This window comes from Hyperolius riggenbachi, chromosome 3 (genome assembly GCF_040937935.1).
Source record: "Hyperolius riggenbachi isolate aHypRig1 chromosome 3, aHypRig1.pri, whole genome shotgun sequence".
In the NCBI taxonomy this organism is placed as follows: Eukaryota; Metazoa; Chordata; class Amphibia; order Anura; family Hyperoliidae; genus Hyperolius; species Hyperolius riggenbachi.
The window spans coordinates 171,042,743-171,114,831 of record NC_090648.1 but is presented as its reverse complement, the minus strand read 5'-3'; the positions used below and the strand labels follow the sequence as shown (position 1 = coordinate 171,114,831).

At 42.9% G+C, this 72,089-nt stretch overlaps 1 protein-coding gene across 5 annotated transcripts; it reads left to right on the top strand.

Moving 5' to 3' along the window:
- The first annotated feature begins 21,443 nt into the window (after positions 1-21,443).
- Positions 21,444-57,816, top strand: LOC137561226 (protein shisa-like-1). Of its 5 annotated transcripts, XM_068272488.1 has the most exons (5): positions 21,444-21,621; positions 30,798-31,449; positions 43,545-43,716; positions 52,715-52,934; positions 54,871-57,816. In XM_068272488.1, exons 3-5 carry the CDS (start codon positions 43,548-43,550, stop codon positions 55,133-55,135), a joined length of 654 nt encoding a protein of 217 aa, XP_068128589.1. In that variant the 5' UTR covers positions 21,444-21,621; positions 30,798-31,449; positions 43,545-43,547; the 3' UTR covers positions 55,136-57,816. The 5 variants fall into 5 exon arrangements, with proteins under 5 accessions (XP_068128589.1, XP_068128591.1, XP_068128592.1 ...); XM_068272490.1 differs by lacking the exons at positions 21,444-21,621; positions 30,798-31,449 and adding an exon at positions 43,079-43,179; XM_068272491.1 differs by lacking the exons at positions 21,444-21,621; positions 30,798-31,449 and adding an exon at positions 43,294-43,337.
- Positions 57,817-72,089: the final 14,273 nt, after the last annotated feature.

Here is a 72,089-nt window from a genome sequence, read left to right as displayed (position 1 = left end):
ACATTTTCACTGTAGGTAAAGACTTGGTGAAATAATATAGGCGTATTTTTTCCCCATTGTGCCTTAATAAATGTCCATGTTTATATCTAGAATGCCAACAATGTGGTGACAGAACACTTTTTATTATATCATTGTCAGCACATGAGTTCATATTACGTGGCCAGTAAATAATGTGTATTGAGATGCCCATTACGTTCTTTAGTAGTAACATATAGCTGGTTTTCATTGGCAGTGACCTTACTTTATCTGCCTGGAATTGGATGCCAGGTGCCTGTTCGTTGTACTTTATCCAAAGAGTTTAATAATCAGTGGGGACACTGTGCATTATGTAAGGTACAGTTGTTTTCAAAATTATTCAACCTCCAATGCTGTAAAGGGTTTTAGGGAATTTAGTGTACATTTGTAATTGTGTTCAGAATTAAATCTTACAAGGACTTTTTAAAGAACCAAATGCAACTAAAATGACATCAATTGTTTTTGTAATACAGTATTAAATGTTTTTGTTTTTTGTGTGATTTCTTCATTGTTCAAAATTATTAAACCCCTTAACCTCCTGAGCGGTATGGACGAGCTCAGCTCGTCCATCACTGCCGGAGGCTGCCGCTCAGGCCCTGCTGGGCCGATTTTCTTCAAATAAAGTGCAGCACACGCAGCCGGCACTTTGCCAGCCGCGTGTGCTGCCTGATCGCCGCCGCTCTGCGGCGATCCGCCGCGAGCAGCTGCGAAAGAGGGTCCCCCCAGCCGCCTGAGCCCAGCGTAGCCGGAACAAAAAGTTCCGGCCAGCGCTAAGGGCTGGATCGGAGGCGGCTGACGTCAGGACGTCGGCTGACGTCCATGACGTCACTCCGCTCGTCGCTATGGCGACGATCTAAGCAAAACAAGGAAGGCCGCTCATTGCGGCCTTCCTTGTTTATTCTGGGCGCCGGAGGCGATCGGAAGAACGCCTCCGGAGCGCCCTCTAGTGGGCTTTCATGCAGCCAACTTTCAGTTGGCTGCATGAAATAGTTTTTTTTTTATTAAAAAAAAACCCTCCCGCAGCCTCCCTGGCGATCTCAATAGAACGCCGGGGAGGTTAAAGACTACCACTCTTAAGAACCGAGGTTAATTCAAGTGTTTTCGACCAGGTATTGAAAACACATGTGGATGTTAGCAGCAATCAAGCATAATAAGCACCAATTAGGCAGATTTAATATGACTGTGATACTCTGCTCCTTCTAGAACACATGTCGAACTATAGGCCTGGAGGGCCAGATCCATGCCAGTGTTTAAGATGGACTCAGAAAGAGAGGAATGTGTTCTACCTGATGGACCACATCTTTCGTGATTCAGACCCATCAATTTATTTGTGTCAAAAATGTGTGAGGATCTCGGCCCTCGTAGGACCGGTTTGACATACCTATTCTAGACATTTACTGGTGTGTTTACAAACCTGGTGAAGTCAAGAGAATGGTCCAGGAAGACAAGAGAAGAGGTGATTTCTCTTCACAGGAAGGGCAATGGCTATAAGAAGATTGCAAAGATGTTAAACCTACCAAGAGACACCATAGGAAGCCTCATTCGCAAATTCAAGGCAAAGGGCACTGTTGAAACGCTACCTGGTTGTGGCAGAAAGAAGATGCTGACCTCGACTGCTGTGCGCTACCTGAAGTGCAAAGTAGAGAAAAGTCCCTATGTGACTGCTGAGGAACTGAAAAAAGATTTGTCAGATGCGGGGACTGAAGCTTCAGCTCAGACAATAAGGCGCACACTGCGTAATGAACTCCCAGGCGCACCCCCTTGCTGTTTCCAAAGAATAAGAAGAGCCGACTGCAGTATGCCAAAAGGCATGTGGACAAACCACAAAAGTTTTGGAATAGTGTCCTGTGGACTGATGAAACAAAATTAGAACTGATTGGGCCCATGGATCAACCAACGCTATGTTTGGAGGAGAAAGAACAAGGCCTATGAAGAAAAGAACACCTTGCCTACTGTGAAGCAAGGCGGGGGGGGGGGGGGTCGTCAATCATGCTTTGGGGCTGTTTTTCTTCTGCAGGTACAGGGAAGCTTCAGCGTGTGCAAGTGACCATGAATTCTCTTCAGTACCAGGAGATATTGGATGAAAATATGATGCAGTCCGTCACAAACCTGAGGCTTGGGAGACGCTGGACCTTTCATCAGGACAACAATCCCAAGCATACCTCCAAGGCCACTAGAGCATGGTTGCAGATTAAAGGCTGGAACATGTTGGAGTGGCCATCGCAGTCACCAGACTTAAATCCGATTGAGAACCTCTGGTGGGACTTAAAGAAAGCCGTTGCAGCGCGCAAGCCTAAGAATGTGACTGAACTGGAGGCTTTTGCCCATGAAGAATTGGCTAATATACCTGTAGATCACTGCAAGACACTTGTGTCAAGCTATGCTTCACGTTTAAAAGCTGTTATAACTGGAAAAGGATTTTGTACTAAGTACTAAGAATGAATGTCACTTGGAGGTTGAATAAAACTGATAATGATGTGAGCACAGAAAAGACATTTGTGGCTATTTCATTATAAATGTTATGTTATATTTGTCTGACTTACAAGTGCCTCCTTGATTTAATTGTAAACAAGATGACTGAAATGATCAAAATCCATGTCAAACTAACCAAAACACTCAATTTCAGTGGGGGTTGAATAATTTTGAACACAACTGAATAGTTTGCTAAACAATAAAATCTGTCACTAGTGTAATGTAGCCCTGTTGTTCTGGAGTTGTACACTCAGTGTAGTTGTCACAAAGGACTGATCTGTGACTTCTGCCTCTGCTACTGTGGTTTCATCAGCTCAGCCCAACCTCAGCCTCAGAACAAGAGTGTAACTAGAGAGGAGCAGATTCTGCATTCACAGGGGGGGCCAGAACTACTAACCTTCCCTTCCACAGATACAGGGGACTATACTTCAGATCTGGTGTTTCTGTGGCTACACCTGGTAGGGGTGCGACGATTATGATGGCCACACATAAAGAGGAGCTGTCAGTCATAATATTTCAGAAAAAAAAACACATAAACAAATAGATAAATACTTGCTCTACTTATATAACATACGTATAACTGTCCACGTTTTGATTTTAGTGTTTTTTTTTCTGCAGTAAACAAAGAGAAAATCCTTCTTAGTATTTCCCATTCTAAGTGTGGCTATTTTGAAGCCAATCCTGATGTAATTTCCTCCCTTAGTCTCCTCTGCCTGATTGCCTGCCCTCCACTATAGAAAGTGCATTGTCTCAGCATGAGAAATACTGGCCAATCAGAGAGGAACAGAAGTGTGGGAGGGGAAAATGAGAGGGAAAGAGGCTTCAGCCAATCAGGCTGCATTAGTTAAGTCTGAGGGGGAAGTATAGAAGCAAAAATGACAACCCAGCATGCCCTGCAACTTCCTTTTTGTGTACCAAATTTTGTGTGTACCAAATAAGAGACGGGTAAACTGGGGAATTATCATTTATCAACAAGAAAAGTAAGAGTGATTTTAACTTTTGGATTGCCTGGTTAGCATCCTTATTACTTGTTTACCAGATAAAAATAAAGAATTGATTTTTGATTTTATGCCTGACAGTTACACTTTAATGAGATAGGCCCCAAGGCCATAAATGGCACCAAGGGGAAGCAAGGGAAGGAATGGGAATATAGGGGAAAGGGGGGGGGGAATCAAAATTTCGCTGAGGGGCCCCATGAATTGTAGTTACCCCACTGCCTCAGAGACTGTCACTTCTTTAGGAGGATGCACATCACCTTCTGGCAATTACTTGAACTGCAGCTTCTGTGGCATCTTGGCTATGGAAGCTTATGGCAATATGAACTGTATTGTTCCAAAGCTCTAACTTGCAAAGTTTCCTAATCTTCTATTTGTGATGTGCATGCAGGTCTACTGCCCACCTCAGGCTCCTGACCAAGTTTGTCTGCTGCCTGTCTTAATCCTGGTCTCCAGCTACATTACAGGCGCAGGAACTGGCATTATTTCTGTCTACCTGCCATCATCTGTTACCGCCCACCTGCTAGTTAGCCAAGTGATAAAGATGGACCGTCACCCTTGCCTCAACAGGTTTCCATTTATCCTGTGCTTATCAGTGTTCACAATACACACCACAGATACATGATACAGAGCTGTATTATTTATATTCCTGAACCCAATGGTTGAGAATGTACACTTGCATAGACTAACAAGACCTGCCTCTTCTCTACACATTATAGCTGATCATAGTGGCGTTGTCAGCATGTGCTGTAGAAACTGACTACAACCATCAACTTCCCTTGTTAAACAGAAACTATAATGTGTACTATATACTGTGGCTTGGTTCTTCCTTTCCAAAATATACCTCAATTCTAGCTCCATACCAGAATATTCTATAGTAAGGGAATTAAATATTTAATCTATAGTAAACCTGACAGACTCTACACACCTAAATATTTCATAAGTTTCAAGATATTGAACTTGTCAGATGTTTTAAAAGGTGATTGGTTTAAAAGGTTAAAGAAATAGTAGTGGTATCTATATTTTAGAGCACATTTTCCTGCCCCGCCTGTCCTGATCCCTCCTGCTATGACATCCACTTATGCTGTTCTTCTCTCACTAGTAACACCTTTCCCCAAGACTCCCGGGACTGATCATTGTATTCCCAGGCTGCATATACACTCTCTCTTACAGCCATTACCCCCTCACAACCAGCCATCTCAATAATGCTGTGCCTAGCCCTTAGCTACTGAGAACCATTATTTAGGCTGCATTTCCACTTGTGCGGTGCGAATCGCCGCGGAAAAAATTCGCATGCAGATGCGAAATTCGCATGCGGATCATGCGAATTTTCATGCGAATTCGCACACGAATTCGCATGGATGATGATGCATGCGAATTTAACCATGGCAGTGCTGGTGTGCTTTTCCATTGTTTTGATGCAAATTCGCATGAAAATTCGCATGAAAATTCGCATACCAAAACCTCATGCGAATTTCCTATTAAATACATTGTATGCGATTCGCATAGCGGTATGCGGCATGCGAATTCTGATGGCTCTGCCATGCGAATTTTTTCTGCACAGAAAAACGCAAAGGAATCCTGACAAGTGGAAACAGTCCCATTCACTTGTATTGCTATGCGAATTTGCATGCGAAAAACGCATGCGAATTCGCGATAGTGGAAATGAGCCCTTATGCTTCAGGCTAATAAGCAGCCTTGACTCCTCATGAAATATATCCCATAACCTCCCCAAATGGAGTGACTGCCCACCCAAGTGTTGGACTCCTACAGCCTTTTTCTTCAGTTGCTGATTCACCATCCACAACTACAGTTTTATCCTAGAAATTGCTGCACACCTTTGTTTTTTTAATATTCACAAAATATCTCACATTTTTTAAATGGTTTGATTTCTTAGTTCCAGTCATTTGTATTGCAAGATGATGTACAAAAAAAAAAAGAAAAAAACATTGAGAACATTTAATTTCCTGTGCTGAGATGATAGCAATAACTTATTGTAAAATGGTACAATCATAATGGGTTTTGACAATATTGTAACAGTGCTGGAATAATTAGATAATTCACTCAAAGGTTGGCTCATAGTTAGGCTATGGTGTCCAAACACTAATACATTTATTATGAGTCTTTGCTAAAGCCCATTTCTAGGCACAAATCTAAAACCACCATCTAATAGCTTAGTACTTACAGTTCTCAGTGTTTCCCTGTGACGATAGCTTACTGTAATTAAAACACCTGTCTTTGATCACGTGACAGAAGCTGCTGTGAGAGAGTTATATTTTAGGCTGAGTGAGTGTGATTGCTCCTGTCTGGACTGCATCATCTCCACTGTTCAAACTGGAGAAGGGTCTGGCACAGTCTCAGTGATATAGGCTGCAATTATCACGGGATCCCACCCCCTGATGATTAGCATTTTTTTTTTGCATGATGTGTGATCGGTTCCATGATTTCAGGAAGTGGGTACAATTGAACATAGTTTCCAACAACAAACATCTGAGAAGTTGTGAGTGATTGAAGATTGCTTAACTACTGGAATTACATATTAGAAGTATACTTTAGTATTTCTTTGAGTTCACAAGTTATGTAAAATAGGGGGATCCCAGCAGTACTCCTGGAGATTGATAAAACAAGGGAAGTTGGGTATCAGGTTAAAGACCTGGAAATCAAACGGTGGTCAAGAGGTTTCATCTAAGCTATTTCTCAGTAAAGTGCTGCTGTCTGATGTTCATAGGATCCTTCCAAGACTATGCTAGGCTTATTCTGTACGCTCTATAGACCCAGTCTGTGGAATGCACTTCTACCTTCCTTCCTTCATACCAGACCTACACATTATAGAAATTGTGAGGTGGGTGCATCTTCCATATACATAAAATAAACATTTGAAATTGTGTTCGCTATTTGGAGGCACACAATTTCTTCTTTCTACATCGGTGTTCTGCGCATGGGAACACTTCTGCTACTTAAGTTACATGTATAAAGAGAACTATCATGTCTGTGATTTTATTTATGCTAGGTTTCCACTTGTGCAATTTATGAAAACTAATGATTGTGAATGGGCTAGTTTCCATTTCATGCAAATTTTTGCATACGACTGTATGCGTGAAAAAAAACTGGACAATCTGCTGCATTTTTTCTTATTACGTATGTGATTGTTCACATATAATGCAAAAAATGCATAAATTGCGAGTCTTTGCATCTGTTTTCTTACGTGAAAAAAGGAACTTGTCATGCTGTTACTAGGCAAAACATGTAAATTAGGGCCATTGCGAATAATCACACATGAACATTCCCATAAAAACACAAGTAAAATCACATATGATTTATCTTATGTGAAAACGCAATGCTAGAGTGGAATCCTAGCCTAAGGCTTTGTTCACACATAACAAGCGTGTTCGCATTTTCTGACATATAACATTCATTGTCATATGTGCATATCCATGTCAATATAAATCACAATGAATGCAAAATATGTACATCATTTATTTATTTTTTTAACAAGAAAGTACATTAGATTTGAACAAGTACATAGACTAACATGTACTAATGTGTTTTTGCATTGTGTTAAAGCTGATAGCACTTTCTTTAAAAAAAAAAAAAAAAAAAAAAGGCTGACAGCAATGTACGTAGTGTGAAAAAGCCTTTAAGCTAGGTTCACAGTGTAGCTTGGCGGTGCAGCGTAATGGACGCATTGTAATGCAGAATGTCACAATGCAAACACAATGCATAGTTCAAAGTTCAGGCAGTGCGATCTGAAAGAATGCAGTGTGTTAACTGCATAAAGCCTGTGTACAGTGAAGCATACTTTTCAATGAATGTATGCTTCACTTTATACAACGCAATTAACGGATAACGTGCGGTGGCGCCACTTTTCCGTTCCTACTTTTCACAGGGAATGCAGCATCACTCCTACTGTGAACCTGGCCTTATAAGAAGGGAAAGCAGTATGATAACTCATGAGTGTGCTCTGTAGATGGTCAGTGATCATTTTGAGTTGGAGCAATGTTATGTAGCTTGGAAATCAATCAAAATCATCAGCTATTGCATTTGATCCAATTCCACGCTGCATACATTTTCATAAAATTTGCATACATTCATCAAATCACCTCTGCATACTGCTCTATTGTGACATCTGCCTTCCTTTGTTTTCAGCTGATACTGAGATGGAAGTGATTGCTTCAAAGGCTGTATGTGATAAAAGTAAAATCCCAGCCAATCCGTAAGATCCTTTTTTGCTGTGGAATGAATATTTCATAGCCGTGAACCCAGCAAATCAGGTGTGATGCAAAGAAAGACATTTGGGAGAGGTATATTTCATACAGTGATTAATATATCTCATGCCATCTCTAAAAATGAGGCCATTCCAAATGTGAAATATGGCACATACGCCAGTTACTGCTATATAAGGAAAAACTTTGACATACAAGTTTTTACAGTTTATAAAAATCTAATGTTGTATGCAGGCAGTGCCCCTTCAAGCCCAATACTCTAGGTGGGGAGGACACTGCAGATTATTTTAGAGGGAGACATCTATGGTATTTGTTGCCAATAACTAGGTGAAAACAAGCCAGTTTTACTGTTTATATGCCATATTTGACCTTTTGATGTATTTTAAAATACAATAATAGAAAAGTAAGAGTTCCTAGTCCTTAAATAGGTTGATTCTTACAATGCTTACTGTATTCTGCAGGTTACAGGACTAGGTACAAATGAGGATCCAAAGTCTTTTCAATAGCATAGATGACTACATCGAATCGAGCATGGTTTGCAAATAAATCTGACTTCTAATTAGCTGTATGAACAGTAGTTGTCTCCTGAATTGACATCATTTATGTGGCTGGTGTACAGCGAGTCTAAGTTTGTAAGCAAAGGTTATTTATTTTTGTGGTTGATGATTAAGCCACACCCCATTAGCAACCCCATCTTATTTAAGTCACTCTGTTTGGTAGATATATAGAATACGCAGTCAGCTCATGGTGTCCCAGAACCACTAGGAAGGTATAAGGGGCTAAACGAGACCGAAAAGCCCTCCTACAAAAACGCCATGCTGTGTATTATGCCTTCTGAAAAAAAGAAGAGATTTGTGATAATTCAGCGAGCATGGACTTGTATTTTATTCCAGATCCAATGCATTCTGATCTCTATGCAGCTAGTTAGCAACATGGGACTAAAAAGGCTGTACAGATAACATGCTTGCAAAAAGTGTCATTTGAACTTGCAGCCAGCCTTCAGAATGCTCTAATAACATTAAATTACAAAGAGACTTGGGCGGAAATGTTACTAAATGTTAATAAATCTTGCATGAAGCATTGTATACTTTTCTGGACATCGCTTTAGAGAAAACATCTGTGATGTTTTAAATAAGTAAACCTAATCGCTCTGCTCATTGGAACCACTAGATGTCAATGGTGCCAAAGAGGTTTAAGCACCTTCTGTCTGACAGCAGCCATTAGGCAACATCCTGTCTCTGAGAAATCCTTTTTTCTCATGTAACTGACGCACTCACATTCTGTACATACCATCAGGACCGGATTTGTACTTTCCAGCGCCCTAGGCCGGCGGTCACCAACCAGCCCCCCCCATTCTGTCCAACTCTGACTAGTGATCACTGGGTTACATGGGCTCCTGTCTGTTTTGCTGCTTTGCCCCCCCTGTTCAAAGAAGCAGTGAATTCTCTGTCCACTCCATGTAATTTTGCACTCCAGCCTGGATGCACAGCAGCCGATAGTGTTCAGGGCTTGCATAATTTAGAAATGATGCTCATATATTAGCAGCACTTGTCAAGTACACATACCCATAACACTCCCAGCCTCTGCTGCTGTGCACATCAGTACAGGACTGGAGTGCATAATAACAAGAAGCCCGAGAGGACAGAGTATGCACTGCTTCTCTGTCCACTGTGCGACTTGCTTCAGTCAGAGTCACAAACAGGTGATGGTGTAGCGCAAAGGAGAGAAACCCATCCAAACCAGAGAACAGGTTTAGTAGAAGGATCCAACACTACACACGCTGGCATAGATGTAGTGTAATGCTAGGTACATACAATGAAATTCTGACAGATTTACTGTCAGATTGATTATTTCCAATGTCTGATCTGATTTCCGATCAATTTTTCAATCGATTTTCCGTTAATTTCTATGAAAAAAAAAGAAAATCTATCGGATAGCAGATCGGACATGTTGGAAATAGTCGATCTGGCAGTAAATCTGTCAGAAAATTGCATCATGTGTATCTAGCATAAGCTCAGGTGTACTTTACACAGTGACAATTTAGCACTTGGGGCAAGTTAAGACAGATCTTAATCAGTCAGCAGGAAGTTTTTAAGTTTTGTAATAGAATGATAATATTTATTGGCTAACCAAAAGAAAAACAGTGAGGGCCCGTTCACACTGCACGCGTTTCCAGCCGCGTTTTGGAAACGCGTGCAGGAGGCCGACACGCACGACATCAGACATTGCATAGAGTGCAATGTCTGATGTTCACACTGCATGCGTTCCGGACCTGTGCGGTCCGGGAACGCATGCTGCACGCAGATTTTGACAAAACGCGTGGCTGTCCCATTCATTTTTCAGTGATGGGATCAGCCACGCAACGCACACAAACGCGGATGGCCATGCGTTCGTACGCGTTGCGGTCCGCACGCGTTCCGCACGCATGGCCATCCGCATTTGTGATCTGAACGGGCCCTTAGCCTTTTGGCTAATGAGCCATCTTCAGACTTTTTTTCCTGTATACAACATGTTAGGACACATAGCTATATATACAGTCAGCAGGAGATGCATACATTGTTTTGTAAATATAAATAAATGTAATACAGTTGTCATTCTGTTTCAAAGCATCCTGCTTTCACTGATGGCTAACACAGAACAATGCTTTGCTGCTTCTAAAACATGTCAGGAAAGAGTTAAACTGTAGCACAGAGAGAATGTTGCTGTCATTCCTTAGGAAATAAAAACAAACCATAAATTCAACAGGTCTCGACTCTCAGGTCTTTAACAGCTCTGACCAAGTAATAAATATCAGTCAGGGGGAGAGGAGAGCTGATAATTCCTGTCCATGAATGCGTGCATAACGAAACTAATCTGAACTCAAAAGTTCTACTTGAGCCCATATATTTTTCTTCTCACAGCAGCTTGTATGGCCCCACTCATTAGGACAAGATCCTCAGATGACAACAGATGCTGTTAACTCACACACACTCTGCAGTGAGAGATATGCAGGGATCTCTGGAATTCAGGCAGAATAGAGCAAAGCAGAAGTGATTTACTTTGACATGTGACCTCTTATCTCTCCAAGTCCTGCGCCCTACTGAATTTTATCGCCCTAGGCCTTGACCTTTGTGGCCTTTCCAGAAATCCGGCCCTGCATACCATGGGCTATTTCTGCAGTTCATACTGTTCTGGGCATGGCATGAATGATAATGCCTGTTAAGTGGAGCCACTCACACTAGCATTGTTGCATGGATATTGTGAAACCAAAACCACAGTGCACCACTTGAAGTAGCGTGCTAACGATTTACACAAAGAGCTACCATTGCATTTTATAGTCCCCCAGAAGGCTGCAGGGAAAATTATGGTGGTGTATGAGCAACATAAGGTTGTCAAATACAGCTTACTGTGCTATAAGGGTCAGGTGGTCAAATACTGACTGTTGTTTCCAATTGTTGAATAAAGTTTCTTCACATGGCATGCGAATAATAGCTTATTAATGACAAGGGTTTTTTTTTTTCCTCCAAACATGCTCCTGCTACCTTAAATACAGTACAGATTTTGCATATAGAAAAAGTTAAATAACCATTTTTAGAGTCCACAGTCAAGTGACTGTAAACTGAGCTTCCCTATTTTTGCATTTCACAGTGCATTGTGGGAATCTGCTTGCCACATCGCCACTCCCTCTCCCTTTAGCAGGGTCATAAAAGACAAGACAAGACAAATAACATTTATATCGCGCTTTTCTCCTGGTGGACTCAAAGCGCCAAAGCAGCAGCCACTAGGACGCGCTCTATAGGCAGTAGCAGTGTTAGGCTCCCTGCACACTGCAAATCCGTTTTCCGATTCCGTTTCCGATTCCGATTCCGTTTCCGATTTTCCTTGAATACATTCAACAGAAAAACGGATCAAAAAACGCAGCATGCAGTTAAGATTAAAAATCTGAATCGGAATCGGATGTAAAAACAGATTAAAAAGCGGAATCGGAATCTGAAATGCATGCAGTGTGCAAGAGGCCTTAGGGAGACTTGCCAAAGGTCTCCTACTGAATAGGTGCTGGCTTACTGAACAGGCAGAGCTGAGATTCGAACCCGAACCCTGGTCTCCTGTGTCAGAGACAGAGCCCTTAACCATTACACCATCCAGCCACAAAAGGGTGTGGGCTTCCATTTTTTTTTTAATTACTCTGCTTGCAATACCTTTTGCTATGAACTGGAGGCTGCACATTAGTTGAAGAAGTAGGGTTTCGTACAATGTCCCTAAACAATATAAACCTTTATTAAAACAGATAAAATCAGTACACCAAGTTTGCCGATATGTTTCGAACATTAAGGACCATTATGTCTCCAAAACATGTCAGCAAACTTGGTCTACTAGTTTTATCTGATTCAATAAAGGCTTGCATTCCTTTAGGACATTGTGCAGAACCCCAATTTCTGCAGTTTCTGGGACTGAGTTACATGGTTCTTGAATTGATCCTGCCAAACGGGTCGAGCGGATTTCACCACAAACTTACCTGCACATTCTTTCTACTCTGCGCGTTTTCCGACTCACTCCTATACTAGTGCATTTCAATAAGTTAATATATCATCGAAAAATGTATTTATTTCAGTAATTTGATTCAAAGAGATGTATTCAAACAGATTAAGTACACACATAGTGATATATTTCAAGTATTTATTTCCACTTTGCGGATTATGGCCTACAAGCAATAAAAACCCCAAAGTCGGTATCTCAGAAAATTAGAATATTACATAAATGATTTTAATACAGAAATGTTGGCTTACTGAAAAGTATGTTTATATACACACTCAATATTTGGTTGGGGTTCCTTTTGCATAAATCACTGCTTCAATGCGGTGTGGTCACAGCTTCAGAGGAAATGCTTATCGGCAAAAAATGGCCTTTGGGCTCTCTCTATTGGCCAGCACCCACTGACTGACCCCTTCTTCTCACTCCATCAGTATGTCATTGGATATTGTTACGGTTTTTTGCTGCCTGGTTTGTCTGTTTGCAATTAATGAATAAACTTTGATGTTTGACAGCAGCAGTGCTGTCATAAAACAATCCTCAAGTTATTTGGCACCTAGAGCACACTCCCTGAGGTTGGTACCACAGAGCACCCCCCTTTTTTTTTTATCCTTAGTGCATGCACAACACTAACATTGTAGTGCCAGCTCTCTGTTTCCTACAATATTTTTACAGAAAAGTATATTATGTACACTCTCAATATTTGTGCTCCTTTTTCATAAATTACTGCTTCAATGTGCCAAGGCATGGAAGGGATCAGCCTGTATCACTGCTAAGGTGTTATGGAAGCCTGGAATGCTTTGACAGCAAGCTTCAGCTTGTCTAGATTTTTGGGTCTGGTGTCTCATCTTCTTCTTGATAAAATGCCATAGAGTCTCTTTGGGATTTAGGTCAGATGAATTTGCTGGACAATCAACCACTAAAATGTCCTGGTAGATGGCTGTGCTGACTTTGAACTTGATAAAACATAGTGGATCAACACCAGCAGATAATATGGCTCCCCAAATCACCCAAAACTGACTGTTGAAACTTCACACTCCACCTCATGCAACTTGGATTCAGTGCCTGTATATACTTCCTTCAGACTTTGAGACCTTAATTGCAAATGAAATGCAAAATCTACTTTCATCTGAAAAGAGAACATTGGACCACAGTCCATTTCTCCTTAGCCCCGGAAAGATGCTTTTGACGTTGTCTCTGGTTCAGGGGTTGCTTGTCAGAAGGAATGCAACTGTTGTAACCCATGTGCTGGATACATCCAGCCACAGTCAACAATACCTGAACATTTTCACAATATTCTAGTTTTCTGAGATACGCATTTTCTCCTAGATTATTTTTTATTGCCTCTTTAAAATAACTTTTCAGAACTTTGCAATTGAAATGGAACCAAAAAGTGTATGAAAAACTGTTGTCAAAATTTTGATTATTTTCTTGCTTGCTGGTGGTTTAAAAAGCCCTTTATTGACCAGGTTTGAAAATATAACCTCAGGAGAAAAAGGCAATTGCTTAGGGGCCACTGAATCTTAGTTTTTCAGAGAGTTGCACTTTTACAATTGAATTACTGAAATTTTTTATGATATTCTAATATATCGAGATGCACTAGTATTCTCCTGCACGCGACAGTTCACAGTGGGCTCCTTCCAAAATTTCCGTGTCTGCAGTGTAAACCGATAACCAGAACACCAGGCTGCAATTCCTGCATGTGAAAATTCACATTAGATGTGAACGAGCCCAGTGATTTACATGGGCTGTCAGTTCTAATTTACTTTCGCATTGTGGAAAACTGCTTGAAAACTTGGCAAAGGAGACCCCTGCTACCTGTGTGAAGTAGGTGCTGCAATGCCTGGATGCTCAGTGTCCTACGTGCATGCACAGTCAGGACTTTAGTATCTTCTGAAGAAATAACAAACTGCTGACTAGGGATGGTCAATAAACGGCAAATAATTCTGTGTTGAAAATTTGTGACATTTGATTGGTCCATTTTCAAGCTGTATACATGTGAATACATTTAGCATAAACACTTGCACCAACTATTTGCATCTAATTGACCATATATAGTGCTGGCTCTATTTGCATCTAGGAGACTGTTGTACCACCTGAAGAGTTTGGCCAACTCTACATTTTGCCTACCCATTACCGAAGTGCACAGCAAATGTTTGTTTATATGTGCTGGTCTACGACCTCTGCTAGATTTTAGTCAGGGGCGTAGATAGGGGAAATGGCACAAAGCTTTGCTATAAAGCCCCAATGATTTCTAAGTGGCTGAATGAAGCAGGAGGCCTGGGTTCAAATCTCTGCTCTGCCTGTTCAGTAAGCCAGCACCTATTCAGTAGGAGACCTTTGGCAAGTCTCCCGAACACTGCTACTGCCTAGTGGCTGCTGCTCTGGCGCTTTGAGTCCGCCAGGAGAAAAGCGCGATATAAATGTTATTTGTCTTGTTTTGTCTAAGTAATGTAACTTAATGAGAGAGGGTAGTCATGGAGCTGGGGACACCAGGAGGCTGTGGATCACTGGTGGAGCCTGGAAAGGTGAGACACATTGCTTATGCTCTGCTACCACTACTCTGCACCTCAGGGGGCCTGCCGTGGGTCTCCACAAGGCGTGCCACAGACCCCCCCCCCTTATTTCTGCTGGCCACACACACACAGGACCCCCTTGGCTTTGTGCTTCAAAGCAGCTGCTATGGTACACAGGACCCCCTTGGATTCAGGCTTCATAGCAGCTGTTATGGCAATCCCAATGCTAGTCTAGGCTACTGTGTGCCCATTCTCTTTCTGATTATTATTATTATTATTTGACTAAGAGGTGTGATCTACTGCAAATTGTAGGAATAAATCACATGCTGGCTTTTTACAGGTTAAATGAACTAATGAGAAATTTCCTGCTGGTCCCCATGGAACACTGCACGGTACTGATTTTTCCACTTTTTCTTCACTATGTTAATCTGTAAATGCATTCTTTCCATTTCTCTTGCACCATAATGTATTAAGGCTGTAGGCAGAGTACTATGTGATGTTTACAATACAGCCATGTGTCTCCTGTGACAGGAAGGCTCTGAGCTCCTGTTAGATAGTAATATTGATTATTACATTACTATGTTCTGCTCAATACACTGCAACAGTCTTGGCCATAATTGGAGGCTGTCAGCATAATAATATATAGGCTTATGTCAAGATGCATGCATCCTGTGGTTGCCATGGGCAGCAATCATCTAGCACAATAATGCTGTGTTTATTGCATTCAAATAGTGGCCACAACACCATTCTTCTCACCTTTCTAAGATGAGAAAGTGGGACACCTTTTAGGTCAAGATATTTTAGCAAGGGCCACTGAAACTCCAGTCACTGTAAAGTGGTCATGCTGTCAAATTAAAATTTTCCACTCACACTTGTCCAATCAAACAGTTTGTTTTCCCTAATAGCACTTCTGGAAGAAATGCATCAGGCTAAGTTCACCTTATATTGCTATTTCAGCCTAACTTAACAACCAGTGCTATTTCATCATAGCTGCCGTGGCGTGTTGCACACCGTTTGGACGCCTGTCCTGGTGGCTGTCTGACGTAGTCAGTCCTGTGAGTCTCTGTCTTGCTAGTCATCATCTGACAGTCCTGTTGGCTCAGTCCATTCAGTCTCCCTTGTCAGTCTTTCCCCCCAGTCTGCCCTGCCAGTCCTTCCTTTCTGTCCTTCCTGACAGTCTTTCCTTCTAAACTGCCCATCCAGTCTGCCCTGCCAGTCCAGAAGTGCTGTGTTATCCACCCTCAAATCTGCTGTCACAGGGTGTTTGTTTGAGCGATCACTCCCTGAGGTGACTATAGAATGTTTATTGATGGTCTTTAACCTTTACCTTATACCTCACATGGCAAGCACAGTTTCTGTGCAGTATATTTAGGTACAGTGTTAGCAAAATTATTATTTTTTTTTTTTACAATATGACTTGCATTTTATCCCTAGATTAAAAAAAAATCACTGCCCCTGGGTGTCAACGTCTGTATAATCTCTTAATTGGCCCTACGGTGTTTGCATCTATATGTGCTTTGAATTGAGTTAATCATTACCAAACTGTTGTCCTTACCTTATTACACCTGCCTCACATTATGGTTGTCTTTGGTAAGCAGGTTTTGGGATCTGTATCATGTAGTAATTATATTACAGTGCTGTGGACGCACAGTGTAATTTTGAACTGGGCCTGTGGTTATGCTACTGTGTAGAAAAAAAATGTTGAAGAAGAATCTTGCTGCAGTTCACAACTGAAAGCACAATAGTGATTGGCTGAGGATTTTTCATTTCAGCTACATGCTGAAGTGGAGGTTACCAATATCAGAAAATCTACCTGTACATATGCCAGATTCCGAAGACCTAACAACAAAAGTTGTTTGGTGATGCCTTTCATGACTAACTGTACCAGATTTCTTTGCAAACTTTCAAAACTTTTTCTTCTTCAGACATTTTTCAGAACTGGATCAGAACCAGATTGCCATTTAAAAAAAATCTCTTGTGATTGGTTCATTTAACACTGTAGGTGACATGCAACGCATGTAGATAAAGGGAAAACTCAGTTGGTTTTCTCAGCTGCAATGCAAGCTAAATAGATAACAGACGCAGAATACAGTGAGTGGCCCTTTGGAGCAAGTCAGATAAAAAGGCCAAGGACAATTTGCGCATCGGCACAAGACTGAGCCAAAATTGTGATAAAAAACGCGCAATTTGGCTGCCAGCAATACCTGGAAGCTGAATTGCATCTTACCTCTTCTGTACGGCGCCTCGGAGGGGAAATAGTAATTAGCACGCCTGAGTGAGCCATATTTCAACTTCAACCTGCACCCAAATTTCTCGTTGCGCTGTTTACATGTATGCCTTTGGAAACCTTAGAAGTCACTCTTGAGAGCCTTCTTATCTAGAAGCTCAGCACCACTGTAGTAATCCATGAATATCTCAATCTAATAACATTTTGGCTATCAAAACAATGATCGTTAATTTCTGCTTGTTTTGCTTTGTATTAAAGCGAACCCGAGGTGGGTTCTATGAACGTTATTAGCGCACAGAGACTGGGTCTGCATATCCTGCCCAGCCTCTGTTGCTTTACAGTTCCCCCCACAGGCCCCCCTGCGCTCTGCTTGCCCCCCATAAATCACACGCCGAGCTAGCGACACACAGTGTGTCGCAGCCGGCTGTTTACCTCTTGATGTGCCACTCTCGCCGCTCCCCCGCCTCCTCCATAGCGCCTGTCTCCGCCCGCATCCCTTCCCTCCCTGCTGATTGGAGGGAAGGGACGCGGGCGGGGACTGGCGCTATGGAGGAGGTGGGGGAGCGGCGAGAGTAACCCATCAAGAGGTAAACAGCCGGCTGCGACACGATGTGTGTCGCTAGCTCGGCGTGTGATTTATGGGGGGCAAGCAGAGCGCAGGGGGGCCTGTGGGGGGAACTGTATAGCAACAGAGGCTGGGCAGGATATGCAGACCCAGCCTCTGTGTACTAATGGCGTTCTTAGAATCCACATCGGGTTCTCTTTAAGCACCAAAAAGGTATATACTGTATGCAAATTCAAGGAATGAATTCATATGAATCTGAAAATGGTTGGCAGCACATTTATTATCTGAGACAGGACTAAGGCTCCCTGCACACTGCATGCGATTCCGATTTTTTTAATCAGTTTTTACATCCGACTCTGGTTTTTGATCCATTACTGCATGCTGTGTTTTTCCTCCGTTTTTCTGTTGATTGCATTTAGGGAACATCGGAATTGCAAATCGGAATCGCAAAACGGATTTGCAGTGTGCAGGGAGCCTAACGCTGATTCAGGATCCTATATTCAGATCTATGCTGCATTGGAAAAAAAAAACTCATTAGTGTAGTATAGTGGTTTGTGTATTCTTATAAATTTCACTATAGTAATTGCATTAATTCAAGTGCAGACCCAACAGCTGAGGCAAGAACATGAAAGTAGGAAAGGAAGCAATATCTGATGCTTACACGTCTGGCAATAGAAAATCGTGTTAAGTGTGATATCACATTTCCATTTTCCTGCAAATTACACATAGCAGACACCAACTGGATATTCCCAATGAGCAGATGCTGTGGAATGTACAGTATATTTGAACAAGAGAAATGGGTACATTGGGCAGTATTTTGGGGAAAATTGGGCCAGTCTGTAATGTCTAGCTCATAACACCAAAGAACATTTAAGAGGACCGGTGTGCCTGCAGGCCATGGTTACCTGCCAATTGTAGGCCAAAGTTTAATAAGAATAATATTAATGGATATGTTCAAGGCAAGCAGACAAGCACTACTGAATGATTTAGTTAATAGACCCTCCTGTGCTAAACTACTAGAATAATGCTCCAAATTAGTTTGTGCATTGCCTATAGTGCTGATACAATGCTTGCCAATTCCTTATTGCAATATAATGCTAATGTATTGGGTGAATAAGACTCCTCTTGCAAATAAATGTCCTCTGTTTATGTGATAACCTCCTATGCCCACAACTGCAAGCATGATATGTGTGTGTTGCACTGTTCCAGCTAATCTAAACAGTCCGCTGGGGCACATATTTAGAGTTTAACTAAACAGTTTAATGCTCATAAATTCCAACACAGACTGATGAAAAGTCTAAGGAGTGCTAACACATGTGACTTTTGCTGTTACAGAAATCTATGCATCAAAAAGAGTTGTTTCCAATACAGCATTTTTCATGCCATTGTACATGTACTTTGATATTAAAATGGTATACAAAGAGACACTGAAGCAAACCATTTTTTATGATATAATGAATTGGTTGTGTAGTACGGATAATTACTAGGAGATTAGTATCAAAGAAAATATCATATTTTTATTTTCAGCTATATAGTGTTTTTTTATAACATTGCATCATTCTCTAATATTTGCAGTTTACACACTACTCAGCATTCTAAGTGTTTTTACAGAGCAGTTTTGTGAACTATTGACCTGAGAAAAATAAATTACAGTGACTGACGGTTGAGACAACAAGCCTCAGAAGACAGAGCTCTCTGAGACTTTGAAAGTTGTGGAGCTCAATGGCTCTTTTGCATAGATAACTGGAGTTTAACTCTTCCTGTACTGGAAACAATATTAGACTCACGTTTCTGCTCCTAATGTTTTATTTCTTAGCTGTAATACACATACAAATCATTATATCTGTGTTTTTTTTTTTTGCTTTAGTGTCTCTTTAAAGACTTCGTGTACCTGGGCCTGAAGCACAAAAGGTCAGTTATTTTGATGAATGCAGGCAGCGCATGGCAGCAGAGCCCGTTCTAGTTATTGCGGGGCCCCCAGGCAAAATTAACCTGGGGGCCCTCCTGACAGATTTCCCCCCCCCCCCACACACCCCCAGTGGCATTAGAGTCCCTTTGTTGCTGCCAAATTTCCCCACCAGCCCTCAGGGCCCCCATGCCAGCTGCCAGGCTCCCCAGGTCTCCCCACCTTTATAGTGGTCCCTAGGTGAACAATCGAGTTTTTGTCAGTGTGGCGACTCGCCTATCCTGCTCGTCCATTAGGCCCCCATCTTCATACTCACGGGGTACCTCACCTCCATGACCCGGCACATGTTCCTACGTAATAACATGCCGCTGGGTCACTCAGAAGATGTGGCCTGATAGATGAAAACAGGAATGCATGCATAATGGAGGAGCGAGCTGGGAGGGACAGGTTGTGGGGAGACCTGGAAGGGCCTGGCATACATTTGAAATGTCCATGGCCTGGGGAAGTTACCCCCTATGGAAGTGCCAGCCCTACACTGCAATTTTATCCGTCTTAAATCCAGGGGAGCACCACCCATTACTCTATTATACCCTGGTGAAGTGCATACCACTAATAAAGTAATGGTGTTTCCTACCCTGGTATTATGACTGGTAAAATTGCCACCCACTGCCTGCGCACAGCAAAATTACCTTCCTTTTGTGTATCAGGCCAAGATGTTATAAACATGGTTCTGCATAGTACTAAGCCTTCTTAGAACTTTACATGTATTCCTGCATTACAAGGATCAGGGAGAGTGTAGGAGGCGCCCAAGGTATAATAATCTAATATTAGGAAGGTAAGTATGGTCTTACCTTAAAGATGTCACATTCAAGAATGCAACGTTTTCGGTAAAAGGAAAAGTTTTTATTATGCACATCTGACAACGAGTTTTCAGATGCCCGGAAAAAATAAGCCCTGAGCACCTGTGACTGACTTTTTCTCGTTTCTACAAGTTCTATTACAAGAATCAAAACGCCAGCCTTTTCTGTATGTAAATGAGGCAGTCGAACTGCTGTCTAATTCAGCCACGGCTCTCTCTAAACAAAAGCGAAACACTTTTACCTTGTTGAGGAAATAGTCCTGATGATTCCAACGAGCTGAGTTTTTTGTTGAGAGGTAAATGAATCAGATTTTACATCACACTTTTTTATACAGTGTTGTACAAACATCAGAGATCAAATTTTTCCTACGTTCTCATATGCAGCCTCTAGAAAAAAAACCTAAAACAAATAAAAACAAATCCATGACTATTTTAGGCTTACCATGCCAGTACATATGTTCCATCCTTGCTATTTGCTGTGTTTATTAGGACCAGAACAGCTGCTCCCAAGTCCCAGTGGGTAAAACTGTTGATTTGTATCTCATATTGTTTTGTTTTTTTACTTTTATTTTTTTGTCAAACCCTTTAAACTTTTAACAGCCTTTTTTTCTTTACTCTGACTACCTAGTGCAAATCTCCCAAAACCTGCAGCATCAGGACCAGTCAGACCTTTGGAGTGCCTGGCGTTGCTATGGAGAGCAAGTATTCTTGTACTGATAGAAGGCAGTACTGCACTTACAGTACCTCCATTTCTCCCAAAGGAATTCTCATGGGCTGGCAGCCTGCGAGTGGAAACAAACCATCAATTACATCACCAAGCCAGATCCTTTTTAAAATACAGTTATTGAATTAAAAGACAGGCACATACAAACACACATAAAACTTCTTTCTAGTAACTGCTTTTTCCTTCCACAGAAAGTACATATATTCAAAGAAACTGGATTAGCTTAAAAATTAAATAGAGGGCCCCGGGCTGAACGAAGGTCCCCACAGTGACTCAGTTTGTGCAAAACACTTTACTGTTAAGCTTAATACCCTAGAGAAAGAGGAAAAGCAGCTGTACTCAGCTCATATGCAGATGATGGGAAAGGGTTTCCTCTAAAAGGCTTTTTTAATAAAATGTTTGAGTAGTTCTAACTGTGCCGTGTAATCAAGGTCAGTGTTCTGTCTCTTTCATCAAGCACATTTGTGTATAGAACTGACAGTACAGGTGTCACAGCTCCACTGAGGCTCACGTTTTGCAAAAGGCATCACAGACAAGAGGCAAAGGGGCATCTAGGAAGATGACAAATGCCAATCCCTGCTGTAACAAGACAATGGATTATATTTGTAAGGTATGTCTAGAAAATCGGCTGTTGGTATGAAACTGTTTCTTAAACACTGATCAGTAATTGTCTATATGGTACAATAATCCCATTCTTTCTAAACCTTCTTACTGATCTTTATAAATGCTTTATCTCATATTTGTTTCTTTATATGACTGTACCCTGATGTTTTCTTTTTTTTTTTCTTGATAAACTTTGGTATAGCCAGTGACTGGTCACACCAGAATATGGATTTGTCAGTTTCTTGGAAACTTTCCTGTGTATGGTATACAGAGTTATTAGGAACATGCCTTGTTTTACTGTTACTGTTACTATTTTGAATCATTCAATAGGTGAGCCTAGATGTAGAGGTTTCACTTGGGAATGTATAATTAAGGATGCCTTTTTGGGGAACTCTGCAGTACTTGGTGAGAATGTTAGAACCAGCTCTGGATAAGTGAGTTATCTGAAACTGAGGAGAATTCAGTAAAGTCTGTGTTCTGGTATGATAATAAAAACTATAACAAAATGCATAAAACAGAGCAATTAATATGAGCGATTTCTATAAGACTGCATGCAGGTGTATATCATAATAGTAGTAGTGAAACTGACTAACTTATGGAGGCTGCCATATTTATTTCTATTTAAACAATACCAGATGCCTGGCATCCTGCTGATCTTTCATGCTTCAGTAGTGTCTGAATCACACACCTAAAACAAGCATGCAGCAAATGCAGTGAAACTTAAGTCAAAAATTTGATCTGCATTTTTGTTCAGGGTCAAAGTATTGAGCCTGGTACACGCCTTCAATTTTGATAGGCCAATCACTAACCAATTCTACCACCTCCATGTAGTATGAGAGTGTACCTACACAATCTATTTGTAGTATTCAAAATCGGTTAACTCTCATATTACATGGAAGTGGTAAAACTGGCCAATCAAAATTGATGTGTGTCCCAGGCTTTCCAGGCAAAGGATAAGAACAGCCAGACAATTTGCATTGTTTTTAAAAGAATTGTCAGGCAAAAAAATGAGTTTCACTTACCTGGGGCTTCTACCAGCCCCATGCAGCCATCCTGTGCCCTCGTAGTCACTCACTGCTGCTCCAGTCCCCCGCCGCCAGTTAGTTTCATTTTTGTCGACCTCGGGGTCGGCAGGCCGCATTGCTTACATTTTTTTTTAGCATTCCCGCTGGTGCAGGAACATTAACGCATACATTTTTTAGCATTAGCGGTGTAACAATAACAAATTTTAGTGTTAGCGTTGCAACGCGAAAATTTGTTAACGTTGCATCACTAACGCTAAAAAATGTATGTGTTAATGTTCCTGCACCAGCAAGAATGCAAAAAAATGTAAGCAATGCGGCCTGCCGACCCCGAGGTCGGCAAAAATGAAACTAGCTGGCGGCGGGGGACCAGAGCAGCAGTGACTACAAGGCACAGGATGGCTGCATGGGGCTGGTAGAAGCCCCAGGTAAGTGAAACTCATTTTTTTTTTTTTTGCCTGATAATTCCTTTAAGGAAATAAATATGGCAGCCTCCATATCTCTCTCATGTCAGTTGTCCTTTAAACAGGATTTTTAGCAGCAGATGTAATAGGAAAACATATTTCAGCACTGGAATTTGTTTTTACGGCCTAGTTTCCATGTTTTTGGGTTTTTTTTCAGTATTTTTTAATTATTGCCTAGGACAGCACATGCACAGTTTTTAAATGTTTGCATGTATTTATCCAGACATTTGCAAGCATTTAGCATGCAGCACGTAGCATTTGGACACAAGGAATTTCAATGCTGTGTGAACACAATGCGTTTTGGGCACATTTGGAATCATTAGGATGCAATTCCCTTCTCCGCATAGAATGGGCCTTGCAGTTATTTTGCTTCACTCAAACTAATGCCACGTACTGTAGCTCTTGTCTTATGTATTCTAGTCCACTAAAAGTGGACCTGAACTCTTGCACAGGACAGAAGGAAAACATGGAGAAATGCACCTTGTATATATTTAGATAGCTTAGCCTTTCTAATTCCCCTTTATCTGTGACAAGTATAACTTGATCTATCGGCTGTGTCAGCTGGCTGCCTCGGCAGAGCAGCTAATTTGTAAATACAGGAGGTTAACCCTATGTCTGCTCCCATTAAAGCTGAAAGTAGACAGGCTGCAGATTTATTGCAGGGTTTGTATTGGCTGTAACAAATGTTTTTTTTTGTTTGAAGTTCATTATGCTGTTGCGTATCTTTTTAGAGCAGAGAGGAAGTTCTGAGTTCAGGTCCGCTTAAAATAAAGGATTGACATCAGAGTGGTTTCTGAGGTGTATAAACAGGTAAATCAACACAGAACCTGATTTCTCAGACAAATCACAAATATTTTCCCTCTTTTAGGGGATAAAACTTAGCGTTTATTAATTACATCTAAAATAGTTATAGTTACTGTCAAAAGTTAGTTACTACAGAAAAAGCTGATAAGTAGTTTCTGGTATATATAGAGTAAATCTCAACTACTTCAACTTACTAGTCACATTAATAACTAAATACACAAACCCCCCACCATAACTAAACTACCCAACATGTTTCACTTCCTAGATGGAAGCTTTTTCAAGGGAAAAAGTGCAGTGCATAAGCGCGTATAGTGCCAAGGTGCATTGTAAAGTCATTAAAAACCAAAGCATTATATAAGTAACATAGCGTATAGGCCTCTAACAGTAGCCTTGTTGGGTGTTGGGTATGTTGGGTAGTTTAGTTATGGTGGGGGGTTTGTGTATTTAGTTATTAATGTGACTAGTAAGTTGAAGTAGTTGAGATTTAATCTATATATACCAGAAACTACTTATCAGCTTTTTCTGTAGTAACTAACTTTTGACAGTAACTATAACCATTTTAGATGTAATTAATAAACGCTGAGGGCCCTTTTCCACCAGCGCGTTTGCGCTGGCTGAATCGCAAAGTCGCAAACCGCTAGCGATTTTACAATCGCTACAGTTTGCTTTTTAACATAGGAATCGCGGTAGGTCATTTCCACTATCGCGATTCGTTTTTTACCCGAACGCGCGGCAGAGCGATATTTGCCGCGATTTTGCTATGCAGTGCATAGCATAGCAAAATCGCGGCCGCAAAACGTCGGGGAATCGCCGCTTTTGCGATTCAGCAATCGCTAGCGTTCAGCGTGAGCGTGAGCGCTAGCGACTGCAGGTGGAAAAGGGCCCTAAGTTTTATCCCCTAAAAGAGGGAAAATATTTGTGATTTGTGTATAAACAGGCCTCTGACAACTCCATAAACTATTCAGTGGATCATAAGCAAATCAGTTTACAACTAATTATTTTGGCCATCTCTGTATTATTTAGCTCTGATCTAATTTTGTATACATACATAGCCAGATATTTGTCTGTCAGCCACAATGATTGAGCATTGCTGTCCCTTGTATGTATCACTATATGAGCAGCAGGGCTGAAATGTGTACTTTCATAGCAGAAGATATGCTGCTGCTTATTCATGGTTCAAAACAGCATAACTCAATATCATCATCATCACCATCATCATCGACAGGACAGTTTGCAAATTAACAACTGAGGATTCCCAGCTATCTGCGACGTCACTGCCAGCTGCCAGTCTGAACAACCAAACCTGTGCTCATTATTACAGGGGATTGCCTTATTTTCCACTCCCTCTCCAGGGAACACTCCACAATCCAACGGCTTGAATGATCTTTCCTAGATACCCCCCTTTGGGAACAAAAGGAAATGATGTGCCAGTATTATTGATGTCTGCAAATTTCAGCAATAATGGTGGCAGTTTATAAAATCTCATGAACCATCCTTGCAACGTAGATCTCTTAAGTGTTTTATAAGCGATATTTATTAAGAGACGGTTCACTCTTGTATCAGTGGGAAAGGCAAACAAATTCTTGCATGCCGTTTTCTGCACAATATGCACATTTCTCTGCATTTAAATGCAGGCTTTCTGTAAAGTAGCTAGTGATTGTCAATGAGGAATCACATGGAAAAAAGTAGTCCATACTGTCATTTTGTAAAATACAGAAAAATTGCAATGCTTCCCAAAATAGTGGTAGGCCCATAGTAATACATCATTTGTGCTTTGCAGTGCAATATCACATTGCGTGAAATTGCCTGCGATTTCCCCAAAGTGGGACCCCGGCCTAGGGGATTTAATCAGAAAGGAGTGATGATATACAGCTGTAAATTTCATAATGTGTTTTCTGCTGAATCAGCCAAAATCTAACGGTGGGCGGCTGCTTTGTGTTTTGTTGATCAGGTTCACAGGTTCAGTACAACATTTGCATTCTTTTTAAATATGTTTACTTTTTTTTTATTGAGTAAAATATTAAAAATTACAAATTAAAATGTGATGTTTCTTTAGAGCTCCATCCGCTGAACTGACTGCTGGGTTTTTTTTTTTTTTTTTTTTAATTCAAGGATGACCTGGTACTGTTTTATTGTACTAGGGAAAAGAAGATACCCTAAATATTATTTACCAAGCCTGCATACTTGGCTTCATAAGGGTCCTTTCACACTGCACAGGTTACGCTGTGATACCATCACAGTGTTGCAGAAAAGTAGACGATACACTAAAGTGTACAGTGCAATGAAAGTATGCTGTTACACCACTGCACCTTGTATGGTAAACGCACTGCATGCTGTGCCTTAAGCCCAGGGTCGGACTGGGACACTAGGGGCCCACTCCACCCCCCCCCCCCCCCCCCCAAATTGGGCTCACATATGCATGTACTCTAGAAATTTTGCGCAGATGTCAGTGCTATATAATTAATTTGGTACAACATTAGACTATGGTAGGGAATAGATTGTAAACTCTCAGTCGATAACAGGGAGATGGCTACATGCGCCGTTCGCAGTGAAAAATGGCAGTGGCCATGCACTGGAACATGGACGTGACCATGATGGGTCATGGGCAGGCCCAAAAATACACAAAATAAGTAGCAATGTTATTCACAAAGAGTGGGTCTGACAAAATAAACTTTAGATAAAATAATCAAGTAGTAACATGCCTCATGATAATTCATCAAGTAGTTAAATACCGCTAGATAAAAATATTAAGTAGTCACACGCCTCCAGATAAAATAATTAAGTAGCCAGGTGCCTTACAGTAAACAAATAAATAGCCAGGTGTGTCAAAATGAAATAATTTAGTAACCAAATGTGCCCTGTATACATAAATTAAGTAGCCATGTTCCCCAGAAAATAGAATTAAGTGGCCACACACCCATATATATCAGTATTGGGTAGCCAGGGCTGGCTTGGGAGGGCTGGGTGCTTTGCCGGGTGCTAGTCCCAGTATAGGTAGTTAGCTTTAGGTGTCTCTAGTAGTTAGCTATAGGTGTCTCCAGTGTAGGTAGTTAGGTATAGGTGTCCCCAGTATAGGTAGTTATACTGTAGGTGTCCCCAGTATAGGTAGTTGGATATTGGTGTCCCAGTATAGGTAGTTAGCTTTAGGTGTCCCCATAGTTAGCTATAGGTGTCCCCAATAGCCTGGAAGGGGAGCTTGCTGGCACACAGCGGTGGAGAGGGGGCCCAACTCCCCCCTCCCTCACCTGGGAGCCCCCCTCCTTCTGCGCTCCCCTCCAGTTTTTAGTGCAGTGGTGGGCTGGTTGCAGCGGGTGGGGAACGACTCCCCTCATCCTGGATCCAGACGCCGGTGTTCTGCCACAGTGTCTCTGTGTGTTACGTGTCTTTCATCTCCAATGCCGCTTACTGTACTTCCGCTAATCAGGAAGTACAGTGAGAGGCATTGGAGACGGAAGACAAATGACGCGCAGTGACGCAGATCCCCGGTGCCTGGAACACAGGAGAAGTAAGTAGTTCCCTGCCCGGCCGCTGCCATTGTGCAAAATTCTGGAGGGGGGAGTGCAGAAAGGGGGGCCCCAGTTGATGGAGGGAGGAGTTGGGTCCCCTCCTGGCCAATTTGTGCCCAAGCCCCCCTTTCCTGCGCTGCTACCCCCTCCTCTCCTGCTGCTCGGTGCAGGGCCTGGGAGGGCCCATTTAAAGTTAAAGGGGCTAGGCCTTCCGGGAAAATTCCAGTGTTCCTGGTGGCCCAGTCCGAGCCTGCTTAAAGGATACCCGAAGTGACATGGGACATGATGAGATAGACAAGTGTATTATGTACAGTGCCAAGCACACAAATAAGACAAGACAAGACAAATAACATTTATATTGCGCTTTTCTCCTTGCGGACTCAAAGCGCCAGAGCAGAGCAGCAGCCACTAGGGCGCACTCTATTGGCAGTAGCAGTGTAAGGGAGACTTGCCAAAGGTCTCCTACTGAATTAGTGCTGGCTTACTGAACAGGCAGAGCCGAGATTCGAACCCTGGTCTCCTGTGTCAGAGGCAGAGCCCTTAACCATTACACCATCAGCCAGCTGTGCTGTGTTCCTTTTTTTTCTTTCTCTGCCTGAAAGAGTTACATGGCTGGAAAGTGTAATGGTTAAGGGCTCAGCCTCTGACACAGGAGACCAGGGTTTGAACCTCTGCTCTGCCTGTTCAGTAAGCCAGCACCTATTCAGTAGGAGACCTTAGGCAAGTCTCCCTAACACTGCTACTGCCTATAGAGCGCGTCCTAGTGGCTGCAGCTCTGGCGCTTTGAGTCTACCAGGAGAAAAGCGCGATATAAATGTTCTGTTTTTGTGTTTAAATTATCAGGTGTGTAAGTGGTTTACTCAGTCCTGACAGGAAGTGACTACAGTGTGACCATCACTGATGAGAAATTCCCCTTTTTATCTCTTTCCTGCTCTCAGAAGCCATTTTCTACTAGGAAAGTGTTTTATAGTAGGAATCTCTTATCAGTGAGGGTCACACTATAGTCACTTCCTGTCTGAGCCAGGACTGAGTCAGCCACTTACATACCTGATATTTAACTCTTTCAGGCAGAGAAAGAAAAAAAAAAAGGAACACAGCAATTTTTTGTGCTAGGCATTGTACATACCCATGTCTATCTCCTCATGTCCCATGTCACTTCGGGTGTCCTTTAAGCCCTATACACACGCTCAACAGCGGTCTTTTATGCAGCACAATTATCAAACAAGTTTTGTTGTGAAACAAGTTGAAACAACCAAAAAAAAGTTGTTTGCTATTGTTCAAACAACTGATAAGACATCAATCCAGATTAACGTCTTATCCGTCGTTAGACCAATAGCAAACAACTTTTCTTTTTTTGGTTGTTTCAACTTGTTTCACAACAAAAGTTGTTTGATAATTGTGCTGCATAAAAGACCGCTGTTCAGCGTGTGTATGGGGCTTTACTCTAACTAAACCCTGACTAAACCCTGCTACACCCTATTTCACGGGAAACCAAACTTTTTAGGCCAAGGTCCATACCGACTTTCTTGAGATTGCTAGAGGGCCGAACTAATGAAATTAAACACAATTTTCACTTATTTTTTTTAAACATTTCCATAGGAAATAATTAGCATATACTGTGTGCAGTTAGCATGCCGCCTTCAGTATGCAGGTACAGTGCGGCTGCTAATGAGTGGATGCTACTGCTGTGACATAGTGACTGCTGTTAACCAGTAGCTGCTGCTACTGCTGCTGAGTGGCTGCTGCTGGCATCGTGGTGGCTGCCAGATGTTCTGTATTTCTATTATAAATCTGGCCTGTATGTGTTAGTAACCTCTACCCCATATGGCTGCACATTGGGCTTAGGAAAGAGATATAACAGGTAGCATGGAGGGGGGACACAAAGATGGAGGGGGGCATTATACAAATGCTTTGCTGTATGAAGAGGGACAGATGCTGCAGCTACTCTGCATGAAAGGGCAGCATGGAGGGGGATGCATGGATGGATGCATGATGGTGCTGCTGATAGAGTAATGGTGGCTGCTACTTCTGGCAGAGTTTTGGAAACTGCCTTCTCCCTCCCTCCCCCACCTTCACTTACTATGTTTATGTGGCTGTTCTGCCTTTCTCTCTTCTTCCTTGATCAGGAAAGTCCCATACAAATTGCTATAGAACTTAAAAAAAAATGGCCCCTGGAGAAAAGTATGTCCAAAATACAGATGCCTGCGGCCATTTTTTTGTAGTCCTATAGTAATTACTATAGGACTAAAGGAAAGCAGAGGGGGAGGCTGAATGGCGACCCCCTGCCCCTGCATGCAAGTGGTGGATAGTGTAATAGTGGCTGGATAGTGCAATGGTTAAGGGCTCTGCCTCTGACACAGGAGACCTGAGTTCGAATCTCCGCTCTGCCAGCACCTATTCAATAGGAGACCTTGGGCAAGTCTCCCCAACACTGCTACTGCCTATAGAGCGCGTCCTTGTGGCTGCAGCTCTGGCGCTTTGAGTCCGCCAGGAGAAAAGAGCGATATAAATGTTCTGTGTTTGTTTGTTTGCATGCGGCACTGCAGCAACTGCCTATGGGCCACATGCAATTAACCAGTGCAGAGAGCTTCGTGGATGACCGGAAAAGGCTTGGCGGGCTGCATTTGGCCTGCGGGCCGGATTTTGGACATGCCTGTGAATGTACCATAGAAATATCATTGCATCACGTGGGGTTGCGATGACAATGTCTGTTGTGAACGATTGCTGCAGATTCAGTGTGAAAGGACCCTAATATTAGAGACCTTTGGTCTGGCGCAATAAACTGCGGTAAAGTTTCTGTGAGCACCACCCCGTTACACTGCGTTTCTACAAAAGCGTGTGCATTAAGCCGGTAACATACGTGGTGCTAATGGGTTAACGGGTGTTCTTCCCCCTGTGCTAATAACGGTAAAATTGCCCTCCCAGCACCGGGCAACTTTACCGCTTCAGGCCCACTGGGACTGACTCGCTAAATGACTGTAAATGTGCCATGGTGAGACAGAGCATGGCAATTTAAACAGTATTTACACCACCAAAATAATGTATTTAGTGAATCAATTATTATTATTATTACTTTCCATGTTCATGATGCTCATTGCCACTCATAAAGGCTGTCTTCTAAAAACTGGCAAGTGTACGACCACCACTGAGAGGTCTTAAACCACATTGCTTATTCTGCATGGATGGTTATGAGTTAATTCACACCAGGACTCTTTCCAGCGCTATTGAATATGCCCATATGTTCTTCTTTCAGTGATGTCACAACCTCTTAGTGAATGTAATGAATTTTTAATGAATATTGCTTTTGCCTATACAATATCTGTCTCCACCCTCAGTAGGGGATGAGGATCTGTAATACTTTTGTTCTTTGTTTTATGTGTATTTAAGCCACACAGTAGTCAGCCACTGGAAGAGACGGTGATCATCCAAAGGTCACTGAAACAGAGAATGAGCTCTTGAGGATGTTTAACATGGAGCCTCCACCCACACACCTGTGCCACCTCCACCCAGCCTCTCGACAGATGAGACACAGCAACTGTATCTACACTAGTCAAACTACGTCTGCAGCCTCCTGTGTCCTGAAGCCAACTGTTACAGCAGGTGCTCGTCCCTTTTATTAATTTATTAATGTATCCTCCTGTAGAAGAAACCCACTGGATCCTTTATGGGAGCACAGGGGAATTGGTAAACTAATGAGAACTACACTGTGTCTTCTCAGTCATCAGTACCCAGACTTCTCCAGCTAGCAGTGTCATTCTGTGTAATCTGCTGCTTCAGTCCGTGCTTAATTAAAGCATTAAGTTCCAGACCTTACATGAATATGTTTTAATAAATTACTTCATCCGGGGGCTGCAAGTCACAGACTTTTAGGCTTTGTGTGGGAGAAGACCGGACAAAGGCCAGGAGGACGGAGAAGAGCACCTCTGTGGGCTGCACAGTGGAAGGTGAAGGAGGGCTACTGGTGTTATTCATCATAAGCTGCTGTAACAAAGGAGCTGTCCAAAGAGAATGGATCTACAGCCATCCATTACTGCTGCATGTAAGTCTCACTCCTAATACACACGTTGTCCCTTTACACTAATTACTCTAATTGCTTGCTGCCAGCTTTTTGTAGCAAATGTTACCATTTCAAAGAATTTCTAAATTGTGAATGGCTTGAACAACCCAGGATAGTTTATTGTATGTTTCATTATTGTTCTCTAAAGAGTGTATTTCAATTAATATAGCATTGATATCTCTGGCAGCATGTCACAGAAAGTATTAATTTGTCCTTCCCTCCCACAGGCTAAACATTTTTTTTTTTTTTTTTTCAAGGAAGCAATTTAAACTTTCCATTTTTTTTGTTATTAAAGTCAAATTATCTGGAGAAAACACAGGAAGAACATACAAACTCCAGGAAGACCGTGTCCATGGGGCATCAAACCCAGAATTGTTTTATGGCCCAACAGGTTAAACTTTTGAGTTCATGTGTGGTATCCATAGAATTTAACTGGGACTCAATAAGAGCATTTTTGCAATTATTCCATGCCATCTGCAGAAACCTTAGACTGTGTTATGTTTTTGGCTGGTGGGAGTGGAACTGGATAGAACAGTCTGTTTTGTCTCTTCCGCCATCATCAAGTGCCAATATTGTTTCCCATAATTCCTCATACCCCTCCCCTTGGCATGAATGGGAAATCTCTCCTAGCAAAATGTTTCTGGTCATGTAGTGACTAAAATCTATAAGGACCACAGGAGTATACACACATGATCAGCCAAGCTCTGATGTGTAGGCTGCTTTTGTACCATATAAACAGTGGAGGTCTGGATCTGATTGGTTGCTCAGAGACAATACAGATGAGATATTTTTATTTTAAAGTGTCCTGATGTCACTACTCCAAATTGTCTCAATTTGAAGTATTTTCCTAGGGGCCTTTCCTCATGGTTTTCTTTTTATTGATACCTTGTGTATTATGTCTTTTGAAGGAAGATTCTTGGTGTCTGAACTGTTTTGAATAGCAGTGTTTTATGGTGTTTTTTGCTCTGTTTATAGTAGTTTATATTACTGCTCATTTGTGTCTACATGTCTGCCAAGAATTGAATACCTCTCTATATATAGAGCTAGACCGCTGTAACTTGTGCTTTCAGGAGCTATAAAATGTCTCTCTTTGGACATTTGACATAGCAGATATGAAAAGCAGTCTATGAAGTATGTAATAGAGTTCAAAAGGTCAAATTTAGATGGAGAAACATATGGTAGACCACCAATATTCAAAGAACGCTATATCTCCAAAATGTCATGTTTGGATGATAATCTATAAGTGATGTGGTTTGCAAAGCCTATAAGAAATTTTAATGTTCTCCTCCACAGATTAGGCCCTAGTGCATCATAAGGTTTCCCACAAAAGCCATCATTATTGCCCCCAAACAGCCAGTCAGACTCAAAACTACACTAAAATATATAAAAGCAACACTGGGGATTGCAGTGGAGCGGTTCATACACATACATCCAAATCTGGACTCGACCCTTCTAGATGAAATATTTTTTATTTATCATTCAAAAAGCGATGATTCAGCAACAACAAAAAATCACCACTTTTTGAATGATAAATACAAGATATTGAAGATTTCACCTAGACGGGTCGAGTCCAGATTTGGATTGTATGTGTATGGAGAGAATTCTATGGGAGGCTTGATGAACCTCCCACTTTTATTCGTGACTCCCCGTGGGATATTGACCAGAGCCTTAGGCCTGCAGACTCTTGTGTGATTGCACTTGCAGCATCAGAAGAAAGGCTGAGCCCTGTATGTAGCTGGTGAAAGCAGGACAACTCCCCAGAACTACTATCTCAAGAAATAACTGCCAGTGCAAATATAGAGGATCATATGTGCTATGCAACCTTTGTTTTGATGAAAGGACTTTTGAATCCAATTGGCTGATTTGAGGGAATACAGTCCTTGCTTGAAGGTAATGTGATAAATGAGGCCAGTTGCATTCATTTACTCCAAGGAAATGGCAATTAAAAGGTTTTCCTCCTTCAGCAAGAAAGGGCTTTTAAGGCTGGAGCTGAGTCAAGAAACTTGACGCATGCAGCCTCATTTTTCAAGGCAGAACAAGTGATCTTCAGATCAAGCCTTTGACATTTGTAGAAGAATTCCACAAAATGCTATTAAACTAGGAATTAAATAAAAATAATATCTGTAATTCATACCTAATTCATTTATTTTTCCTTTCAAAAGTTATCAGCAGCAAAATATCTACATAGTGTACAGACTCTCTTTAGTTATTCAGAGAGATTTAAAAAAATAGCTTGACGGACAGATCCAAAGATGTCAGTCACCCCAAGGAACAATATACTCTGCCTGGGAGAATTTGATCTTTTGTTCAGCAAAATCTGTATAAACACTTTCTGGCAGGTCATTTAAATGGAGGCCAATACACTTTTGAGGGATGGAGAAAAACATTTTAAGTGATCTTTAAAGTGGATCATTATCGCCATGAGGCGATTCCTAGGGCAATTGTGCTTGCGATTCCCTGGTGTTTGGAAGCGCTTCCAATTTGCGATTCTTTTTTTTTTTTTTTCTTTTTTCTTTTTCTTTTCCTGATCATACGAGTGACTCTAAACTTTATTCCCATCCTTAAAATGTATATATTACTAATTTTAAAATGTTAATATGAAGGGAAATGAACCAGGATATAAAGGACCAGTGTGGTTTGAATTATAAAACATATTTTTCTTATGAAATCTTTATGGTATGCGTGACTAGGGGTGTGGCAGGGCCATGATCAGGAGTGTGGCAGGAGCGTGGCTTAAGTGTCCCTCTTTCTCATCTCAAGAAGTGTATGCTAAAGTTAACTCTGCTGTCTTAAAGTTAAGGTAAGATCTCGAAAGTTAAATCCTTAAAATAACTCCAGAACGCTAAAGTTAAAGACAGGCTGTTAATTAACTGCGTGTGAAAATAACTATAGAGGAGGTAACTTAACTACAGAGGAGGTAACTTAACTACAGAGGAGGTAACTTAACCACAGAGGAGGTAACTTAACTAAAGAGGAGGTAACTTAAGGAATGACGTGATAAGATCACTCTCTCTCTCTGTGTGGTGGCAAGTTATCTCTTGCCTTATTATCTCTAGCATGATCTTACTGAATTGAGGCCATTAAGTTCAGCAGATTCTTATCATTAAGAGACAGGGCTATTTCTGCAATGCTGGCCACAAAGAAATAACCTCTACGCATAGGAGAGCCAGTAGGATTTCAGGTAATCTCTGCTCATGGAGAGTGGCTGCCAACTCCCCCCAGTTCCTCTCTTACTACATAATGCGAGGGTGATGATATGTTAGGGGTAGGGGCATAGACTGTCTACTAAATACACTGTCATTTTAACAAGAAGTGAAGCTGCAGGACTCAGTCAGACACATATTTTAAATATATTTATTGCAGAAGTACAAATCTGAAGTGCCCAACTCAGTGTGCAGTGGGAATGAAAGCAAATGTACTGGCCTGTGCATTTAAACAATGGGAAGCTGAAGCAGGGAGTTAAATGGTCATATTGGATGTCTGTACCTGGCATTCCCGAAACTACACTTCACAAGAAACATGACCCTACATGACAGGATAAGAGCCTCACAGAGGATGGTAAACAGTAAAAAAATTCTAATCAGAATTCTGGGCGCTTGCCATTAAATATTTCACAAGCATTGAGCAGTGAGTTCACGTTGTGCTCTGAAGCATATCCATTGAAAAGAAATAACAGTATGGGTCACCATGCTTCAACCACTGCTGAACTGGGACTGCTAGATTTCTTGTTTTTTTCCAGTACTTCAGTCACTGTGTTGCCTTTCCTACACAACTCTCTAAATGATGTTAAGCTATTTGGTGATCTGTAGAATTTGCCAGAAAGGGAATACAGGAAAGGCCAGACATGCAGCAACAGCAATACACACTTCATTATGGGGGTTGATTTACTAAAGGATGTTAATCTTAACGTGTGAAGATAGTACGTGTTAAAATCACCGGCATTTATGCACGTTACATACCGTATGTGCTTTATACATCCACAGCCTACTTGCTTGAGAAAAATGAAACAAAAACTGTGCAGAATGCTCCAAACCACATGAGCGCGATCCCGAATGGCGTTGCCGCACGCTCGCATAGAAGATGCCGACTTGGCGAGGTCAGCATCTGCAACAAAGGGTATCCCGGGCCCCCGGAGCTGTGGCGAGGAACACATAGGCTGCCAGGGGCTGGAGGAAGCCCCAGGTAAGTAGATCTGTTTTTTTTTTCCTCTTGCTCGCACTTTCCCTTTAAACATTAAAATTAAGTTAAGGTACCCATTAAAGGTTACATAGTTATTTTGGTTGAAAAAAGACATACGTCCATCGAGTTCAACCAGAGAACAAAGTACAACACCAGCCTACTCCTTCACATATCCCTGTTGATCCAGAGGAAGGAGAAAAAAACCTTACAAGGCATGGTCCAATTAGCCCCAAAAGGGAAAAAAATTCCTTCCCGACTCCAGATGGCAATCAGATAACATCCCTGGATCAACATCATTGGGGATTACCTAGTAATTGTAGCCATGAATGTCTTTCAACGCAAGGAAAGCATCTAAGCCCCCTTTAAATGCAGGTATAGAGTTTGCCATAACGACTTCCTGTGGCAATGCATTCCACATCTTAATCACTCTTACTGTAAAGAACCCTTTCCTAAATAAATTGCTAAAAAGTTTTTCCTCCATGCGCAGATCATGTCCTCTAGTCCTCCGAGAAGGCCTAGGGACAAAAAGCTCATCTGCCAAGCTATTATATTGCCTTCTGATGTATTTATACATGTTCATTAGATCCCCTCTAAGGCGTCTTTTCTCTAGACTAAATAAACCCAGTTTATCTAACCTTTCTTGGTAAGTGAGACCTTCCGTCCCACTAATCAATTTTGTTGCTAGTCTCTGCACCTGCTCTAAAACTGCAATATCTTTTTTGTAATGTGGTGCCCAGCACTGAATTCCATATTCCAGATGTGGCCTTACTAGAGAGTTAAACAGGGGCAATATTATGCTAGCACCTCGAGTTTTTATTTCCCTTTTAATGCATCCCAAAATTTTGTTAGCTTTAGCTGCAGCGGCTTGGCATTGAGTACGATTATTTAACTTGTTGTCGATGAGTACTCCTAAGTCCTTCTCCAAGCTTGATGTCCCCAACTGTTTCCCATTTATTTTGTATGGTGCTAGACCATTGGTACGACCAAAATGCATGACTTTATATTTGTCAACATTGAATTTCATCTGCCATGTATGTGCCCATATAGCCATCCTATCCAGATCCTGTTGCAATATGACACTATCTTCCTGAGAGTTGATGATTCTGGCCAATTTTGTATCATCTGCAAAAATAGCAACATTGCTCACTACTGCATCTACTAGGTCATTAATAAATAAATTGAAGAGCACTGGACCCAGTACAGACCCCTGTGGGACCCCACTGCTAACAGTCTCCCATTTTGAGTATGATCCATTGACCACAACTGTTTGTTTTCTGTCCATTAGCCAGTTCCCTATCCATGCACAAAGACTCTTCCCCAGTCCTTGCATCCTCAACTTTTGCACCAGACTTTTGTGTGGAACAGTGTCGAAGGCCTTTGCAAAGTCCAAGTATATCACATCTACAGCATTCCCAATATCCACATTTGCGTTCACTACCTCATAAAAGCTGAGCATGTTAGTCAAACAGGACCTGTCTTTAGTAAACCCATGCTGATGCTGAGAAATAAGAGAAATAAGATTATTTTTTACTATGAAGTCATGTATAGTATCTCTTAATAACCCCTCAAATAGTTTGCATACAACTGATGTTAAGCTTACAGGTCTATAATTTTTTGCCCTTCTTAAATAATGGGAAAATAATGGGACTCTGCCAGTTTGAAGAGAGTCACAAAAGATAAGATAAAGGGGTTTATCTATAACTGAACTTAATTCCCTTAGGACCCGAGGATGCATGCCATCCGGGCCAGGTGCATTGTCTATTTTTAATTTGTTTAGTCTTGCCTTCACTTCTTCCTGCGTTAAGTATTTAAAATTACAGTTGGAAGATTGAGACTCTTCTGCTTCTGTAATTTGCAACATTGCTGTTTCCTTTGTGAAGACAGAAGCAAAGAAAGCATTTAAAAACTCTGCCTTACCTTGGTCATCTACCATTGAGTTCCCACCCTCATCCTTTAGGAGTCCTATACAGTCAACCTTTCTTTTTTTAGAGTTGATGTACTTGTAAAACTTTTTTGGGTTAGATTTGATATCCCTAGCGATTTGATTTTCAGCATCGATCTTTGCCAACCTAATTTATTTTTTACAATTTTTATTGCACTCCTTACAATTTTCTTTCCGATCAACCCTCCAATCCAATCATAGTGAGGCAGCATTGCTGTTCAAATAAGTCTTTTCATTTCTCCGAAAATGGCTGACTCCAGAGATGATCACATCCATTTCTACAGGGACAGGTTAAAGTAAAATACAGCTTAAAGGAGTACTGTAGGGAGAAAAAAAGAGTTGAACTTACATGGGGCTTCTAATGGTCCCCTGCAGACATCCTGTGCCCATGCAGCAACTCAACGATGCACCTGTCCCCGTCTCCAGTTCACTTCCAGAATTTGTGACTTTAAAGTCGAAAAAACTACTGCGCCCGCAGTCGGAAATTCCAGTAGTGAATCGGAGGTGGGGACCGGAGCATCGTTGAGTCGCTGCGTGGGCACAGGATGTCTGCAGGGGACCATCATTAGAAGCCCCAGGTAAGTTCAACTTGATTTGAGTGCGTGGCTCAGCAGGTGTCTAATTGGCGCCAATGCCAAGTAATGGTAATCGCACGCCCAGGTGGTGAGTTAGGCACCCGATGCTGGAGTAGTAACCAGTCGGCTACAGAGCCTTGCAAATGTATTCACCATCCTTGGCTTTGTACCTATTTTGTTACATTAATTGTATTATGTGTGATGTATCTACATAAAGTCTAAGTAGGTGAAGTGAAATGAGAAAAATATATATAAAAACAAAATTAAAAAAAAAATAAACTGAAAGTTGACATGTGCATATGTATTCACTCCCTTTACCATGTCGCTATCTAAAAAGTTCTGACGCAATCATTTACCTTCAAAAGTTGCATAATTAGTGTGAAATGAAGTCCACCTGTGTGCAATCTAACGTGTCACAATCAACAGTATAAACACACCTTTTCAGAAAGGCCCCAGAGGCTTCAGCACCACTAAGCAAGAGGCATCACGCCATGAATACCAAGAAGCTCTCCAAACAAGTCCGGGACAAAGTTGTTGTGAAGTACAAGTCAGGGATGGATTATAAAAAAAAAAATCCAGTTAAGATGGAAAAAACTACAACAAACATTCCAAGGGAGGGCCGCCCACCAAATCTCAGACTGGACAAGGTGGGCATTAATCAGAGAGGCAGAACAGAGACCAAATGTAACCCTGCAGAAATTGCAGAGTTCCACACCAGAGACTGGTGTATCTGCCCATAGGACCATAATAAGCCATACACTCCATAGAGCTGGGCTTTATGGAATAGCGGCCAGAAAAAAGCCATTGCTTAGCGTTTAAAAATAAGAAGGCACATTCTGAGTTGCAAAAAGGCATGTGGGCAACTTCCCTAATGTTTGAAGGAAGATGCTTTGGTCAGATCAAACTGACATTTTTGACCACCAAGGAAAATATGTTAAGCGCAAACCAAACCCATCCCATCACCATAAGAACACCATGGCTACAGTGAAACATGGTGGTGGCAGCATCATGCTGTGGGGTTGTTTTTCAGCAGCAGGGACAGAAAAACTAGTCTGAGTCAAGAGAAAGATGGGTGTTGCTAAATGCAAGGATATTCTTAAACAAAACCCGTGTCAGTCTGCCAGTGATTTGAAACAGAAGTTTTCATTCCAGCAGAACAATGACCCGAAGCATACTGCTAAAGTATCACTCAAGAAGTTTAAAGGGAAACATTTAAATGTGTTGGAATGGCCTAGTCAAAGTCTAGGCCTCAACTGACTTTAGGGGGAGTTGATAGTTATGCACGCTGAAGTTTTCAGTTGTTTTGTCCTGTTTGTTGTTTTCTTCACAGTAAACCAAATAATACATCTTTAGGACTAGTTCACAGTGCTCAGATACGTTGCAGAATAATTCTGCAGATAAACTCACTACTAGGCAAGTTCTGTCAGTGAAGTGGTGCAAACTCCCAAACAATCTATTCTAGGTCAAGGTTGTGAGGCAACAAAACTTGATAAATGACGGGGGGCACTGTATGTAGGATTGTAGTAGAGTAGCCGGTGTGGTGTCTAGGTGATATACTTTGTCGAGGTATTATACCTGGACTACTTTGGAAGAGTAATTTTATATGTCAGTATGTCAAACTAATATACTTCATAGAATTGTACTACCATGTAGGATTGATTTAGTTAGGAGCGCAGTGAAGGGGGTGGTGTGCACAGCGCAGGGAAGGAGGGGGGGGGGGAAGCACAGCGCTTCCCTCACCTTGGGGCCCCCCTTCCTGGCTCGCCCCTCCGGTATTTTAAGTGTCGGTGCAGCGGCTGACAGCGGGAGAGGACTCACCGCTGTTCTTCCAGCCGGCGGAGGGAGCTATGCTCTGTGCACCGCTAGTCAGACTAGCGGCACACAGATCAGCGCTCCCTCCGGCGGCTGTAACAGCGGCAAGTCCCCGCCCGCTGTCAGCCGCTGCTCTCTCCTCTACTCCCGGCCCTCTTGGTTCACCACGCAGCTTGTCTCCTCTGGCTCTGCTACACTTTGATCCCCCGAAGGCACAGATCGATAAGCCGCGGATGGATATTGAGTAATTTGGTCAGAGTTGTTTTGCGCATGTGCAAAAAGGCTGTGCGCGTGCGCAGTTATGATGGTAGAACAACTTGATGGGAATTGTAAATCGACAGGACACCGGTCAGCTACAAATAGCAGGCATTGGAGAGGGAAGTTAGGTTTAGACATTAGAAAGGGGAGATTAGCTTTTTGGCTTTAGGCATTATGTGGGGAAGGGGGGGGGGGGAGTAGTTTTAGGCACTAGGAGGGGGAATTAGGTTTAGACACTAGGATGGGGATTTAGGCATTAGGTAGGGGGTTTGTTTAAGGCCTCGTTCACATCATACACGCTTCCGTGCGCATTTGGAAGCATGCACAGACAGCCCTTCTGCCGTTCACAGCATATGCACTGTGCAGCACTATGATGCGCTTGCGTACTGCTGCATGCATTCTGCCTGCAAGCGCAGAGCTGACCCATTCAGTGTTATGAATGGATTCAGCAGGGTAGCAGTGCAGATGGCATGCGATCGTATGCGTTGCATCCCGATCGCACAGCCATCTGCGCTAGTTAGATGTGAATGAGGCCTAAGTCACTAGGGGGATGGTTCAAGCGAGACACTTGGTTTTTTCTATAATAAAATGTCAATAATTTAAATTACTAATATATTTTAATCGGCAACTCCTGTGCGCCCTACTCATGCAGCAGCAGCTCTATCCATACACCTTTTAAAGGACAACTGAAGTGACCGGTATATAGAGGCTGCCATATTTATTTCCTTTTATGCAATATCAATTGCTGATATATTTGGCTGCAGTAGTGAATGAATAACACCAGAAACAAGCATGCAGCTAATCTCGACAGTTCTGACAATGTTAGAAACATGCTTGTTCAGGGGCTATGGCTAAAAGTATTGGAGGCAGAGGATCAGCAGGACAGCCAGGCAACTGGTATTGCTTAAAAGGAAATAAATATGGCAGCTTCCATATGCCTCTCACTTCAGTGGTCCTTTAGGCCTCTTGCACACTACATGTGATTCTGATTTTTTTTTTTTTTTTTTTTATACGATCTGATTTTTTGATTCCGATTTAAAAAAAAAAAAAAAAAAAAGTACTGCATGATGCTACGTTTTCTAATCGGAATCAAAAGTTGGATCATATAAAAATCGGAATCACATAAGAGGCCTTAAAGAGCTTGGGCCCTGGGTAACTTGCCATCTTACTTAAATGATGAATTTTCCCTGCATTTATGTAGCAAAAAGGACTGGATTGGCCGCTGTTAGAGGGCCCTCCTAGGACCAACTGCTGCTACAGCCCGTAGATATGTAGTTATATCACTGCAACTATCTTAGGGGTTTGTGGGTGGCTTCAGACATTCCCACCTGTCAAATCTTGGGGTTCTTTATGAAGTACCTGTGTATGGGGAGAAAGCAAATAGCCTGAGAAAAATTGTCTTTTTGTTATTGTTTCTCAAAGACAAACTAATGCTGGGAGTCTGCAAAGTTTGCTATACTCCCGCATAGCCTGCCCAGGAGTTATTACTATGGCATTGATTCATAAAGGGCCATCATCTTCAATGGTGCTGTACTGTGACCTGTACTACAATAACTGCTGACACTAATACCTATGCATGCCTATGCATGCCTATCATTAGCCTGCATTCTCCGTATATCCCTGAGATGAAACTACAAGATGTGTGTGTTTCCAAAATAAAAGAAACACATTTGACCAGAGTTTCTCCATAAGGCAAACCTGTACTAATGGCAATGTGGAGGCTGCCATTACTCACTCCATTCTAAAAATACAACCTAGCATGGTCGTTATGCTGATGTTCTGCCTTTAGTACCCTACTGACCCAGAAAACATATACATAGCCATCTTTAATGTAATGTATTAAGCTGTATGCGTTATAAGGTCCATGAATCAGAAAGTAATGAAGCTAAACATAACCACCAGGAAAAGTCCATTCTATAATGGGATCACCAATAGCCATTACAGATGTGATGTAGAAAGTAAGGTTTATTTTGTGTTTGTTTTATTTGTTATAAATTAGCCAGAACTAACGGGCTGAACATGGGCTCTGCATGTGGCTATTAAGATTTAAAAAGCAATGATTAATTAACAGACACAGCCTAAGCTGTCAGGTAATTAATAGTAACCTTTCAAAATCTGATTAGCCCTGGGCAAAGTTCCGGTTCAGCTCCCAGTAATTCTGGTTCCTTAGGACAAAGCCTTCACTTAAAGGAAACTAAGCACCCTTTCTTTCCCTGGAATTTCTCCTGGCTTCTAATAGCTATAGGAGCTGCCATGTTCCCCCTCCCCTTCTCACCTTCCTTATTTACAGACGTCAGAGATGCAATCTTCAAACATTCCCTCTAGATAAGTGCTTTGAAGAAGTTGTCCTCATTACCCACCCCCTCTGTTGATGAAAAGGTATTGCTTACTTCTTGGCAATGAGTGCATTAAAACAATTACTTAAGTCCTTAGCTGCCTAATATCTCTGCAAATGGGACAGACTCGTAGGCCTGCTGAAGAAGGCTAATAAAGCCTTTGCTAAACTCTAAATGTAAAAATAAAGGGTAAAATGCAAGTTTTTTTTTTTAACAATTAGAAATATTGTTGGAATGCATCTTAAATGTGCTATTGAGATGGCCTGGGTGTTAAAAATGGTGCTCTGTCACTTTAAAGTGACATTTTAAGCTCATACTTAATAGGCACACTTCTGCTGGTTTTTTTGTAATGAAAGGGTTACGTTACACAAAAACTGGTGCCTTCTTGTATATCTGTCAAGGTATGAAGTGGCAAGATTTTGCCAACTCACCTGCATGAGTGCCAGTCTTTCTGCCTCCGAAGCAGGAGTCTCACTCCTCTTGTTTCATTCTTCACTCTGTATTAACAATCCATCACTGGGCATGACGTTGCCTTGCTAATGACCTCAGCAGGTGGCCAGGTCTGGAAATCTCAGTAAATGGATCTTTCTGCTGGAGTCCTGGATGGGAGGTATTTAAGAAAGCTGGTGTGTTGTGTGTGTGTGTGGAGGAAAAAAAACTAGCAGGCATCTACTCAAAGCTGAAAAATAGGGGTGGGCTAAGTCTTTACAGACATACACTGTATTCGTGCACAGTGATTTGCTGAAGCTCATTGTGTCCTGCTCTGTGGTAAATCACTCATGTGCCAGAATGAAATGTACTGTAATGTCTGAATGTAAAACTGCCAGGTAACTAACGCCGCTGGAATGAAAGGCACCCAGAAGAGTTCTGAGAGACTATTGCTCTTAAAAGAGGAACTAATTGGACTGGAACAATAACATGTATTTGCTCATGTGGCAAGCCTTAATGGCATTTGTTCTCTGTTTATTGTCACAGGTAATGGATGCAAAAGATAATGGTGCGTGCGGTTTCTTTGTATCTCTCTTCCCACCCCACTGCTCCGGCAAACAATGTCCACAGAACGCAGCAACTCCTGAGAAGATGAAGCAGCTGAATCCAGCTAACCTGCTCCGCGTGACTGTGCTGCTGCTCAATTATCTCTGGAAAGGTATCCTCCTCTTTGTGCTGCAACAGCTTGCCTGTCTGAGGGTGCCAGCCAGGGAATGCTTGTTCTGCTTTGTTACTTTTATTTCTACTTGCTCCTCCACCCTCTGATTCTGGTCATTTGTGTATACCTAGACATATATACAGGTCAGGGGGGGTTGTGCTCAGTCAGAGAAAGGGGAAATGTCTGTATACCACAGAAGACTGAAATATAGAGAGGAAGGAGTTACAGGGATGGCTATAGGGTATAAGAAGGTGAGGCAGGTTAGAAACTGAGGTATAAGAAGGCAAGATGAGATATAATATGGAATACAGGGGACTGAGGAATGATATACATTTATGAGAGCGAGAAAGATGTGAAGAGTGTATGAGAGGAAAATGTCAAGAATGTCTGATATAAACAAACGAATGTGCAAAGTCTTCATATGTTTTATGTACAGCAGTTCTGAAGACCTGGGCTGTTAAAGATGATATTTGAAGGAGAGCAACCTCTACAGTAGAATTCAAGGCAAACGGCTAAGTTGCAGTCCTGTGCTGCTGAAATATTGAGATGTTACAGAGTGCTTTACAGCATCCTGAACAATCAACACTACTTCACCCCCACTTTGTGTCTCAGTGTAGGGTCAGTTTTTTTTTGTGCTACATATTTAATTACCTGCATGAATTTACTCTAAGTTCCTCCATCATGAGAATGACTGGCGGAAACCCATGCAAGCTCAGAAAGATTGGGCAAACTCCATGCAGATCATGTTCTTGCTGGGTCTTGAATTTGATACTTTAGTTCTGCAAGGCAGCCATACTACCCACTTAAAGCAAACCCCGAAGTGAGGAAAATCACTTGAGGTTTGATACTTGTCTAAGTAGATGAAAGCCTCTGGAAAGCATAGAGACTTCCCGTTCCTGCCTTCCGGCCTGTTGTTCCAACACCATCCTCTGTTGGAGTTATTTCACTGAATAGCTCTTCAGAACTCCTTGGGCAATGTTTGGAACTACTTTGGTTGTTCTTGAAACTACTCAATGACACAAGTAGTTCCAAAGATTGCTCAAGGAGTTCTGAAGAGCTTTTTGACCGAGCAGGTTGAACGGCACTGTAACGACAGGCCAGACAGAGGAATAGGAAGTTTGCCTCCAATCAGGTTTACTCACCAACCGCTTAGCCAGTTGTGATACATATTTGAGAGCTTTTGAATCCGCTAAAGGTTTTGTAATGGTTTCCAGCCAATCTAGTGATTTAGACACCTGTGCTACACTGTATTCCTTATTTCCTGTTGCAGCTTTGTATCCTTTGTTGTCTGTTTTTTTGTTATTATGGACTTGCAAAGCGATTATATTGTCCATTGTTACAGAACACGATGGTTGCAGTGTGAAAGGAGCCTTCATGTAAAAAAAAAGCTCCTGGAAAAAAACATATAAGAATCATATGTGTTTCCATGTATCACATATTAACATTCAGGTAAATTAAGCCTAATCTGAAACAGGAAGGAGTAGCCATACCTGACTAAGCTAAGAAAAATATGGGCCCCGTAGCAAGCCATTCTGCAGTCCCTGGCCCTAGACATATTGGGGTATATGCACTAAACTGCGTTAAGAAGAATAACATGCAGAAAGTCTTACCGTACGATGAGTACAGAGTAATGCATTGCATATATTGTATTGCATTCTGCTCTATTCATAGTGTGGTAAGACTTACAAATGTACTTCTGCTTAACGCAGTTTAGAGCATAAACCCCATTATCAGCACATGGCAATGTAGGCATACATAAGCCACCCCATTTATGAACAATAACAACCTGTACAAGAGGAAGTATTACATTAATTATGCAGTGGACAGGTTAGGAACAGACTGGGGCCCCATGCTCCTGAGTCAATTGGCCTCTATACCTGCTACAGCCTTTGCTATGCCATTAGCCTGTAACATGTGACAGCAGTAGTACATATCCTAGTTGTAAATGAATCGTGTTTGTATAGGTTTACAGGCTGCACATCCTGCCTGCTGCAATGATAGCTTTTTTTAACAGTGTTTTTCAGAATGTACTTTTCAGTCTTAAGTTGAACTAGTAAATGTCATCCAGCCTCTGTCTGTTTCTACAGGTAGCCAAAGCATGGAAAAATGCAGAAACCTCATCACTGTCCATCTAAAGTACACAGACAACACTGAAATTGGTGGTGCTGCTCCATAGGTCAAGCATGCTGAATTCCACAGCTGAGCTCAGTGATTTGTCCAGACACTGGAGACCTGGTGACACTGAGTCAGGCTGTTTGACTTGATTGCATAAAGTGGCACCCTCAGCCTCTGGAATGATAGCATTATTTTTAACACTGCCTGAGTGCTCTACATGTGCACAATATGATATTTCTAATAGGAATAATAATCAATTTCCTCTATAGGCAAAATCATGACCAAAAGATTAAAAAAGTTCAAATGGTTGATTATCACCTGACCACTTGTTTCTACATGATTTTGACTGTAGCAGCAACCATTCATTTGAAGTTTATGTATTTAGTCTTACTTGAGCACTAGTAGTAACTGAGACAGCTGATTACACATGAGAGAAAACTGAATACACAGAGATTCAAACTAATATTCATTGAGGTGCTGTGTGCAGTAGTGAATAGCTAGTGAAGATTTACAAACACCTTCTATTTGCACTAGTACAATCAAGCACTGAATCTGCCATGTACAAACGAGAAGGCAGAAATCTTAAGCTACGTGCACATTGAAAGATAGATTGTGAGAATCGTTCCACGATCTATCTTTCAAGATAGCCACGCAACGGGATGTGAACGGCCTTGTGTGTTTATGGGCGACTTCACAGACGCATATTTTAATTATCGTTCATAGCTCTGTATACACTGCTGACTATGAACTATCATCTGCTGATGTGCAACGCACGAAGATCGTCACAGATCGTTTATTTAAACCCATGGTTTGCTGCATTTTTTCCTACCATTATCAGAATGTTGCATCCATTAGTTTGCATGATTTTTTACCCTGTGTATATGAGGCTTTTGGGTCAAGCTGATGTAATTTGCTGCCTTAACTGATGGCTAGCACAGAACTCTAAAAAAAAAAAAACACTTCTGTGACTGACGATTGTTTCAGAAAAAAAAGTCCACGTATACCTTAAGTTTTGTAAATAAAAGTTAGATACTTACCTCAGTAGTGAGAAGCCTCTGGACGATCCAGAGACTTCCCAGACCATCTGACAGCAAAATGTCCCAGCGAAGGGTTCCTCTAAACTTATTCAACTTGCACCAGTAGAATAATTTTTGTCTGGCAGTGGACAAGCTTATCCCGATTGGGCATTCACAAGTAAGATCCACGCATGCTCAGTAGAATGAAGAGCTTGCGCACAGAGGAATGAAATGGATTTGTTCTACTGGGCATACATGCACCATACTTGCACATGCCCAGTCAGGATGCTCTCATCCATGGCCTAGAGTGCAGCCAGAAGAAACTTATTCAACAGGAATGAGTCAAATATGTTTAGAGGAACCATTTGCTGAAACAGTAAGAGGATCTGGAAAGACTCTGGACCATTCAGAGGCTTCCCACTACTAGGAAAGTATCTAACTTTTTTTCTTTTTTTATAAACTTCAAGAGTACTTTACCTTTGCACAGCAGATTGAAAGTACTTCTCCTGACCCCTCTACAACATAGCTGTGCCCATGTAGACAGCAAATCATATTTGGGGAAGAGGTAACGATAGAAAAATTATGTGGGGAAGAGGTTTGTTACTTCATAGATATGCAGAGGTCTTTTTTTTTTTTCAATACATTTATTGATATGGTTTATTTATTGATGCATGAGGCAATGTGACCTTCCCTAGAAACGAGATATAACTGGTAATATTGGTTGTATTTAGCATAACCATGAAGATACACCAGACTAAATTTGCAGACATCTGCCACTAAATGCAGCACAAATGTATCTGCTTTTGTAAAGTGTACTGCTGAGTCTTGCTATATGTCAGTAATGATGCATGCAGATTAATGAAATTGCTGGAAAGAAGCGTATGGCCCACAATAACTGAGCTGTGGAAATGTGGTATGGTAGGGGTGTCTTGACACCCTGGAGAAAAGTCACAGGAAACACAAAAAGGACTGAAGCCCAATAGAGTAATACATTTTAGTATAAGGTCTATAAGTGGTATAATGAAAACTACTCACAAAGGCGGGTTGCAGAGTGGCAGCCGACCGCAAGCAGCAGGTGGAGACCATAAACCCGACTCCACTCGGGGTGGTCCAGCCGGACCTGGTGGCGGTGGCTCTATTAGGAAAATCGACAGTTGTCTCCTGTGGTGTGAACCACATGGAGTCTGTCTGAACCCCTCCAACAGTATATATCGGGGGTATATAAGCACAATATGGGTGAAATAGGCGCCCTGGTGTGTATACATTTTTTTAAAACGAAAGAAAGGTAGGCAGCTTACCTCAAATAGGGAGGCTCCCTATGCTAATGAGGTTTTTCCATTTGGCACCGTTATTGACCTGAGGAAGCAGGCTTAGACCCGTGAAGCGCATTGCATGTGCTTAATAATACAAATCTTTTGTTGTTACAAAGATTTTGTTATTTGAGGAAAGCTACCTCCATTTCTTTTGTTTTTAAAGAATTGTATACACACCAGGGCACCTCTTTCACCCATATTGAGCTGTGGAAATGTTCCTGGTAGACTTTCTGACAGCGTATATTCATATCCTTTATAAATATGGTGATTGGAATGAGACCATTACTTTAACATTAAGAAGATTGAATTCAGATGTTTTTATGGATCTTTTTGGAAGGGTGAACTTGCTGACAAATATTGGCTGCGAAAAGATTGGGAGAATCTTTTGACCGTGAATATGTGGCATATCAACAGTGAACAATGAGCAAATCCAAGGGTCATTATTTTATAAACTGTCCCAATGGTTTTCTTATTAGCTTCCCAGTTCATAACCATATGTTGTTTTCCTGATAAACCAAAGTTTCTCTTTAAAGTATAACATAAGTTCACCCTTCATTTTGCCCTCTCAGAGGCATCAGATGACTACATGCCATTCTCTAATTGGAAGCTAATGTTCTGTGAGATACCCTGCTGCAGCATATCTATACTCAAAGTCTATGACCATCATGTCACAGGCCCCGCTCCCCAGTCTTCCATCTATTACAGGGAACCAGTCGAAGTTTTATGTAGAATGGAGATGCAGAGGCCAGTCTGTACTGGGGTTAGCAGGTGGTTTGGCACCTGTGATCCTATGCTTCTACCGTATGGCATCAGATTGGGTACCCAGGGCTGATATTGCAGTCACTTTTCCTGTGTACTGTGCAAAAAAAAGAGGTGGCCTTCAGAGAAGCAGTGGATTTGGTGCCAAAGCAAAAGTCAAAGGGATGAACTCTATGAAAGGCAATTAATTCCCGGTTAGGGTTCGATGACTAAAAGGGGTATGTGAAGGTTATTGTTTATTAGGTCAGAGCTAGGTGTCAGGAAAGGGTGGTGTTAGGATTGGGCATCGGTAAGTAGGGTTTATTAAAGAGGATCTGTAACATCAAAAGATCCCCTGGGGGGTACTCTCCTCGGGTGGGGGAAGCATCCGGATCCTAATGAGGCTTCCCACGCCGTCCTCCGTCCCTCAGGGGTCTCGCTGCAGCCCTCCGAGAATAATGACGTCAATATTTACCTTCCTGGCTCCTGCGCAGGCGCTCTGACGGCCGTCGGCTCCGAACTACACAGAAATACCTGATCGCCGTCGGGTCTGCTCTACTGCGCAGGCGCAAGTTTCCGGCGCCTGCGCAGTAGAGCGGACCCGACTGAGATTGAGTATTTCCGTGTAGTTCGGAGCCGAGAGCAGCCACAGCGCCCCCGCTGGAGCCTGCAAAGGTAAATATTGAACTGACAGTCGGCTCTGTCGCCGGCTGTTCGGAGGGCTGCAGCGAGACCCCCGTGGGACAGAGGACGGCGTGGGAAGCCTCATTAGGATCCGGAGGCTTCCCCCACCTGAGGTGAGTACCCCCCAGGGGATCTTTTTGACGTTACAGAGTCTCTTTAACCTGCTGAGCGGTCTGGACGAGCTCAGCTCGTCCAGTACCGCCGGAGCCTGCCGCTCAGGCCCTGCTGGGCCGATTTGGCTCAAATAAAAAGCAGCACACGCAGCCGGCACTTTGCCAGCCGCGTGTGCTACCTGATCGCCGCTGCAGCGCGGCGATCCGCCGCACGCAGCGGCGAAAGAGGGTCCCCCCAGCCGCCTGAGCCCAGCGTAGCCGGAACAAAAAGTTCCGGCCAGCGCTAAGGGCTGGATCGGAGGCGGCTGACGTCAGGACGTCGGCTGACGTCCATGACGTCACTCCGCTCGTCGCCATGGCGACGAGGTAAGCAAAACACGGAAGGCCGCTCATTGCGGCCTTCCGTGTTACTTCTGGCCGCCGGAGGCGATCGGAAGAACGCCTCCGGAGCGCCCACTAGTGGGCTTTCATGCAGCCAACTTTCAGTTGGCTGCATGAAATAGTTTTTTTTTTATTAAAAAAAAACCCTCCCGCAGCCTCCCTGGCGATCTTAATAGAACGCCAGGCAGGTTAAGGGCGGAGGTTAAGGTTAGGTGGATAATGGAGGCAGAAGTATCCAAGCTGCTGATAGCTCCGAAGACCAAAAACAATATGCAATCCCAAAACACAGAACTAGGATCCGAATACTGATACCAAATGTAAAGATTGCGGGATTATTTCCGTGGTCAGCGCACAGGACGCGCGATGACACTACGGAAATCCTCCACAAGCGTGTAATTTGAGAGAACCCAGCTATAGTGCTATGCACCTGTAGAGGGAGATTCCCACCGGCAGATACAGCTGTGGAGTGCAGACGAACACACTGCCACAGACGCCAGATGGGAATTGTACGAGTAGCAGTAATGTAGGGCAAGATTGCCCTTAAAGAGAGAGAACACAGAGACAGAATGTATGTGTGTCCACCAATCCAGTCGCGTGTAGCGATTGCCAATAGCGACACAAGACCGAACTAGACAGAGCACAAGTGTAGAGAAAGAACACAGAGACAGAGTGAAATGTGTGTCCACCAATCTAGTCGCCACCCATCAATGGTGAACACACATCCGCAGAACCAAAGTACGAACGCAATCGCAAGACTGGTGATTGCCAACAGACACAAGACCGAGCAAGACAGAACACGAGAATAGCAAAGGCACAGCAAGCAAGAACAATCAGAACATCAAGGAAAATAACAAACGCTAGCTAAACGCGAACACTGCACTCATTCGCAACAGCGAATGCGTTTACTGCGCGTTAGGCACCCAGTGATAAGCGTGCCACCCTAACTAACCAATTAGACACAAACATGAAATAGAGAACGCGAACGCTTGCTAAACGGTTACCTCACCGAGCCTACAGCAAGCGTTCGTACCAGACAAGACAGACTGATGGAGCAGCCAGTAGCAACCGCAGCTCTGGCCTAAACTCCCAGATAGACAGAACGATTTCCTGTCGACCGCCGCTGGCGACAAGACAATCGAGACAGAGAGACAGAACAAGGCTATACAGATAATACAACCTGACTGCACTAGAAGGGATGCCTAGTGCAGTCCCAAGGAATTACTCTAAGATAATCTTAGCAAACAATAGCAAGGCTGATACTTATAGGAGAGTTAGCAGGAACAAACCATCATGACCAGCAAGGGATTCTGGCAGCAAAAGGTATTTATACTGCAAGCCATCAGAGGAGGCAGCAAGGCAATTTGCATGACAAGTGTATGCAAATTCCTCAGCAGAGCAACTCTGAAACTTGCAAAGCGAAGACAGGTCTCTTTTCCAGAGACCTGCAACACTCAGACCTAAGGGCCCGTTCACACTGCACGCGTTTCCAGCCGCGTTTTGGAAACGCGTGCAGGTGGCCAAAACGCACGACATCAGACATTGCATAGAGTGCAATGTCTGATGTTCACACTGCATGCGTTCCGGACCTGTGCGGTCCGGGAACGCATGCTGCACGCAGATTTTGCAAAAACGCGTGGCTGTCCCATTCACTTTTCAGTGATGGGATCAGCCACGCAACGCACACAAACGCGGATGGCCATGCGTTCGTACGCGTTGCGTTCCGCACGCATGGCCATCCGCATTTCTGATCTGAACGGGCCCTAAAGAATGGACAAACAGCTGTCTGCCCGTGCAGACAGCTGAGCAGATCATTACAGTAAATATCCACATAATGAGGGAGGTTCCAGTGTGTGATCTGACCTAGACTGCTATTTAGCAATTTGCTGCTGCTGACGAGAAAAAGACTAGATGGGCATACATTTTGTAAATTCGCATATCATTAGTTATATATTTGTGGAAATGTTCCTCCTAGCTATTTATTTGGGCTAAATGGGCTTTATGTTCCATACTGAGACTATCTGTGCACATACTTTGACCTGTTGAAGCATGCTGGAAATACTTGTCTGTATTTAAATACAAGCCTTTCATTTTCTGAGCAGCTTCATCCATTTCTCTTTTACCCATCACATTCAATTAATGTTGATGGGAAAAATGCCCTCCTCTTGATCTCTCTCATTAGTGTAAATCTAATACATCAGAATAGCAGAGCAGTCATTGTGATATTCATGAACCTAGAATCTGACAGAGCACGACCTGATTACAAGCAGTATCTGGCTTCATCTTCTGTGTGGTTCCTCAGAGGCCCATTGAAACACTTGGTCACAGGCTTCAGATTAATGGAGCCATATAATCTGACTAATGTAACTGTAAATATACATGTCTAGTATTTGCTTTTTCCTCCCATTTTATAGAGCGTAAAAAAAGTCAAAACTAAAAGTCCTCATGTTCAGCTATTTTCAGTTATGGTACAGCTCTCACACCATAGCTGCACTGGGCAGGCAGGGTTGGGTGTTCCTTTTTAATTCTTATGTACAGTGTGCTTGAGGGGGGGCCCAATGCAAAACTCACACTGGCGTCGAGTGCTCCTTGGATGATTTAGTGAATGGCCTGATAACTGAATTGTTACCATGTTTTGCAGGTTCCTCTGGCGCTGTCAATGTCCGGACATGCGAGGGCTACCCTGGGCAGGGTGATGTCTATCACACAGGATTCTACTGCCCACGTTTAAGTGACTCTCAGGAGCACATGTACTGCTGTTGGGTTGGAAACAACACACTAAAATACTGCTGCAAACAAGACGAGTATGAAACTGTAATGAAAGTTAATTTGTCTGAGAAACTCGCTACTCATATTTATAGGTAAGCCCCAAAACTATTTCAGTCTGGAGATCATGTGCAACAAACCCTTTGCATTACCCTTATTATTGTTTTGTACTTCTATAGTGCTGACCTCTTCTATACAAAATCTATAGGGAGCTCTACAGAATCCCAGAGAACCTCACAATGTAATCCCTACTAGTGATGAGTGAACATGGCCATTTTTGTTTCAACACCAATTTTTATGAATATGTCACATTTTTGCACAGATGAGAATATTCACAAAAACATGGGCAGAAGAAAAATACATTTTTTGCCAAATGCATTGAAGTTCAAAGGTATAAGAAAAGTCATTTTCACACAATAACATTCATGTAAAAATATGGGCATGCTAAAATGCATTTTTGGAAAAAGCATTGCAATCAATGGGCATGAGGAACACTTTCTGAATAAAGTTTTCACTTTCACAAACGTGTATCTAGTGAAAACCCATTATATATTTGCACACAAAAGAAAATGAGTTAATCCCTACCATAGTCCTACTCTAGTGTCCTTATTATAGGTTCATGCTTTTTTCCTGGGGGGTGGGGGAATCAATTAATAAACTTACCAGTATGTTTTTAGGATGTGGGAGGAAGTACCTTGAGAAAACTCACACAAAAACATACAAGCTCCATGCAGTTACTGTCCTGGCCAAGATTTGAACCTGGGACCCTGGTGCTGAAAGGCAAGAGTGCTATCCACTATTTCATTGTGCTGCCCACTGCACAAAACCAGTTAAAAAGACCTTGAGCCAAAGCTCAATTTCAGAAACTCAGAGGGCAGCCTTTAGATCCTATTGAGGCTTTCCACGGCATCCATTGGTCCCCCATTGTTGCGGACCCTCCAGCTGATTGGGGCTGCTCTCATCTTCTGGCACAAGCGCAGCCGTGTGAGCACAGCCATGCGCAAGCGACTCTGTCTTACTGCACAGGCATGGTTGTACTTGTGCAAGGGCAGTACGGCCACACTTGTGATTGAGGAGGAACGCGGCCCCGATCAGATTATCAACAAGCCCTTGTCGGTAATATTTGAAGGGTCAATGAGTGCCAATGGAGTATGGCTCGGGAGGCCTCATTAGTATTCAGAGACTTCCCTCTCTCTTAGGCAAGTATGTGATCTTGTACCGGAGCTTTGGCTTGGGTACACTTTAAGCAGTCGATGCAGCTATGAACTAGAAAAATTCACACACAACAAATAATGTTACTACTTTCACCTATGTATTTCTATTTGCATAATCTTATTTTGTTGTGAGTTTCCTGTATGTCCTACCTTGTATGTTAACCCATTTATCTATTGTGCAGCGCTGCGTAATATGTTGGCACTTTATAAATACAATTAATAATAATAATATTGCCTATATGTGAATCAGGGTGGTCCAAATACAGTCCTCCAGGGGCAAGATCCTTACACTTTTTAAGCAGAACTCTATTTGACACATGGGGGTGACTGTGGTAAGGTGGGGTTCACTAAGTAGCAGGAGTCTGTGCATTTCAAAATACTGGCATGGATTTAGCCCTCAGATGCTGGAGTTGCACAACCTTTATCTTATTTGAAACAGTTGGAGGTTGTCTCTTGAAACTAGTCATTGATCCATTGTGCATTTCTTACATTTCACTTTGTACTTTGCTGTTGATGTATATGTTGGCAATGGATAGAAAAGAAAACATATACAGTATTGGGGATAGGAGCATTGACATGTGCATCCTGAGGATTATTACCATGAGATGACTTGCACATGTTTCAAGAGATAGCTTGGCTAGAGTGAAAACTCATCCTCTTTATAACTGAATAGAAAAATAAAGTGTAACAGAAATCTGATGGTAAACCTTCCTAGTTCCTGCTCTCCAAAAAATCTACAGTCATATGTTTTAGTAATATTAGTATGTGTTTTGGATTGTAAATTTGAGTCTGATTTCTTATTTTTACATCGTAACAGGAGCCCGCTTCCCCTGCTTGGCATTGGCTTCTATGGACTTGTGATTCTTTTCCTGATGATTGTAGATTTCATCTATTACTACAGACTCAACAAGAAAGCATTCCATAGCATGCTGAGTCACACTTGGTTCGGGAAACACCTCATACTTCCCATCCTTCATAGAAACCCAGCGGAAGGCATTCAGCAAAAGAACAAAGGTGCATCAGAGAGAATGACAGCGGACGGGAGACAGAATGAACACAAATGCACAGATGGCAGAGTGTGAAGATGTGCAGAGGTGGATAACAATGGAGAGCTGATAAATATTAGTACTATACAACCTAGAAAAGGGTAATATTTATGAGCATTTCAGAAGACAATTGGAGGATTGATAAGGAGATAATTTATTCCGTCTGTTCCAGGCGCTGTATAAAAGAATCGGTCTTCAGAGCGTGCATACAAATAGGTTGTATTAACCCTCGCTTTACATGACTGGGCAAAGCCTTTACTAAAGGAATATCCGGTATGGATTACAGACACTGCGAAAGACCCCCTAACAAAAAGGATGGGCAGTGCAATGAACCTGTGTTTTTACTTTAAGCACCCAGGTTTGGGTGGAGATGCTGCTATTTATGTTGTTTCACCTGCACAGGATGGGATATGCTCATTGGATTTGTTCTCACAAATATTAGCTGTATTTCCAAAACCTCAAATGTTAAATTTGCTTCAAATATTCAGTGAATAGCTCTCTGCACTCTACACGGATGCATTTACCTTAGTTCCTATGGAGATCTGTTCTGCTTTTTTAGATTTGAAGTAGAACTTCCTTTGTATTTGACAGTATTCATTCTCTGTAATATTCACCAGCCAGGTTTGAAAATGCCAGCGATTAGTGGCAAATAATGGCAGGGGATTTTACCTTGATTTACCTGTCTTTTGGAAACAAGCATCTTTGTACCCATTCTAGGTCCCACCCTTGTGTTAGCCACTTAAAAAGGGTAATTGATATGCAAATGGTTTCTTAATTTTATGCAAATCTGGCAGCTACAGCTTAAATTACCCTCCATTTTGGGAATATATGTCTCATTTAACAGGAAAGTGGAATTGCAAAATGTAATGGTTCAACTTGTACACTGCAGGAAACGTGATCGCTGGGTGGGATGCAACTACATCCTGTCCATGTGCAGAGCACCCTGGTGTCCTGAGTCTCTCATGCAGGGCCAGATTGACCATAAGGCATTGTAGGCACGTGCCTACAGGCACCTGATGATGGAAAGGTGGCTCACTCCCCTCCCTGAGTGCATCCCTCCCTCTCTCCATCCCTATACAGAGTCCCAGGGTATGTGTAAATAAGAGGTTACTCACCCGGGTCTCTGCATTCCACTAATGAGATCTCAATTCAGTCAGGGGTGACTCTTCTTCTTGATATTGAGGTTCCTCTAGTTACACAATACTTGGGGGCACCTCTAGCTACTTAATATTGAGGGTACTTCTGGCTACCTAATATTAAGGGGCACCTATAACAACCTTTGTCAAACAAGTGAAGTAAGGGAGAAGTGACAGCTGGGACAGTCAGCACAATTGCGGTGCATTTTGTTGGGGGTTGTAGGTTCATGGAAGGGGAAGTCTAAGGTGCCAGGACATCTGTGCCTATAGGCTCCTGTGAGGTAAAGCCAGGCCTGAGTAAATGGAACTGTATGTACATTTCATTGGCTAAACTGCTTCCACAAGTGAAATGCTGACACCTACACAATTTTAATGTACCCCAGAGGATTTGGCAATCAAGATGCTCAGTTATGCAAACAGCTGGTAGTGAGATGTGGGGGGCAGGAGGATGTGGCCCATATCACTGATATAATTGCAGTGTGCATTATTGAGTGCCTTGTCTTTTGAGGCCATGGAGAAAGCTGCATGCTGGTACCTCTAGCAGGTTCGATGTTTCGATGTTCAGTCGTGCGAGCAACTTATCAATTCAATGAAAATTAAGAAAGAAGCCCAACTTTCATACAATAATCCCTGGTGAGATATGCAAACACCAAAATAAGCTGCTTACTTTTGTAATGACTTCACGACGGGGGCAGTCTTTCTGATTTTGGTCCAAAAGCTTGAGCTAGAATGTTCTGCCTCCTAATATGTCCAATGCATGTGTCCACACTACCTGACTGTGCAAGCAGAAATTAAATGTCACAGATCAAACTCCCACAATGCTCCTGTGATACAGACCTATCTATCTTTACAAATTTCTCTGATAGAATTTCTAAGGTAGCGTCTTACTAATGAAACCTAGAGCATAACTGTATATCCTGTAGATCTAGATCCACTTTAAGTTCCCATTTACAGCATCTCCAACCTCTGAAGTTTAGGAACCGCCAGCCATTGACAGACTTGCTGGAGATGAAGTTTTTATGTCCCTGTAGAGTACAGATAGGATTTCTGCCAGCCCAACCAGCTACTAGCTCCAGCAATTTTAGTAAAGGGTGGAGAGAACTTGAGAACTGGATGCAACCTGAAAGATGGAGGAAGAAAGATGGCCATGTGAGAACAGATCTTTCTCCAGTAGTAACATCTGCTCTGATAGATGTATTGTGCATAACAATTTTATATAGGTTAACATTTCAAGCTTCTATTTCAAAGGGACTTCATGTTCTTTCACTTTTTAACTGTTTTCAAAGGGACTTCATGTTCCTAGAGCGTAATCTACTGTAGATGAGTGACCAGATGCTCCAAGGGAATGTACCAGATATTCTGTTTATCTGAAACAATATTGCTGGTAAAGATCCATATACTAGGCAGAAAGAACTGACTGTATGCATAGAGCCTCTATCCCATTGACTCCTATGGTGGTTTTTGACCTTTCAAAAACACTAACATTGTGACAGGGTTTTGTTTTGTTTTTGTTTGTTTTTTTAGCAATTTTTGATAACTAATAATAATATAAATGAACTTAAAATGTATATTTAAATATGTCTTATGAAAATAAAATCAATGGTATGACTTGTGGCCTGCATTTTACTAAATTTGATTTTTTTTTTTTTTTTTGCATGACTTGCGTAGTTACAGAAGTAACTAGCAAGTCTTTCTACTGAGTAGGCAAGTGCCGTCTACTTCTCAGTTGTTATATTAAAGAGGAGTCTCTAAAGAATATTACATCATGGAACCCCTTATGAAAGCCAGTGTATGCTAGTGGCAGGGGTAATATTATAACCCTATTTTCCAAAAAGTTAGGTCACTTATAATATAATAGAATCAAAGGTGTGAAAATTATTTAAATATGTACCGTATATACTCGCATATAGGCCGAATTTTTCAATACAAAAAAGTTGAAAAGTCACCCCCCTCGGCCTATATGCGAGCCACCAACTTATTAAGTTGGTGTCTGTGGTGAGGAGTTCACCAGGCTGACCTACGGAGGGGATCAGAGAGTGCAGCGATGAAGGCTTGCAGGCTGTGTAATTTCTGGCACACAGCGGAGGCACCTTCATTGTGGGTGGCCGAAAGGGAGCGCAACATCTAATCTGCTGGCGAATGTCCGGATTACCTTATGACAGGAGGGATCTGATGACCAGAGGTGAATGCTGCATCAGTGGTCCGCAGAAGAGCAGAGCTGGATGTATGGACGGCTGGCCACAATCATAGCAGAAGCGCTTTCCGTACGCATAATCTCGTTTGGCTGGGCAGAATCAAAGAGGAGCATTTCTCCCTGCACTTACGGTAATCTCACGCTTCCTGAAGCACAAGATCATTTGCAGGAAGCGCATATCGAGTGCACGGAGGAGCGCTCCTCTTGATTCTGGCCAGCCAAATGCGAGATTATGCTTTCGGGGAGCGTTTCTGCTATGATTGTGCCAGCCATCCATCCAGCTCTGCTCTCCCCCAGGTTTCTGATCACTCCAGCAGCATTCTCCATTGGACCCCTCCTGCCATTCAATTCAACAGCAGCATTCTCCATCGGACCCCTCCTGCCATACGGTAACCCGGGCATCCGCATGCAGATTAGCTATTGCGCTCCCTTTCGGCCACCCACAGTGCAGGTAAGCAGCATTTACCGTAACAGAAATTCCGCAATATCACTACTCATAATCCTCTCATATTAATTTTAATTAGGATGTGTTCTGTCATATAATTGTACAGATTTTAATTTGCAATACCTCATTACCGCCTTGTAAATTTGTCTGAATTTGAAAGTTGACTTGAGCTTAATTTGACTTCACTTTACATTTAGCAGTATAACTGTATAAGATAAATGATAGGTTAGTCCAAGCACGTGAACTGTACACATGCACCTTCTGACAGAGGCTATGTGGATGGAATTCTGTGTGCAGGGTGCAGAAACAAGGTGCAGAGTATACAATTATCCCCCATATGAAATGCAACAACCAACCCCTGTTGTCAGGAGGCGCTGCATCTCCTACCCCGGCTTATATGCGAGTCAATCATTTTGTTCTAATTTCTGGGGTAAAAGTTGGGGGGGTCGGCTTATGTGCAAGTCGGCTTATATGCGAGTATATACGGTAATTGAAAATAGTAAAAAGACAACATACAGGATCTTCTCAAAAAATTAGCATATTGTGATAAAAGTTCATTATTTTCTGTAATGTACTGATAAACATTAGACTTTCATATATTTTAGATTCAAATACACACAACTGAAGTAGTCCAAGCCTTTTATTGTTTTAATATTGATGATTTTGGCATACAGCTCATGAAAACCCAAATTTCCTATCTCAAAAAATTAGCATATTTCATCCGACCAATAAAAGAAAAGTGTTGTTTTTTTTTTTTTTTTTAAACAAATTTTTATTATGTGGTATTCTCACATCATATCTATTAACATCATCAGCAAAAATATTGATTGCAAGGCAAAAAGTACAGTGAGTAAGACCACGAATTTTCCCCTTTAAAACCCTTCCCCAAAACAGTAGTAGACCCACCCCAAACCCAGAACTTCCCTCCCTCCCCACCCCTTCCACCCTACGAGTCACTGTGTACAATTAATTTTCTAGAAGTAGAAATAGATAGTTCCAGGAGTTAACGTCTAGAGGTAACTTTGAGAGGTCCCAAATTATCTCCTAAGTCTTCAAGGCAATACCAGGAAGTCCACATAAAGTCTCTCATTAAGGCTTGAATTTGTTGCGGTGTGAAGTGTCGAGTTACAAAGTTCTTCCAGGTTTTAAAGAAGGTTTTTGTGCGCTGCTCTTTGGCCTGGAGAGTGTTTAAGCGTTCCATTTGAAAGATATATGAGAGTTCTTGTTTGAGCATTTCTATACTTGGGGGGTTGGGATCAATCCATTTACATAGGATAGCCCGACGTGCAGCTATTAAAATTATGTGATACAAATGTGATGGAGCACAAACGGGATCAGCCGAAGCAGTACTGTGATAGTTAAACAAGAACAAGAGCCTATTTTTTACAATTCTTTTCTTACAAATTTTGTTTGCATATTTGAGTACTTTACCCCAGAAGATCTGAATAATGGGACATTCCCACATGCAATGGTATAAGTCTGCGTCTTTTAATCTGCATTTAGGGCACCAGGGATTATAGTAGGTAGGGGGGGTTTTATATTTAATATTAAAAGCAAATTTTCCCCTGTGTATAAACAATAGATGAAAAGCTCTCCATTTCTCATCCTTTATAATCTTTCTGACCGTCATATTTCCTATGAGTATGTTATCCCCTACTCCTTCTTCCTGTAAGATATGTTCCCATTTTTTCATAGCTTTGGCTGAGATCTTGTTGTTATCCATTTCCTTTAGGGCCTGATAAAAATCTGCCAACGAGCGAGTATCATTTCCTGGCTTGAGGAGGGCATCAAATTTGGTGGGAATCATGATGGAATTTAGTGGTGAGAGATTTTGGGCAGCCATCGAACGAGTCTGGGCATAGAAAAGGAAATCACTAGAGGGTAGTTGATATTTTTGTCTTAACTCATGAAATGGTAGCCAACTGCCTTTATGTATATCAAACATGTTGCCTAGATTCTTTAAACCCCTGTCATCCCATCTTGCAAATTCTTTCTGTTGGATACTAGGAGGATAGTTTGGGTTGCCCCAAAGGGGTAAATATTTTGATATTTTGAATGGGAGGGAGCATTTTTTCCGTACTGCCTTCCATGTGGCAATTGTGTCTCTAAAGATTGCGTTGTGTTTTAGCCTCAAGGGTAAGTTCTTGTATTGAGCATGGAGGAGACCTGTTAATGACCAGGGTTGGCTTTGTTCGTTTTCTAGCTTGGTATTCGAGTAACGTTCATTCCCTGTGATCCAATCATGTACATGTCTAAGGAGGGAAGCTAGGTTGTAGTCTCTTATAGAAGGAAGATTCAAACCTCCCAATATTTTTGGGAGGGCTAGATTTCTCCTTGCAATTCTAGGTTTTCCTCCTTTCCATATAAATTTGGACCACAGTGAATTCAAAAGTGTGACGTCTCTGTTTCAGAAGAAGCGGAATAGTCTGTAGAGGGTAGAGGAGTCTTCCCATAGAGACCATTTTAATCAATGCGACTCTGCCTGCAAAGCCCAAAAGCAGATTTTGCCACCTTTCAAGTTGTGATTTTATACTATTTAAGAAAAGTGTTTTTAAAACAAAAAAAAGTCAAACTTCAAATAATTATGTTCAGTTATGCACTCAATACTTGGTCGGGAATCCTTTTTCAGAAATGACTGCTTCAATGCGGCGTGGCATGGAGGCAATCAGCCTGTGGCACTGCTCAGGTTTTATGGAGGCACAGGATGCTTCGATAGCGGCCTTAAGCTCATCCAGAGTGTTGGGTCTTGCATCTCAACTTTCTCTTCACAATATCCCACAGATTCTCTATGGGGTTCAGGTCAGGAGAGTTGGCAGGCCAATTGAGCACAGTAATACCATGGTCAGTAAACCATTTACCAGTGCTTTTGGCACTATGAGCAGGTGCCAGGTCGTGCTGAAAAATGAAATCTTCATCTCCATAAAGCTTTTCAGCAGATGGAAGCATAAACCCACTTTTGAACCAGAAACAGCGGCAGAAGCGCCTGACCTGGGCTACAGAGAAGCAGCACTGGACTGTTGCTCAGTGGTCCAAAGTACTTTTTTCAGGTGAAAGCAACTTTTACATGTCATTCGGAAATCAAAGTGCCAGAGTCTGGAGGAAGACTGGGGAGAGGGAAATGCCAAAATGCCTGAAGTCCAGTGTGAGGTACCCACAGTCAGTGATGGTCTGGGGTGCCATGTCAGCTGCTGGTGTTGGTCCACTGTGTTTTATCAAGGGCAGGGTCAATGCAGCTAGCTATAAGGAGATTTTGGAGCACTTCATGCTTCCATCTGCTGAAAAGCTTCATGGAGATGAAGATTTCATTTTTCAGCACGACCTGGCACCTGCTCACAGTGCCAAAACCACTGGTAAATGGTTTACTGACCATGGTATTACTGTGCTCAATTGGCCTGCCAACTCTCCTGACCTGAACCCCATAGAGAATCTGTGGGATATTGTGAAGAGAAAGTAGAGAGATGCAAGACCCAACACTCTGGAAGAGCTTAAGGCCGCTATCGATGCATCCTGGGCCTCCATAACACCTGAGCAGTGCCACAGGCTGATTGCCTCCATGCCACGCCGCATTGAAGCAGTCATTTCTGCAAAAGGATTCCCGACCAAGTATTGAGTGCATAACTGAACATAACTATTTGAAGGTTGATTTTTTTTTTTGTTTTAAAAACACTTTTTCTTTTATTGGTCGGATGAAATATGCTAATTTTTTGAGATAGGAAATTTGGGTTTTCATGAGCTGTATGCCAAAATCATCAATATTAAAACAATAAAAGGCTTGGACTACTTCAGTTGTGTGTGTTTGAATCTAAAATATATGAAAGTCTAATGTTTATCGGTACATTACAGAAAATAATGAACTTTATCACAATATGCTAATTTTTTGAGAAGATCCTGTATAATGATGAAACTGATAGTTAGTTTTTTACTTCAGGTGGAACATCTCAGAACTATTTAGGTTAATTGGTATAAAACAATATCCCAGAGAAGATGAGTCTCTTTGATTTCTGTTAACTCTAATAGGAAATCGATCGGAAAGAAAATCGAACATGTTGGAAATAATCGATCTGACAGTAAATCGACCATAAAAACTCATAGTGTGTACCCAGCATTAGACTTAGTAGTGGGGAGGGGTACGGTACACCATCCTGTAAAACACTGTGTGTGCAAATAGTTTTACAATTTAAGAATAATGATCAATGTAAAATTGCAAAGAATTTCAGGATTTCATCATCTACAATACACAAGACAGTTAACGGCTTCAGAGAATCTAGAGAGAAATCTCTGTATATTGACAAGCCCAAAAGTCAATACTGAATGGCTGGGAGCTTTAGGCACTGCATTAGAAACGGACATTATTCTGAACTGGAAATGACAGCATGGGCTCAATAACACTTCCAAAACCATTGGTTTGTTATTGCATTAAGCAGTTCTGGATGCAGACCTGGCTTCAGGGGCATAAAGAGATAATTTGCATATTCAGTAGTGGTGCATTGTGGGTAGCTACAGATGTCCACTTGAAGCTGAATTATCGCAAGTACCTTCTGTTTTAAGAAAGCAAACCACACTGAGCATTGCTTTTTAGTAGGAGGGCTTTTCGGTCTCTTAGTCTCCTATATTTTCCTAGTAGTGTTGGGTCACCCCGAGCTGCTTGGTTACTCTAGTTTACTGCATTAACAAATGCAAATAAACCATGTAGGAACATGATCCAGAAAAAATGTGCATTCTCTAGGCCCAAGCATGTTTAAAGGGAACCTTAAAGTGGACCCAAACTAAAAATACAAGATTTCAGAAATAAAATCTATTTTCTAAATTATAAATAGCCTATTTTTCAGCTGCATGATGACAAATATAAATTATTTTACATTTATTGGAGAAACCCCTCCCTTCCTTTCATATTGCCGGCAAATAATCCGGCAAACTGGTGGAGTAGATGGTGTCCAGCAAAGGAGGAATTGCTAATGGCTGCCCCCAGTATAACCCTAGTTATGCAAAGAGGAGGGTGGAAAGCATGCACTGAAATGCTCATAGGCTTGAAGGAGTATTTATTTATATTTGTATGTGTCAGAGTGGTGCAACTAAATATTTTGAATTAAAAAAAATGTTTTGTTTTAGGTCCGCTTTAACTGACAGGGATATGGATATTTCCTTTTAAACAATACCAGTTGCTTGTCAGTCCTGCTGCACTAGTGGCTGAATCACACACCTGAAACAAGCATGCAGCTAATCCAGTCTGACTTCAGTCAGAGCACCAGATCTGCATGCTTGTTTAGGGGCTGTGGCTAAAAGTGTAGAGACACAGGATCCGCAGGAGAGCCAGGCAACTGGTTTTATTTTAAAATAAAAAATCCATATCCTTCTCAGTTTAGGTTCCCTTTAAGATGAACCGAAGCAAAGTGTAAAACTGTCCTGTGGAATGACAAATTAAAATTTGAAATTCTTATTGGATATCACAGTATGCCTCCTCCTCTAGCTAAAGAGAAGAACAATCGTTTATCAGCACTGTACATAGCATTGGTAACTGCAAACAAAATTCTTGCGCTCCTAGTCACAGGTAGTCATATACAGATGCTTCCTCCTCTGGTGAATGAACTGCGACGCTCCGCTGGAGGTGGGCGTGGCTGACGCTTAGCACGCGCATGACATCATACGCGTGCTAAGCGTCAGCCACGCCCACCTCCAGCGAGACGGAACCCTGGCGATCAGGACTCGCGCTGCTGGTCACAGCGCGTCATCCTCCACTGAGGTTAAGCGGTTGGCTGCCCGCTGACACGCACTTTCTATTTGTACCTTTGTGAGTATAACTTTTAATCACAATAAATTATCCTCTTGATGTAGTACATAGCATTGGTGGCTGACATATTTTGAAATGCACTATTAATGTTGAATGATATATACAGGTTTAGGAGCAACATATGCTGCCTTCCCAATGATGTATTTCCATGGAAGGGCTTTGCTTATTTCAGCAAGACAATTGCAACCTGTTCTATGTACATGATACAACAGCTTGGGTCTTTAGTAAAAGAGTCTTAAACTGGCCTGCCTGTAGTCCACACCTGTCACCTATTGAAAACATTTGGCATATTATGAAATAAAAAAAAACATAACTAGAGACCCTGAACTGTTGAGTAGTTGAAATTCTATAACAGGCAATGTTTTCCTTTCAAAACTAAAGCAACTGGTGAAGCAGCAATAAGATAAATATGCCTTTGTCCCATTTCTTTTATTTTAAATATCTAGTGTTGGTGTTTGAACGCGGGACCATGTACTTCAGAACCGGAAACATCTGCATTCAACACCAGACAGCAGGATGGGATGTGTTTAATTTAGCTCTGATACTTACTGATTCAAAGATGGAAGGAGGAAGTATCAGATCAAAATGGAACGCACCCAGTCTTCCCAGATTGCCCAGCAAGCTCATGGTAAACCAGAGCTCCTAGGTGTGTGTAATGGGCTACAAAGGACCAAAACGTCTGCGCACAAAGGACCAAAAAGCCTGCTCTCTCGCACATGTGAGAAAATAAAATTTTATACATACCAGGGGCTTCCTCCAGCCCCCTCCATGCCGATCGCACCCACACCGTCCTCCTCCGCCTCCTGGATCCTGCAGTAGATGCCCTGAGCAGCTGAGAGTACTATTGTGCAGGCGCAGAATGCTCCCAGACACGGGAGCGTGACAGGGGAAAGCGCATGGGTGGTCTGCGCCTGCGCCGACTGGCTGAAGTTACCTGGAGCAGGAGGCAGAGGAGGATGGCGTGGAGGAGGCTGGAGGAAGCCCCAGGTATGTATAAAACTGTCAAGCCCTTTCATCTCAGGTACACTTTAACCACTTGAGGACCGTAGGCTTTACCCCCCTTAAGGACCAGACCCTTTTTTTTTTCCCATTCAGACCACTGCAGCTTTCACGGTTTATTGCTCGCTCATACAACCTACCGCCTAAATGAATTTTGGCTCCTTTTCTTGTCACTAATAAAGCTTTCTTTTGGTGCTATTTGATTGCTGCTGCGATTTTTACTTTTTTATTATATTCATCAAAAAAGACATGAATTTTGTCAAAAAAATGATTTTTTTAACTTTCTGTGCTGACATCTTTCAAATAAAGTAAAATTTCTGTATACATGCAGCATGAAAAATGTGGACAAACATGTTTTTAATAAAAAAAAAACCCCATTCAGCCTATATTGATTGGTTTGTGTAAAAGTTATAGCGTTTACAAACTATGGTGCAAAAAGTGAATTTTCCCATTTTGAAGCATCTATGACTTTTCTGACCCCCTGTCATGTTTCATGAGGGGCGAGAATTCCAGGATAGTATAAATACCCCCCAAATGACCCCATTTTGGAAAGAAGACATCCCAAAGTATTCACTGAGAGGCATAGTGAGTTCATAGAAGATTTTATTTTTTGTCACAAGTTAGCGGAAAATGACAAAAAAGAAAAAAAAAACAGTTTCCATTTCTGCTAACTTGCGACAAAAAAAAAAATGAAATCTGCCACGGACTCACTATTCTCCTCTCTGAATACCTTGAAGTGTCTACTTTCCAAAATGGGGTAATTTGTGGGGTGTGTTTACTGTCCTGGCATTTTGGGGAGTGCTAAATTGTAAGCACCCCTGTAAAGCCTAAAGGTGCTCATTGGACTTTGGGCCCCTTAGCGCAGTTAGGCTGCAAAAAAGTGCCACACATGTGGTATTGCCGGACTCAGGAGAAGTAGTATAATGTGTTTTGGGGTGTATTTTTACACATACCCATGCCGGGTGGGAGAAATATCTCTGTAAATGACAATTTTTGATTTTTTTTTTTACACACAATTGTCCATTTACAGAGATATTTCTCCCACTCAGCATGGGTATGTGTAAAAATACACCCCAAAACACATTATACTACTTCTCCTGAGTACGGCGATACCACATGTGTGGCACTTTTTTGCACCCTAACTGCACTAAGGGGCCCAAAGTTCAATGAGTACCTTTAGGATTTCACAGGTCATTTTTGTTTCAAGACTACTCCTCACGGTTTAGGGCCCCTAAAATGCCAGGGCAGTATAGGAACCCCACTAATGACCCCATTTTAGAAAGAAGACACCCCAAGGTATTCTGTTAGGAGTATGGTGAGTTCATAGAAGATTTTATTTTTTGTTACAAGTTTGTGAAAAAAAAACAATTAAAATCAATTTCCGCTAACTTGTAACAAAAAATAAAATCTTCTATGAACTCGCCATACTCCTAACGGAATACCTTGGGGTGTCTTCTTTCTAGAATCGGGGTCATTTGTGGGGTTCCTATACTGCCCTGGCATTTTAGGGGCCCTAAACCGTGAGGAGTAGTTTTGAAACCAAATGTCGCAAAATGACCTGTGAAATCCTAATGGAACTCATTGGACTTTGGGCCCCTTAGCACACTTAGGGTGTGAAAAAGTGCCACACATGTGGTACCGCCGTACTCAGGAGAAGTAGTATAATGTGTTTTGGGGTGTATTTTTACACATACCCATGCTGGGTGGGAGAAATATCTCTGTAAATGACAATTGTTTGATTTTTTTTTTTACACACAATTGTCCATTTACAGAGAGATTTCTCCCACCCAGCATGGGTATGTGTTAAAATACACCCCAAAACACATTATACTACTTCTTCTGAGTACGGCGATACCACATGTGTAACACTTTTTTGCAGCCAAGGTGCGCTAAGGGGCCCAGTGTCCTATTCACAGGTCATTTTGAGGCATTTGTTTTCTACTACTCCTCACGGTTTAGGGCCCCTAAAATGCCAGGACAGTATAGGAACCACACAAGTGACCCCATTTTAGAAAGAAGACACCCCAAGGTATTTGGTTAGGTGTATGGCGAGTTCATAGATTTTATTTTTTGTCACAAGTTAGTGAAAAATGACACTTTGTGAAAAAAAAAAAAAAATCAATTTCCGCTAACTTTTGACAAAAAATAAAATCTTTTATGAATTCGTCATACACCTAACCGAATACCTTGGGGTGTCTTTTTTCTAAAATGGGGTCACTTGTGGGGTTCCTATACCGCCCTGGCATTTTACGGGCCCAAAACCGTGAGTAGTCTGGAAACCAAATGTCTCAAGATGACTGTTCAGGGGTATAAGCATCTGCAAATTTTGATGACCGGTGGTCTATGAGGGGGTGAATTTTGTGGAACCGGTCATAAGCAGGGTGGCCTTTTAGATGACAGGTTGTATTGGGCCTGATCTGATGGATAGGAGTGCTAGGGGGGTGACAGGAGGTGATTGATGGGTGTCTCAGGGGGTGGTTAGAGGGGAAAATAGATGCAATCAATGCACTGGGGAGGTGATCGGAAGGGGGTCTGAGGGGGATCTAAAGTATTTGGCCGAGTGATCAGGAGCCCACACGGGGCAAATTAGGGCCTGATCTGATGTCGGATCTGCGGGCGTTCACTTATTTTTTTTTTCACTTTTACTGTGTGATTTTATTATCTGTAGTGTGTGTAATAAATAAGAGTTACAACACATACAGGCCACCACCAGCATCCGTTGTTGTGAGTGACCTGTGTCTGTCTGTCGCCTGCCCGAGCCTATTGATTGATTGCGTCTGACTGTGTGTGACCATTTGTAATTGTCACCGACTGTCTGCCGCACGACTTACTTGTAGCGTAGTACGCTAGGTGTTTCTTAGCTACCTGCGTGCGTATTACTACTGCCTACTACTACTACTAGTCACCACCAAGTCACCACCAACACAGACTTTATTAAAGTTTACACCCTTTCCCGCCCTCTTCTACTTATTTTTTTTTACTGTATTTGTATAGTGCACAATGACTGGCAGAGGTAGAGGGCGAGGCACCACCAGGAGAGGAAGCGCCATTGCAGGAGCCACTGCCAGCAGCAGCAGCAGGTCTGGGACTGGTCCGCCGCCAGCCACTGACCACAGGGAGGAGGGAGCAGAGGCGCAACAGCAGCGTGTTGCGCCCATCTTTGAGATGGGTGGTCGCCCACGGCCCATTGGGGAGAGTCAGGTACAGGCTGTGGTGGAAATGATGGCGGGGCAGGAAGCCACCTTTTCCAGCCAGGCCTCCAGCATCAGCGAGACTAGTGCCACCAGCACTCCTGTCCGCAGCAGGCCTCCACCAACGCTTGAGGCCATGGTCACGGTGACCCCATCGACCAACCTGCCCTCAATGAGCACGCTCTTCTCCCCTAAGACTGTGACCATGTACAGGGATGTTTTTGAGAAGTATGAGTTGGAGATGATGGGGCCATCCAAGAAGGAGGAGGAGGAGTTTGAGGTGCAGAAGTTTGTTGTTGGCGCTGAGGAGGAGGGGCGTATGGCAGGGGGTGTTGGGGTAGAGGAGTTGGTTGAGTCGGGCTCACAGGATTTGTTTGGGGTTGATGATGATGATGATGACTTGATAGATCCTCCCTATGTGCCACCAGTACCACCAGCACAGTTGGTTGAAGGCAGCACGTCATTGGAGGAGAAGGCGTCTCTGGCGCAGAGGCGCGGCAGCAGCAAGGCGGCCAGCACAGGGCGTGGAAGGCAGGAGCCACAGCCTGCTGCTTCAGTCGCTACCACCACCCGCAGCAAACCTCTAACTACAACCAAAAAGGCACAATCCTCCAAGGGCACCCAAAAACCCCAGCCCTCAAGCTCAAAGAGCAGGTTGAAGTCCCCAGTCTGGCGGTACTTCACCAAATGCCCAGTGGACCCGACCCATGCAATTTGCAACAGTTGCAATCTCAGTCTCAGCAGAGGTCGTGATATCCACAAATTGAGTACCTCGTGCCTGCAGACCCACTTACAGAGCAGACATTTTGAGGACTTTAATGAGTTGGAGAAGCTTATGCAAAGTGGTGCAGGCAGTGGTCAGAGCCAGACAGCCACTGCACAGATTTCAGCAGCAGCCGACCCTCCTGCCCATCCAGCAGCAGCTGACCCTCCTGCCCATCCAGCAGCAGCCCCTCCTGCCCATCCAGCAGCAGCAGCAGGAGCACAGCAGCAACTCACTCCCCCCCCCCCCCCCCCGGACAGCCAGTCCTCAGTGGCCTCATCAGCTCCCTCCACAGTGGCCTCCTCATCCTCCCGTGCAGGCAAACACCGCCAGACCCTGCTCAGCGAAGCATTCCCCGGTGTGACCAAGGTGCTGCCTCCCGCCCACAGGCGCATCCGGTTGCCGAATGGGTTGCTTGCCCGGGCCATGTGCTCCCAGCTCCTGCCATATTCCTTTGTGCAGGAGGGGAGTGACATCAGAGCGCTGCTGCAGGTTGGGATCCCGGAGTGGCAAGTCCCCAGCCGCCACAATTTCTCCCGCAGGGCGATCCCAGCACTGCACCGCTCTGCCATGGAGAACGTGGGCCGCGCGCTGGATCACGCTGTCAGTGCGCGGATCCATATAACCATGGATTCCTGGAGCAGCCGGTTTGGGACAGAGCGCTATCTGTCCTTTACTGCCCACTGGGTCAGCCTAGTGGAAAGCCAGAGCGAGGAAGCAGCAGGTCCATCCTCGGGCGCAGCAGCACCAGTCGCCCACTACGTGGTGCCACCGCGCGAGGTCAGGGGAGAAGCAGCAGCTCCCACCACCAAGCGATCCCGTCTCTCCAGCAGCGTGAAGGCCCGCCACTGCCAAGCGCTGCTGGAGATGAAAAGCCTGGGGAAAAACTCCTTGACGGCATTCAACGTGCTCCGGTACCTCAGGGAGCAGGAGAGGACGTGGCTGACCCCCAGAGGCCTCACTGTGGGATTGGTGGTGTCAGACAATGCCGCCAACCTGCTGTCTGCCATCAGCAGTGGAGACTTGCTCCACGTCCCTTGCTTGACCCACGTCCTGAACCTGGTGGTGCAAAAGTTCATGCGCACCTACCTGGGGATGGAGGAGCTGTTAGAAGCGGCACGGAAAATTGTGCGCACTTTCCGCCGCTCAGCAGCTGCCGCAGCAAAACTGGCAGACATCCAGCAGCAGGAGGGCCTGCCACGACACCGCCTCATCATGCAACTCGCTGGAACTCCACCCTGGCGATGTTGGAGTGGCTGGTTGAGCAGAGGAGGGCTGTCAACCGGTACATCTATGATGCCACTGTCGTCGGCACCGGCAGCAGAAGCAGCACCACACTCCAGCTCCTCACCAACGCGCAATGGGGGCAGATGCAGCAGGTCTGCTTGTTGTTGGCTCCCTTCCTGCAGGGAACCAACCTGGTGAGTGAACAATGGGCATCCCTCTGCCAGTGGGTGCCCTTTGTCTGCTGGACAGGGCACTTGGCGATTTGGTGGATTTGGGAGAGGAGGCCCTGAAGCAGCTGGAACAGCAGCCGCCTGCGCAGTCCACTGCTCCGCAGGTATTTGAGTCCCTGGAGGAGGAGGAGTTGGAGGTGCTGGACGTTGCTGCTGGGGGGGAACATCGGAGCGCAGCAGCAGTGGTGCGAGGGTGGAGAGAGGAGGAAGAGTCTCAGGGGCAAGAGGAGGAGGATGCTGACCCTGATGTCTCTGTTAGACGGTCCACCCTGTTCCCCATGGCAGCGCACATGCTGCGCTGCCTGCGCACAGACCCCAGGGTCAAGCGGATGCAAGCGAGGGAGGACGCCTGAATCAGCATGATCCTGGACCCACGGCTTAGGGGGAGGTGGGATCAGTTTCTGCCTGCCAGAGACCGTGAGCAGCGAGCAAGGGAGTTGCAGGAGATCCTTGTTCGGCGACTGGAGGAAGCCTTCCCCCCGCCTTCCACTCCCTCTGTCCCTGTCCAGCAGCCAGCAGCAGGTGCCTGCGGCCAGCAGCAGCTTCAGGCGCCCAGGAGACCTGCTGTCATTGATGCAGGCGTTCTACATGAAGGTACAGCAGCCGAGAGAGGAGGTGCGGGCAGCAGCCACCTTCGGTGAGAGTCACAGCCAGCGCATGATCCGGATGGTGGCTGACTACATGGGGTCCTTCAGTGGGCTTGACACCGGCAGCGAAGAGCCTGTGGACCCCATGGAGTACTGGGTGGAGCGCTTGCACATCTGGAGGGAGCTTGCGCAGTACGCCCTGGAGGTATTGTCTTGCCCCCCTTCCAGCGTGCTGTCTGAGAGGTGCTTCAGTGCGGCCGGTGGCGTGGTCACCGAGAAGCGCTCTCGTCTGTCCACAGAGGGCGTGGACAGACTGACATTTTTGAAGATTAACCAGGCCTGGATAGAAGGCACGTTCCTGGCACCTGTTGTCGGTGAAAGGAGGACATGAGGTGCCTGCCTGGGAATTACAATACATTGCCTGCTGCCT

Excerpts from the sequence above, each read along its gene's own strand:
- LOC137561226 (XM_068272487.1), top strand. The coding sequence starts at position 43,488 with ATGTATTTGCTCATGTGGCAAGCCTTAATGGCATTTGTTCTCTGTTTA. Across the intron at positions 43,717-52,714 it reads GCTCAATTATCTCTGGAAAG|GTTCCTCTGGCGCTGTCAAT; the intron begins GTATCCTCCTCT and ends CATGTTTTGCAG. Across the intron at positions 52,935-54,870 it reads CTCGCTACTCATATTTATAG|GAGCCCGCTTCCCCTGCTTG; the intron begins GTAAGCCCCAAA and ends ACATCGTAACAG.